Genomic DNA, 72,089 nt, shown 5'->3' with positions numbered 1-72,089 from the left:
AGAATTAATAAGATAGATAAACCATTAGCCAGCCTTATTAAAAAGAAGAGAGAGAAGACTCAAATTAATAAAATCATGAATGAGAAAGGAGAGATCACTACCAACACCAAGGAAATACAAACGATTTTAAAAACATATTATGAACAGCTATACGCCAATAAATTAGGCAATCTAGAAGAAATGGACGCATTCCTGGAAAGCCACAAACTACCAAAACTGGAACAGGAAGAAATAGAAAACCTGAACAGGCCAATAACCAGGGAGGAAATTGAAGCAGTCATCAAAAACCTCCCAAGACACAAGAGTCCAGGGCCAGATGGCTTCCCAGGGGAATTTTATCAAACGTTTAAAGAAGAAACCATACCTATTCTCCTAAAGCTGTTTGGAAAGATAGAAAGAGATGGAGTACTTCCAAATTCGTTCTATGAGGCCAGCATCACCTTAATTCCAAAACCAGACAAAGACCCCACCAAAAAGGAGAATTACAGACCAATATCCCTGATGAACATGGATGCAAAAATTCTCAACAAGATACTGGCCAATAGGATCCAACAGTACATTAAAAAAATTATTCACCATGACCAAGTAGGATTTATCCCTGGGACACAAGGCTGGTTCAACACCCGTAAAACAATCAATGTGATTCATCATATCAGCAAGAGAAAAACCAAGAACCATATGATCCTCTCATTGGATGCAGAGAAAGCATTTGACAAAATACAGCATCCATTCCTGATCAAAACTCTTCAGAGTGTAGGGATAGAGGGAACATTCCTCGACATCTTAAAAGCCATCTATGAAAAGCCCACAGCAAATATCATTCTCAATGGGGAAGCACTGGGAGCCTTTCCCCTAAGATCAGGAACAAGACAGGGATGTCCACTCTCACCACTGCTGTTCAACATAGTACTGGAAGTCCTAGCCTCAGCAATCAGACAAGAAAAAGACATTAAAGGCATTCAAATTGGCAAAGAAGAAGTCAAACTCTCCCTCCTCACCGATGACATGATACTCTACATAGAAAACCCAAAAGTCTCCACCCCAAGATTGCTGGAACTCATACAGCAATTCGGTAGCATGGCAGGATACAAAATCAATGCCCAGAAGTCAGTGGCATTTCTATACACTAACAATGAGACTGAAGAAAGAGAAATTAAGGAGTCAATCCCATTTACAATTGCACCCAAAAGCATAAGATACTTAGGAATAAACCTAACCAAAGATGTAAAGGATCTATACCCTCAAAACTATAGAACACTTCTGAAAGAAATTGAGGAAGACACAAAGAGATGGAAAAATATTCCATGCTCATGGATTGGCAGAATTAATATTGTGAAAATGTCCATGTTACCCAGGGCAATATACACGTTTAATGCAATCCCTATCAAAATACCATGGACTTTCTTCAGAGAGTTAGAACAAATAATTTTAAGATTTGTGTGGAATCAGAAAAGACCCCGAATAGCCAGGGGAATTTTAAAAAAGAAAACCATATCTGGGGGCATCACAATGCCAGATTTCAGGTTGTACTACAAAGCTGTGGTCATCAAGACAGTGTGGTACTGGCACAAAAACAGACATATAGATCAGTGGAACAGAATAGAGAATCCTGAAGTGGACCCTGAACTTTATGGGCAACTAATATTCGATAAAGGAGGAAAGACTATCCATTGGAAGAAAGACAGTCTCTTCTTCAATAAATGGTGCTGGGAAAATTGGACATCCACATGCAGAAGAATGAAACTAGACCACTCTCTTTCACCATACACAAAGATAAACTCAAAATGGATGAAAGATCTAAATGTGAGACAAGATTCCATCCAAATCCTAGAGAAGAACACAGGCAACACCCTTTTTGAACTCGGCCACAGTAACTTCTTGCAAGATACATCCACGAAGGCAAAAGAAACAAAAGCAAAAATGAACTATTGGGACTTCATCAAGATAAGAAGCTTTTGCACAGCAAAGGATACAGTCAACAAAACTAAAAGACAACCTACAGAATGGGAGAAGATATTTGCAAATGACGTATCAGATAAAGGGCTAGTTTCCAAGATCTATAAAGAACTTATTAAACTCAACACCAAAGAAACAAACAATCCAATCATGAAATGGGCAAAAGACATGAAGAGAAATCTCACAGAGGAAGACATAGACATGGCCAACATGCACATGAGAACATGCTCTGCATCACTTGCCATCAGGGAAATACAAATCAAAACCACAATGAGATACCACCTCACAGCAGTGAGAATGGGGAAAATTAACAAGGCAGGAAACAACAAATGTTGGAGAGGATGCGGAGAAAAGGGAACCCTCATACACTGTTGGTGGGAATGTGAACTGGTGCAGCCACTCTGGAAAACTGTGTGGAGGTTCCTCAAACAGTTAAAAATAGACCTGCCCTACGACCCAGCAATTGCACTGTTGGGGATTTACCCCAAAGATACAAATGCAATGAAACGCCGGGACACCTGCACCCCGATGTTTCTAGCAGCAATGGCCACGATAGCCAAACTGTGGAAGGAGCCTCGGTGTCCAACGAAAGATGAATGGATAAAGAAGATGTGGTTTATGTATACAATGGAATATTACTCAGCTATTAGAAATGACAAATACCCACCATTTGCTTCAACGTGGATGGAACTGGAGGGTATTATGCTGAGTGAAGTAAGCCAGTCGGAGAAGGACAAACATTATATGTTCTCATTCATTTGGGGAATATAAATAATAGTGAAAGGGAATATAAGGGAAGGGGGAAGAAATGTGTGGGAAATATCAGAAAGGGAGACAGAACGTAAAGACTGCTAACTCTGGGAAACGAACTAGGGGTGGTGGAAGGGGAGGAGGGCGGGGGGTGGGAGTGAATGGGTGACGGGCACTGGGGGTTATTCTGTATGTTAGTAAATTGAACACCAATAAAAAATAAATTAAAAAAAAAAAGAATTGAAGCTATACTGTATATGTGTATACAGACATATATATGTCTCTCTCAAATACATAAATTAAAAGTCTTTAAAAATAAACAAACCTCTAAATGTTTATTTTTAAAGAGAAGGAGTAGAATATAGTTTCCTTTACAGTTTCCTTTAGACCAAGTTTTTTCTACCCAGGTGGATTAAAATTTAACATCATTATCATTACTCATCTCCATGGATTTAAAATGTGTCTCATTGGAGCATACATATGTACATTTATTTATTTGAGAGCTAAAATTTGAATATGGGCTGAGCTATTAGATGATATTAAGAAAGCTGTTAATTTTCATAAGAATGTTAATGAAATATGGCTGTGTTTAAAAGAATAAGTCATCATTGATGCATTTTGCAATGCTTACAGGTAAAATTTTTTAAAACTTTAAAAAAGGTGATACAAACATAAATATCTATTTTAAAATAGCCATATTATCTGACTTATCTTCACGTTTTCCAACAATAATGTTACAGTATTTTTAGAATCTTATGATAGGGGACCCCTGGGTGGCTCAGCGGTTTAGCACCTGCTTTCCACCCAGGGAATGATCCCAGGTCCCAGGATTGAGTTCCACATCACGCTCCCTGCAAGGAGCCTGCTTCTCCCTATGCCTGTGTCTCTGCCTTTCTCTCTGTGTCTCTCATGAATAAATAAATAAAATCTTTTTTTTTTTAAAGAATCTTATGATAGATTTTAGTTATTTCCTGTTTTGCTTGTGGCATAAGTACTAGTCTGGGAAGGGTAAGTATATGAAATAAAAATTGGTTCTAAAAAAAATAGGAAGGATCTAGTAGCATTCATGCTTGCCAATGAGAGATGATGATCTACAAGAATATCACACATTTATTTTCTGAGGGAAGTTTAAGCTAATATCTATATTATAAATACTGTGAAATGTATATTAACATAAAGTCCTTGGAAATAGATCAGGGTTTGAAAAGTAGAGATTCAGAAAAATTATTATCTCTCAGATGCTCAACAAATTTAGGAAAGCATCATTGGGATTTAGTTTTGCATCAGTGAAATAAAAGAGCTAAAGTTTAAAAATTGGTCTCTTTACATCTAGACATTATACTTAATTCGCTCTTAAAATTTTGAATATATTGTTTTAGTTTGGATTTTACCATATTAGTATTATCAACTTGTTTCCTTTCTAGACCTTAAAAACATTTTCTGGTTGATTGCTTTCAACAAATTGTTTATCTTTACATAGTCTTAAGTTTTCTTTTCTCTATAAAATTGGTAAGTAACATATTAAAGTGAAATTACATGTGTACATTACAAATTATCTATTTATAAATGATATATTACATGTTTTTACATATATATATGTTATATGCCTGAAAATCTGACACAAAAGAGATTCTTTAAAAATATTAATTTTCCGGGATCCCTGGGTGGCACAGCGGTTTGGCGCCTGCCTTTGGCCCAGGGCGCGATCCTGGAGACCCCGGATCGAGTCCCACATCGGGCTCCCGGTGCATGGAGCCTGCTTCTCCCTCTGCCTGTGTCTCTGCCTCTCTCTCTCTCTCTCTCTCTCTATCATAAATAAATAAATAAAACATTAAAAAAATATTAATTTTCCCCTGTCTTTACAAGTTTGAATTTGGGGTAGAAAAACAATAAATGAACTCATCTTTCTCTTTCTTTTTTTTTTCTTTCTCTCTTTTTTCCTGTAATAATTATTTTAAATGGAGTCTTAATGATAGTAATTATATAACCTAGTAAGATATATTTTTTTACCTTATGACTCAAAAATAACAGTACCATAGATATATGAATGTAAAAATATTAAAACATTCCACAATTATGAAGCTAATCATAATGGTTGTAATTTCTTCACTATCTCATAAAATTCTTGCCTTAGACATTTCATCTAAATACATGAATATTCCCTAAGACTTAAAATACATGTGAAGAATAATTACAGTTCTGAAACTTGTAAAAAAAATTCCAGTTAGTGACTTGACTATATATACACTTATCATCATCAATATCATCAAAATCAGACCAAATGTGTTTATGTACATATATAGTGTTCACTGTATATAGTGTGTGAGCACATGTATATGGGTATATCACATCCAGGAATGCTTCTTACTTATCTTCATATAGTACTTCCTTATAACAGCCTTATATGGTAGATAATATGGGTATTCTTCTTTTAGAGATGAGGACACTAAGATCCCAAAGGGTTCAATATTTGTTCAAGATAATGCAGCTATCAAATGGCAGCAGTTGATTTCAAGTCTTTACAAAAATTATGAAAACTGCATTCTGAGAAGGAAAATCTTCGTTATTATGAACTTGAAATCAATGTCACTGGTAAATCACAAGTCTATATAGATTTTGGTTTTCTAATCTGTTAAATTAGAAAATTGCATTATATCCTTGTAAATATCCCCTCTTCCTATTATAAGTTGATAATTTTAGTGCTTCTTATTATTTTAACTTCTGGCTAATAAAACCTAACCTAAAACAAGTTGGCATACTGCTCTTTTGGTCTAAGGCTTTAGGGGCAGTAAAGTCAATAAATATACACTTGGTATCCTCAGTCATTTACGTATTCATACACTCATGCATTCATTCACTTATTTATATAGCTTTCACTGATTGTTTAAATACTCATCCTGGTCAAATATCTTTGCTATTCACTGAGGTATACTGACATGGCATTATCTCCTTGGGATCACAGTGTATGTAGGAAGCAAATAATAATGAAATAATCCCATCAGTAATTTCACAATTATAAATTAAAATAAGTGCTATAGGGGACATAATGCAGAATGCCAAGAAAACGTGCAAAAGCCTGAGATTAAAAATGTCTATGCTCACTCAAGGATCAGTATATGTGCTATGCAGTGCCTGCTCTGAGGAGAATCATAACAATATGGTGATAACACTACACAGTAATATACATTTTATATCTAGACAGTTTCTCTCTCATTGAACCACTCATTTTGGTACCAAAGTCTTAAGAGTAGAGTGTTTGAACAATCATCTGGCAGGATAGGCTAGTATATGCTGTGGTTAGGAATAACCCCCAAACTTATTGATATATGACCAAATGTTTATTATTCCCTCACATTGAGTGCCCATAAAGGAATGGTTGGGATCTGCTTATTATCATTGTCACTCAAAGACCCAGACTCTTTCTCAATATGTGTGTCCATGACCACCATGACAGATGGTAGAGAATGCACCAAATAATGCATTATATTCAAAAGCATTTGCCTAAATATAACACATGACACTTTCCTTGATCAGAGAGTTACTTGCTTAGAACTACCCTTAACAGAGGCTGAGGGGTAGGGGATGTGTGAAATATATTAAGGGGACTAAGAGGTACAAACTTTCAGGTATAAAATAAAATAAATAAATTCAGATATAAAAAAGAGTGATGGAAAGTACAGCATAGGGAATACAGTCAGTAATATTGTAATAACATTGTATGGTGACAGATGGCAACTATAGTTACCATGGTAAGCATTATTTAATGTATAAAATTATGGAGTGACTATGTTGTACACTTGAAGCTAATATAACACGATAATAAAAAAAATGTAAAGGGGCAAGAAAGTACAATCCTACCATGAATTCAGAAGTAAAATCTAAATGTTAATGAACTTCCTTACAACTACCACGAAACACAGTCTATGAAGGCACTTTGAAGAGGAATCAAATAAACTTTAATGAGCCTTCAGATAACCCACAAATGACATTAGCATGGACTCTGTTAAGAACCATGGTTGAATTTTGTTTGGAGAAGGACAGTAAATCCCTTTCTTTGAGTACCTAAGTTCCATTATTTAAAATACTTTTTTATCTGCTTGGTGAATAGTTTATTCATTCTTCCATCCCAAATCACATATCACTTCCTCTCCAAAGTCTCCTCTAACTCGCCCAAGTAGCAATACTCACTCATTCTCCATGCAATCTATGATTTTCTTGCTTTACAATGATCATACTTAACTGTCATTTGTTTATTTATCTATATGAACATGACTTAATGACAAGTTCTTTGAGTGCAGAGATTTTCCCTATTCCTCTCTGAGTCCTCAGAATATATTACAATGAGTAGAATATAGAAAATTCCCAGTTCAGGTTGAATTCATTATTACATCCTGCAAGCCAGGTGTTTAGTAATGAAACATATATAGTTGATTGATGAGAAAAGGTCATTAAAGACTGGATTATGGTTGTGTCATAATAGGATCATAGCTCATTCAGGAACTTATTACAGATGAGTTCTAAAGGATACTATCAGATTTATTAATTATATAATCAACGCCACAATACTTTTCATTGAGGGTGGTGTGTTGTTTTGGAGGAAAAGGCAACTATAAAAATTTGGAAAACTAACTTGTGTTTTGGTGTGTAAGATTTGTTTTAATTAAGAGTACTCACCATTGAAGTAACTCTTCAAAATAAATGTTTAATATCGTAAATATAGGGAAAAAAAAAAACACCTCTTCTTCATTACCTAAACAACACAACTAGTCCTAAGATGAAAATAACTTTCTATGTATGTGTGGGTACGTGTGGGAGTAAGTGTGTATTCTTTATCTGCATATAAATGTACTGAAATGTATGGTTTCTCTAGGCTTCTCTCTTAGATGAATTTTCAGTGCTTCTTAATTAATGTTACTTCAAATTAAAAATATGACAGTTTAGTTAACCACTGATTGTAATATGTAAATAGGAGTTTTAACTCAATCAGTGTTATATATGCAGAGCTGAGAAGAATAATGATGAAGCAACTTACCATAATTACTAAGTTGCATCAACAATCTTATTGAAAAGCAAGTTAAATCAATTTGAATTATTGGCTTCTAGGTTAAAGTAAAAATGGAGGGAAAAAGGACATTTTCCTGCTCTGAGTTAAGATGGGATATGGGCAAATATTCTATCACAAAGGTATATACAATTTATTTAGTTTTTATAAAAAATCAACTCCTCTTGGGGATTTACCCCAAAGATACAAATGCAATGAAACGCCGGGACACCTGCACCCCGATGTTTCTAGCAGCAATGGCCACGATAGCCAAACTGTGGAAGGAGCCTCGGTGTCCAACGAAAGATGAATGGATAAAGAAGATGTGGTTTATGTATACAATGGAATATTACTCAGCTATTAGAAATGACAAATACCCACCATTTGCTTCAACGTGGATGGAACTGGAGGGTATTATGCTGAGTGAAGTAAGTCAGTCGGAGAAGGACAAACATTATATGTTCTCATTCATTTGGGGAATATAAATAATAGTGAAAGGGAAAATAAGGGAAGGGAGAAGAAATGTGTGGGAAATATCAGAAAGGGAGACAGAACATAAAGACTGCTAACTCTGGGAAACGAACTAGGGGTGGTAGAAGGGGAGGAGGGCGGGGGGTGGGAGTGAATGGGTGACGGGCACTGGGTGTTATTCTGTATGTTAGTAAATTGAACACCAATAAAAAAAAAAAAAAGGATTAAAAAAAAAAAAAAAAAAAAAAAATCAACTCCTCTTTTTCACTGTAAACAGTATGTAGCATGCCTTTGGTTCTGTTTTAAAAGACTTCCATGTAAAAATTAGAACTGGTGGAGGAAAACTTTATTTTTAAAACACATAAAAAACTATTGAGTCCATTTAGAGCACAGTTAAGGTATGCAATTAGGAAGTAGATTAGTCTGAAAAAAAGCTATATCCACTCTGGACTTAGTTATATTACATCTTCACTTAAATTGGTAGCACTTTAGAATATTGTTAAGGAAATAGTGATTAGTAAAATGCAGTCAAATAAAACTTGGGTTTGAATCCTTTATTTTAGTGTTGTGGTAGAAAAAGCTAATATTCATTGGGCTTATTTAAAAATGAGCTAAATGTTTTATAAGACTTGCTCTCACTTTATGAAAAACTCTTGAATCATAGCTCACTAAAATAGTTATGTCAATCCTTTAGAAAATTGTTAGTAAAGGAGGGGAAGGAAACTAAACCATTCTTCATGAAAAAAATATATTTGTTAGAAATTAAACTATGTTTTAATGAAGATAAAATATTTTTTCCTTAAAAAATAAGAAACTCTTTTTCTTTAAAAAATAAGAAACTAGGGGATCCCTGGGTGGTGCAGTGGTTTGGCGCCTGCCTTTGGCCCCGGGCACGATCCTGGAGACCCGGGATCTAATCCCACGTCGGGCTCCCGGTGCATGGAGCCTGCTTCTCCCTCTGCCTGTGTCTCTGCCTCTCTCTCTCTCTCTGTGTGTATATGACTATCACAAATAAATAAAAATTAAAAAAAAATAAATAAGAAACTATCATTTAATAATTACCTAATTGTGCTTTTTTTTTTTTTTTTTTAAATCTTCTCAGCTCTGCATATATAACTCTGCATAGCCATGTTTGGTAAAAAAAAAAAAAATGGAATGATGGATATGATATGAAGTAAACCCATCTGCTTTGTGTAGGCACTCTTTTAGGTCCCTGAGGGAGACAGATGCTTCAGCATAGGACTAAACCAATGTATTAACTTTATCAAAAGCCGAGCTTTAACCTCAAATGCTACTGTGGTTGCCCGAAATGGTGACTTTATATGAACCACAGATTAACTGGGTTTGCTAACATGTAGTTGAAATTAGAATTAGGTTGAGTAGCTATCTTGACCCATTTCTTGCAGATTTTCACCCCAATTGGCTCTCAAGATCTTAGAATTTTGCAGACAAAAAGATACAAAGAATGAGGATTTCTCAAGAAAAAAAGAATCCTAGAGTTGAGGACAAAAAAAACCCTTAATATCTCTACAACGTATCTAGAGATACCTACTTATTAAGGATTACCAGATGGAGATACACTACATCCATTCCTTTGCTGTGATATAAAATATCACTTGGATTAAGGTAGGCTATTCTAGAATCACATATCTGGTCACTCATTCCCGATTTAATTATTGCCAAATTGTTCTTTGATGTGAACACCTTACTCTCTGGTGTTAGTTTAAGCATATAGTTAAAAAATATTGTTCAAGATATTTTCTCTATGCAGGCAGGGGCAAATAATACTTGTTATCTCTTTACATAGATTATATGTGCTTTTGTAAACACATTATGTTATACTTAGTTTTATGATCCATCTGAATTAATTTTTACATATGGTGAGAATTTATGCTTTTATTTGTGTGTTTCTGGTAAGAGGACCAGAGAAACTTAGAGCTAATTTGTTGTATTATTGAGCATCTTCTGAGTACAGTATCCCTGGTTGTATGAATTAAGGAACTTCTTTATTATGGCTTTTTCAGTAAGGAAACAAGCTATTCATGTCCCTGTGGAAAATCCATTGACTGTTATTTATGTTCCCATTATCCCCAAGCCTTGTGTAATTTCTTCATACATGTTGCTGTTCATTTCTCATCTGTGGATACAAGGTTGATTTTGCAAAGACCTCCAGAACTATCTTCGTAATACTCTCCTCTCTGGTATGCTGTCCCCCAAATACTTTGGCCTCCTGGGAACCCCAACTCTTCTCTCTCCCCCTCAGGGAAACCACTAAACTCGACCTTGGTTTCACCTTCCTGTTCTGTGCCGTGGAGATAGTCTATAGGCAGTATGCTGAGAACATTCTCTTTAGTGCTAATTTTGTGATAAAACTTTCAAAGGAAACTCTCATTTCTAATTTGTTGTTTTACTTGTAGCATTTTCTTTATACTCTTTCCTTTTAGGTTTAAATGACTCCTAAATTTACTGTTTTTCAAAGCATGACCTTTACTTGCTTCCCTAGATCTTTTAAGATGTTGTTTATAGTTATTTTAATCTCAGATTGTTAGCTCCAAAATGTTTATCATTCCACGGCTTGTTTCTTTTAGCTGTTTATTTCCTGAGTTGTTGCTGCTTCTACTTCTTCTAGATCTAATCAGAATTCTGATTCTGATTGTTTTGATTTTTCTTCTTTTTATTTTTCTCTGGTGTTTAATATAATGTTGCTTAATATAATGTTGCTTGCTGACCATGGGAAAAAAAAAAAAACTGTAGAGAATGAGATAAAAAGAATTTTGGTCAAGACATTAGTATGATCTCTTGCTTTTGTTGTTTTGTTTTTCTTGAAGCAAATAATGATATTGCATCAAGAGATGCATTGCAACCATAGATGAACTGGTGCATCATTTTATGATTGGCATAGCTAGCCTAATTTGGAATATATACGTTTAAATTTAAATTACTAGGTATTAGGCTTCTTTTGGAAGTAGGGCGGATTCTTGGTTTCAAAAGTTAGTAAAGATTGAATACAAATAAATGAAAGTTACACAAGATCTAATGCACTATTTTTTCAACTAATTTGAAGGTATAAACTTTAAAAATATTTGGAAAAATATAATGCCTAACCCTCCAGAGAATAATAGCTTCATAAACTATAAGAGGTTTTAATTCAAGCATACCCAGTAGTCATTTGTCACATACAATCACGAAAAACTGGAAATACCAGTTTGTAAAGACACTGAAGAATACATTAACTTATGGAGTCCATTATCTCTACTAAACTTTTTGTTTTTTGAATTATCAACACCCTCTTTTTTTCTTTTTCTACATAGCCCATAATAGTTGATAATAACTGATCCAAAAGTGTTTTTCAAGACTAACTGACTAAAAGAATAAAATTATATTTATTAATTTATAATATACAATTTAATTCAGATTATATTAAGCAAACTTGTTTCAATTAAGTTACATAAACATAAAAATAAGAGATTGCATTAAAAAAGAATATTATGAGAAATAGATGCTTCAAAATCCAGAAGCAGATGATACTGTTTTTCCTTAAAAAATAAGAAACTATCATTTAATAATTACCTATTGTGTGCAAGACATACTGTTTAGTGGGCGTTTAAAGGTTATAAAGATGAATAAGTAACATTTTGCTCCTAAGGGGATGAATAACTTTATTTCAATATCTTAGTGGATTATTGAACTTATCTGTAATGTTTGGTTGAAAATTTAAAACTAATTATTTTGTTTTTCTATTTTTTTTCTTTTCTTTTTTGTCCAACAGGCAAATTACATGTTTAGAAATATGCAGTTCTGCTTCTTTGTAACTAAATATACTTTTGTTATCATCTGAAAGGAAAAAAATAATTTGATACATTATTAAGTTGACATTATGTGCTTCAAGGGAAAAACAACTCTTATATTTAGTGAGTCATTTTATATCCCAATTGCTATTTCTATGAAGTACTTTTATCTGCTATTTTTGTTTTAAAAAATCTACATAATCACAGAAAAAGCATGTTACTCTCAGATTAACTAAAATATATTTTAAATGCTCTTTTTAAACATTTGATTTCATTAAAATAACATAAGTATGTAAGATCAAAATATTTTAAGGACACTTTGAATGTGTGCATTCAAATGTTGATTAATGATATTATTTATAATGGATTGTTTATCTTTGATCATACAGCAACAATGTAGAAATTCTAATACCATCACTCAAAAATTCAATGTTTATGATATTATTAAATAACTACTGTATAATATCCTCAGCACAAAATTTGGGGTAATCCGGGTTTTCTCAAGGAGTAACTGAATGTATTTTGTGCTTCATTGAAATTACTTTGAAATTGCTCTCAAATGGATAGTAGATAATTAAAATGTAAGCCCACCTCATCCACCAAGATTTTAAGACTTTAGTAATAAAGTTATTGTATAAATGCCATGATACATTTAGACCCTTCTACCTAACATCTATCCGGAATAATTTTAAATGAGAAAAATTTATTGCCAGTTGTATTTTGGCCAGTTTGGTAACATCACTGAATATGATACAATATAAAAAGAGAAAAATTCATCTTCAAAAGAATAACAAAAATAGTGACAAATGATTTTTTTCAACAAAAACAGTGAAAGTCAACGTATATTATTTGCTGATATATATTTTAAGATGTTTTGCTTCTTTCTTCATCCATCCCTATGTTCTTATCTGCCATCTAAATCTTGATGAAAAATAGTATATTAGTTAAGATGTCATTATGGTGTATCATGTTGTATGTCCTCACAAAAATTTCAAACTTATTACCTCTGGCCCTAAACTCAGTTACTTATTCTCCCAATGCCTTATCTAGAATTTTAACACAACAATGGGCTAGTAGAGTTGCTGTTGAATTCTAAATGAATTCCAGGTCTCCATAAAGTCTAGATTTTCAACTGCTAGATGAGTTTCTTATGCTTTTGTTTCCCTCATTAAATGTGTGAATTTTACCCTGACCTTTTCTGTCACAGGATTGTTAACTATGTGTGGAACTATAAGATATTAACTCTCTTTTACTAGAATAGAAACCCATAATAAACTCAAGGTTGGTTGTTGTTGTAGTTAACATATCCCTAGATCTTAGCACAGTGCCTGTTGCATTATTGATTGTCAATAACCATTAAGGAATGAATGTACTACTATTTATTTACTTCTGTGCATATTTTTTTAAAAGATTTTATTTATTTACTCATGAGAGACACAGGGGGAGAGGCAGAGACATAGGCAGAGGGAGAAGCAGGCTCCGGTTGCAGGACTCAATCCACGGACCATGGGATCAGGCCCTGAGCTAAAGGCAGACACTTAACCACTGAGCCACCCAGGTGTCCCAATTTCTGTGCATATGCTTGCAATAAACTCCTATTAACTAAATTAACCTGGATCTGTGACTCCCTTCTGATGAGTAAAGGCTAACTGTTTATTACTAGTTACCTGAAAATTTTCCCAGAATAACATTATCTCTTTCATCTCCAAGGCTTTGTCCTTACCATTTCTTTTCTTTGAAAGGTTTTCCATACTTTTTTTTTTTTGTATTTTTCCCTAACTTGTACATTCTCTAACCATACTTCAGGCTGCCAATTTTCCTTGTGGCATGCTTCAATTCTGCAAAAGACTGGCTCTCTTCAATCTTAGAAACCAAGTCTTGACGACTAATATTAGCCCATTTCTCCTCTATCATAAACCATTGGCTATGAGGTTATAAATATGGTAGAGGTCATTTCAATTATGTGGAGGGTATATAATTTATAGCCAATAAATATTTGTTATTTGTGGAATAAAAAAGGTAAATGACAAATTATGGCTTGGATTCAAGGAATCTCCATCTACTATTCTTTTTACTGAAAAATAAATGCCAAGTATTTCAGAAATCAAATTTCTCCCTAAGAGTTATATTTTAAAAATTTAATGTTACTAATTTAACCATTAATTTAATAGATGAATTAATACATTTTCAATATTGCATTATTAGACAATTGAATATACACCGAGCTCTGGAACCTAAAAGAAATTGGTATTGGTGGCTCTAAGGGGAAAAAAAAAAGTTGAAGAAAAAGAATGTTTACTAATCTCATAAGAGCTTTGACCTGGAAACAATAATAATATGATATAGTATCAGAAGTATGTGTCAGCTAGAGTGCTAAGACTATTGAGGGAATATTCAACTCTCCTGGGAAGGAGAGTTAAACAGAGGCTTCAGAGAAGATCAATGGTAAATTGAGAATCCAGGATTGGTTGTTTTCCAAATAAGGAAGAGAAGGGAATGATATGCATAGGGATTATATGCCTAAAGTAATGGACAAGAAAGAAGGTAGAAAGGTAAGGAGAAAGGGAAAATGGAAGGGAGGGAGGGAGGAAAACATTGCATTTAGAAAATTATAGCAGTCTCATTGTTAGAGTATAACATGTAATGTAGAAAAAATTACTGAGTGACTATGCAGCTAAGGTAAGCTACTCTTGGGGTCATGCATGAAAGTTTCTGACTTTTCTGTGAAGGGAATAGAACGTTTTTACTAGGTTTTAGGTAAGATAATGATACAATGACTGATACAGAAAGAGCACTCAGCAATGTCTACACTGTAAAGCAAAGGCTAGAAGCAGTTTTAAGGATGATGGATGAATGAACTGCAACAGGTGCAGTGTGAATGCAAAGGATGCTTTGAGTTTGAGAAAAAGAATAGAAAATAGAGTTAAGCAAGACGTACGTAGGTGCCTATGACATATGGTCAGCAGGAGCACATAAGTGTGAATAACAATGAACTGATTTCTACTTCTGACACCCAGCATAGTGTCACTAACAGCAATAGGACTAACAAAAGGAAATGGAATATGTTGATCTTATTTTTATGTAAAGAAATCATCTGCTAGTATTAGTACACACTATCTAGGGAGTTAGCACTATACTAACTAGTATTAGTACAACTATCATAGTTTCATGATATTGCTTATTATTGTATGTTGTATAGTTGGTTAGGCTCCTGTGACTTTTTTAAACCTCAAAGGCAAACTAAAAATGGATATGACTCATTATTAGACTCTAACAATGCTACCGCTGCTCTTCATGAGATGCAGGTAGAAGTACAGCTTGTCAAAGTACATGAAATGACTACATGTGGTAAAGGAGCGACATTGTTGGTTTAGGTCTCTGGTTTTAACTTTCATTTTGAATTGACCTATAGGAAATTTACTAAAGAGATAATTTCACAAGAATATAGTAGTGTTTACCATAAAATAGCATCAGAAAAAGAGGGAAATAATACCTTCACAGTAATTATGCTTAGAATTTGTTTTCCCTAAGTGGTAATGAAATCACTGGGTTTTCCCTCCCTCACTCCCTCACCTTCTTCCTCTTTCTCCAAGATCTTTTTTTATTGTGTTTTCACATAAAAGTTAATAAGTAAACTGATAACTACAAATGAAATTAGAAAGTGAACCAATATTATTCGTGAACTTTGAAGGGTAAGAATACCAAAAATTTAAAGAATTTAATTTCCTAAGCCCTTATTCTTTAAGCACTGATGCAAATTTTTCTTTGCCTGTAGGTTGCTAAGCAACAGCCTGAAAATATTTTTTATTATCCATAAATACAATTCTGTGTGGTCCCTAAAAGCATAGACATTTCCCCAATCTTTGTGTTTGTTTGTTTGAGCTCTCATATCATAATATCGAGCCAGGCTCCTTAAATGACAATGTTCTATATAAAATAAAATGTAACGTATGATACACAAACACTTTCATTAATACCTTATAATTTCTTTCCAGTGAATAACTATTGTGGTGGCATAACTATAATTAAAAGTAAAAACATGGAATATATAATTAATTTGGATGGAGTTAGTAAAAAAAAGCTTATTTTTAATAAATGTGAAAACAATCAGAAATGTATTAAAACAATACAATCACATGATAAAGATAAGAATTATTATAGATTAGTCTTTAATTTATTCACAAATTAGAAGTTACAACATGGTATTAATATGCACTTACCTTGGAATATTTTATGTGTTTCATGACTTACTGTGGCTAATACATAATATATGTATATTATATATATATAAATAATCATAATATCAATATGTGATTACCTGAGGAGAGGCAGAGGCAGAATCATAAAGAGAAAGATGCAAATTCTCGTAGGAGAAATGAAAAAAGGTAATGATGGTTGTTTATTACATAATAAGATGCAAGATCACCAGATCAAAAGTTCAGGGTTACATATTGTAGCAATAGGATCTCGGGAGATTATATAAAAGATAAATTGCTGTTTTATAGATGAACTGTACTTGGTTCTCTGTACTTTTTCAAGGATGATAAAGGTGGCTCATATGTTTTCTTTCCTATAATTTGATATTTTGATAAATAAGACTGTAGCCTATGGGGGAATAAGAAATGATTATATTCATTCTTATTTTACCCACCTTTTGTGAAATTCAAGTCATGAAATTTGACTTGGGATTTTAGATTCATATGTTCCTCAACTAATGGTAGATGTTTCTTCTAATTAAAAATTTTGAATATAATATGTCGTCATTATGGCATATTTCTTGAAAGAATGTGTCCAAGAGTTATGTTGAATGACAAATTCAAGTTTATTTATGTATTGCAGTTAGTGAAATTTCTAAGATTTTTCTAATGCCTGTTAATATGTTTCACAAGCAGAATAAAAAATATAGATGTTCTATCACTTGCTCAGGGAAGTATACTGGACTAAAATTGAAAGTTACAAAAACATAGTCTCTTCCTCCCTGGCTGCTTGAAGCTTGGCTGTGATTATGAACAACATAGTAACCATCCGGACCAGGAAGTTCATGATCATCCAACTACTTTAGCAGAAACAGATGGTCATTAATGTCCTTCAATCTGGAAAGGCATTAGTGCCTAAGACAGAAATTTGGGAAAAACTATCCAAAATGTACAAAACCACACCAAATGCCACCTTCATATTTGGATTCAGAATCCATTTGGTGGTGGCAAAACAACTGGCTTTGGCATGATTTACAATTTCTTGGATTATGCAAGAAAAATGAACCCAAACATAGATTGCAACACATGCCCTGTATGATAAGAATTTTAAAAGTCTATGATTATACAGGAAAGAATATCCAATGGAAAAGACAATCTCTTCAACAAAAGGTATTGGGAAAATTAGATAGCTACATGCAAAAGAATGAAATTAAACCACTTTCTTACACCACACACAAAATAAATTCAAAATGGATGAAAGACCTAAATGTGAGACAGGAACCCATCAGAATCCTAGAGGAGAACACAGGCTCAACCTCTTTGACGTCAGGCCCAGCACCTTCTTACACTAGACACTTTCAGAGGCAAGGGAAACAAAAGCAAAAATGAACTACTGGAACTTCATAAGGATAAAAATCTTCTGCTCAGTAAAGGAAACAATCAACAAAACTAAAGGGAAACCTACAGAATGGGAGAAGATATTTGCAAATAACATATAATATAAAGGGTTAGTATCCAAAATTGGTAGAAAAATTATCAAACTCCACACTCAATAAACCAAAGATCTAGTTAAGAGGTGGGCAGAAGGCATGGACAGACATTTATCTGAAGAAGACATATACATGGCTAACAAACACATAAAAAAATACTCAGCATCACTCATCATCAGGGAAATATAAATAAAAACCACAATGATATAACTGTCTAGGACAGTTGAATGGATAGAGATGTGATATATATATTATATATTAATATATATAATATATAATGGAATATTACTCAGCCATCAAAAATTTAAATCTTACCATTTGCAATGACATGGATGGAACTAGAGGCTATTATGCTAAGTGAAATAAGTCAATCAGAGAAAGACAATTACCATGATTTGACTCATATGTGGAATTTAAGAAACAAAACAGAGAAGCACAGAAATAGGGAGAAAAAATAAAAATAATCAGAGAGGAAGAAAGCCAGAAGAGACTCTTAACTATAGAAAACAAACTGAGGGTTGGTGGAAGGGAGGGGGTTGAGAGGATGGGGTAACAGGGCTTTAAGGAGGGCACTTGATGTAATAAGCACTGTGTGTTATATACAACTATGAATCACTGAACCCCACCTCTGAAACTAATAATACATTATATGTTAATTAACTGAATTTAAATTAAAAGAATGATAATGATGTGTGCCACCTCATACCAGTCAGAATGGCTAAAATTAACAAGTCAGGAAACAATAGATGTTGGTGAGGATGCAGAGAAAGGGGAACCCACTTACATTGTTGGTGGGAATGCAAGCTGCTCTGGAAAACAGTATGGAGGTTCCTCAACAAGGTAAATATAGAACGACCCTGTGACCCAGCAATTGCACTACTAGATATTTATCCAAAGGATACAAAAATACCAATTTGAAGGGGCACATGCACCCCAGTGTTTATAGCAGCACTATCCAAGATAGCCAAAATATGGAAAAAGGTCAAATGTATATCGACTGATGAATGGATAAAGAAGATGTGGTATGTATATGTAATGGAATCTCACTTAGCCATCAAAAAAATGACATTTGCAATGGCATGGATGGAACAAGAGCGTACTCTGCTAAAGCAAAGTAAAGCAGAGAAAGACAAACACCATATCATTTCACTTCAGTGGAATTTAAGAAGCAAAACATGAACATTGGGGAAGAGAAGGAAAAATAAAATAAGATAAAAACAGAGAGGGAGGCAAACCATAAGAAATTCTTAACTAGAGAACTAACAGGGTTGCTGAAGGGGAGGTGAGTGGTGGGGGGGCTAAATGGGTGATGGGATTTAAGGAGGGCACTTGTAATGAGCACCAGGCATTATGTGCAAGTGATGAATCACTGAATTCTACTCCTGAAACTAATACCACACTATATGTTAACTAGCATTTAAATAAAATCTTAAAAGGTCTATTCTTATTCTTTAACTGAAGTAAAATATCCAGTATATACGTTGCAAGGTAATAGTAATAGAAAATTTGTAACATGGTACAACTTTTCAGCTTTATTCTGTATTTTTTATTTTAAAAATATGTTTTCTTGAGCCTTTTGTCTTTTGTTTTGTTTATTTATTTTTAAAGTTAGCCTTAATTTTGCTAAACTTTTTTTTTTTAAGATTTTATTTATTTATTCATGAGACACACAGAAAGAGAGGCAGAGACACAGGCAGAGAGAGAAGCAGGCTCCACACAGGGAGCCGGATGTGGGACTCAGTCCTGGGTTTCCAGGATCAGCCCTGGGCCAAATGCAGGCACTAAACCGATGAGCCACCCAGGGATCCCCTTGCCTTTTGTTTTAATTATGTGATATAATCACAAGCCTCTCTGTCCCTACCTTAGCATTCTTGATAGTACCCCCTTAATAAAAGCAAGGAGCTGGAGTACTAGGGTGAGATTATGTTGATGTGAGTTTATAATTTCAAGTCTTTGTGAAACTTTCTCTACTTCTCTGTGTCTCTTTTTCTTCATCCATAAAGTAGGTATAATAAAGTTACATATATTATAAGGTTATTGTGATAATTACAGAACATAACTTATGTAAAAGGAGATTGAACCATAACAATTGTATAATAAATCTTAGCTATTATTTTTATTGTTACCCACAATATTAGTCATTGTTAATTATGTTTCTTATTTGGGATCCCAACTTTGTGGGTTTTTTTTAAAGATTTTATTTTTATTTATTCATGAGCAACACAGAGAGAGAGAGAGAGAGAGATGCAGAGACACAGGCAGAGGGAGAAGCAGGCTCCATGCAGGGAGCCCAATGTGGGACTCCATCCCGGGTCTCCAGGATCATGCCCTGGGCTGCAGGCGGTGCTAAACTGCCATACCACTGGGCTGTCCAGGATCCCAACTTTCAAACAGTAAAAGAAACTATATGAATTAGGATAAGTGTACAGTATTAGAACAAAATATTAAGAAATAGAGACATTTTATTATTTCACCTAACAGGGAATCTATATGTAAATAGTTTTAATTTTCATGAAATAATTCAGTGGTTAATAATAAGGCTCTTACTAAATCCTTCTAATAAATTATGTTGTTTTTTTTGTATTTAGGTTTGTAACCTTATTACCTAAAGATGGCTTCCAAAGTTCTATTACATTTAAGGCAAAAAGAAGAAAGGGCAAAGTATTTTAGCATTGTGTCTTGTCTCTTTTTTCTTAAAATTAAGAATTAGATTTCTCAAAATTCTATCCATCAGATTTCTTATGAATCATTGATCAGACTCAGGTCATACTTTCCTAACCAATAGTAGAGGAGATAGAATTACCATACTTGATTTAGACAAATAATCCATCCCTGGGATTTGTGAAGAAGCTTGTGTTAATTTAGCATATTGTTGCCCAACAAACTTTTGTCTTAATGCACCCAAGAAAAAACATTGTTATTAGCAAAGAAATAGTATCTGACACCAGCAATGTATAATTGGTTTCTCCGATTTAACTGGCACTTGTTAACCAGGAGTGGGGAGAGGAAGAGTTAGCATTGGTTTTGCAATGAGCAGATTCTGTAGGAGAGTTGAATGCTACTTATTTGATACATGTAGTATTGATAGTATTTCTGTGTAGCTTTCATTTGTAAATTAAGATTATAAAAAAAATTTAAAAAATAAAAAAAAGATTATATACTTTTAGGTGATGGGGATAAATGGGGAGGATACTTTCTGTGATGAGCAGCTGCTGTTCTATTTAAGTGTTGAATCATTAAATTATACACCTGAAGCTAATATTATACCATATGTTAACTAACTGGAATTCAAATAAAAACTTAACAAAAAATATTATATGCTTTCATGTCTAATTAATTTAATGCTATAGGAATTGTAATCAATGTGGAAATATTTCTAATAGTTGATTGACATTTTAAGTGGGGAAAGAGTTAGAGAGTTTATAATAAAATGGTGACTTAAAAAACTGGAAAAAATCAAAGTGTTTAGAGTTCTGCATATGTTTAATATGGAGGAAAAAGATTGATCATTTAGAGTTAGAAATGCAAATTTCTGAGAAAACAGTTTATGATGCTAATTCTATGTATGTTACTAGGTAAAAGCTTATAGAGCTTCTGCTTATAGGTCAAATTCATTACAGGTAGTATAAGTACATCCAAGCCCTAGAATAAATGCATGTGATTATGTTTAAAACATCCAAAGATGTTGAATAGATTAAATATATTAACATATAATACTGTAGAGAAGCGCAGAGGGGCATGCCTAAATGCAAGCTATTCTGCTTGCTTAGATAAATAGAATTCTTAATGCAGTAGAACCACAGATGATTGCAAGAGTAAATTTTACATTTCTGCCTAGATATTAAAAAGTTTGCATGAAATGAAGTTTCTTTCCTGATTCATATCAATTTGTAAAGGTAGGCAATTCAGTTTGCTATACAAAATATATCCTTATGAAGCATAACAAAATCCAATTTACCAGTAAAATCCATTTAAATTAAAATCAAAGACTAATCTTCATATAATCCTTTACTTGTACCGTAATGATGAAAAATGAACAGATGCCTATAGTGAACACTTACTTATCCTGATTATTTTTATTTTTATTTGATAGAAATTACCTTCTACGGGGAAGAAAGAGCATATGGAAAGGTCACATTACCTTATTTTTGCAAGAAGTAAACTTATTAAATCTATACCAGAGAAATAAAAGATTATTTTCATTTTTTTCAGTCATAGAGAATGGAACTGCATAATGATATTCTTGAAACCAAGTCTTGAATATATAAAACCTTACAAAATCCAACAAAATTCTCCTAAACAACTATTGAAAATTGCCAAAAGGGCCACCCTTATGATGATCATATAAAATTTGATATATAGTGAAACTTGACAAGATCTTTCTTACATATACTGAAATATTGAAATGCAAATAAAAATAGTTAAGGAAATGTTGAAGAGCACATATAGAATTATACCATTGAATATCGAATTTTATTATAGAGTTATGACATTTGATGGTTTTTAGTGGGAAATAAATTTATATATAACTATAAAAAGATCATTCTGCTCCTTGTTAAGAACAAATGGAAGGAGGGCTGGGGCATATCTAAACCAGTTAGGAGGTTTTAGGATAATCCAAGAAGATGCTGATTTCTTGCATGATAATATCAGTGGAGTTGATTTTTTTTTTTTAAATGGTGATATTCGGACTATACTTGAAGCTATAAACAATAAAATTATCAGATATATTGAATGTGCACTATTATAAAAGTGAATAATAAAGGGTATCTTCAAGTAGCCAGAGCAATAGGGAGCGTGTGAGAAGTAGCTTTTTGGGTTGGATAAGTGGATTAGAGTTGTCTAGTAGTGGAGACAGTGAGTTCCAAATGAGAGGTCTAGTTAGAATATATAAATTTTGTAGTCAGCACTGTATACATAACTACTATCAAATTACTTCCTTTTTTGAAATATCTGATTCTGATTTTTTAATTCTATGTGGATATCTGAGACCAGTATGTACTCATAGATATCTGTTTTATACATTGGGTTATAATCCAATCCTGCTTCATTGATTTTATTGTCTAAATGCTTCCAGCTTTGGCCATTAGCATTTCTTCCAGTTGGCTTCTGTGCCCCTTTGACATAACCTCATCTTGTTTTTTTTTTTTTTTTTCTTTTCTTTTCTTCTTTTCTCTTTTGTTATTTTCTTTTTTCCCTCTGTGGGCACTTTCTTATTTTCTAGCACTATAGGATGCTCTAGATTCATCTTTATGCATTTCCTTCCTTAGTACTAGAGAGGAAGCTGTTTTCCAAAAAATCGTTGGTTAATTTATTGGAAAATTCTTTTAGGAACCAAGATCTGACTACTAGGTGTGATCCTCATTTCAGAAGTGTCATTACTACTAGATGATTTCAGCTGAAAGAGGAAGAAAATAGATGGATGTATAGTAACCTGGGTAAGCATGTGCATATGCACACGTTAACACTTGTATCTATCTAGTGCTAAACATGAGTTCATACCCCGTTCCCACTTCTAATGTTGTCTCATGGATAAGTCTAGCCTCTTGCTCCTGCTTATTGGCAAACTCCTCCTCCAAAAATAAACTTGGCTCTCATCATCACCATTTATGTACTTGTTTAATTCTAAAATGCATATTAGATCAGAATTGTTACCCCAGACCCTTCCATGGAACAAATTTGTCAACCAGAGTATGGGGTTTATGTATAGTTTTTGTTGTTGTTTATTTTGTTCCTTTTTTGCAAATAATAATAATAATAATAATAATAATAATAATAAAATCGGGTTCTTTCTACTATTTGTACTATAAAATTACATAATTTTGGAAAATGCATGATGTCATGCATCTATACTATTCAGAATAGTTTCCACACTAAAAATTCTCTTTATATCACCTACTCATCATTCTCTTCTACCCACAACCCTCAAAACTACTGATCTTTTTTACTGTAGTTTTGCCTTTTCCTGGACATCATATAGTTGGAATTACATAGTATTTAGTATTTTCACATTTGTTTCACGTCAGAATATGTATTTGATATTCATGCAGGTCATTATGTGACTTGATAGCTCATTTCCTTTTATCACTGAATAATATTCCAGTGTATAGATGTACAATGTTTATCTATGCACCTATTGAAAGGCATGTTGGTTGCTTCCAGTTTAGGTAATTATGAAGACAGTTGCTAAAAACACATCTGCAGACATTTTCTCATGGACATGAGGGTTTCCAAAATAATTGGATAAATACCTACGTGTGTGATTGCTAGATCATATGGCAAAACTGTTTACATTTATAAGAAGCTACCACAGATCTTCCATAGTGCCTGTATCTTTTTTATACTTTCACCAGGAATGAATGACAGTTTCTGTTGTTCTGCATTCTAGCTAGCAATTGGTATTATCTGGGCTTTTTTTTTTTTTTTTTTTTAATCTTAGCCTTTCTAATAGACATAGTAGTATTTTATTATGGTTTCAATTTTAAATTCCCTAATGAAAAATGATGACAGCTATTTTATATTTATTTGACATCCGTATGTATTCTTTGGTGAGGTGTCTGTTCTAACATTTTCCCCATTATAATGGGTTTGTTTTGTTTTCTTATTTTTTACTCTTATTTGTTTTTTTTTTATTTTTTACTTTTGTTTTTTTTTATTTTTTACTTTTAAGACTTTTTTGTACATTTTGGAGATAAATCCTTTATCAAATATGTATTTTAAAAATATCTTCTCTTAGTCTGTGGCTTGTGACTTTCAATCTTTTAACAGTGTCTTTCACAGAGAAGAAGTCAAAATTCAGGAATCCCAAAACCTTCTTTCTGGCAGTGTTTCTGATGATATAACATTTCCAGAATACCTTATCTGTCTTCCATGTAATTCATAAAAGCCAAAAACATTATATAAGAATTTTCTATATATCCTTCCTGGATAAACTTGTCTCTAATCCTGGCTTCTGCTTAGATGATTGTCTAGATCCATGCATCACACACCTAATCTTTTCAGTAAAAGATTTTCAAGCCACACCCTTGCCGTCTCTTCAGAGCACGTTTTTCCAAGGTCGGATTTCCTAATATAAGCTTCCTTTGCAATCCGGTTAGACTAAGAATTTCCCAAATCATCAAATGTTGGTTTCTTTCTGCTTAGCAATTTATCTCTATCCTCTCACATTTTACTATAAGTAGCAAGGAGAAACCAGGCTGCTGCTTTAACATTTTGCTTGGCAATATCCTCAGTTAATTGCATATATTTATTACAAATTCTGCTTTCCACTCAACAGTAGAATAAATTCAGCCAAGCTTAATGCCACTTGCTAACAAGAGCTGCTGCTGCTCCTGTCTCGAATATGTTCCTCACTCCCTTCTGAACTCTTACCAGTCACCTTTAACAGCCATATTTCTACCCACTTCTTCAGTAGGGTTGAGGCTTTTTTTTTTATCATGTCCATCTAAATACTTACAGCCTATACACATTGTCCAGTTCTAAAGCCATATCCAATGTTGTAGATATTTGCAACCATAGCACTCTACTTTTTAATACCAGAATGTATATTAATTTCCTAGTGCAACCATAACACATTACTATGAACTTGGTGGCTTAAAACAACAGAAATTTATTCTTTCAATTTCGGAAGCCAAAAATCCAAAATCAAGGTGTGAGCAGGGGTAATTCCTTCGGGAGGCTTGGAGGAACAATCTGCCCAGTGCCTATGTCCTGGAATGTAGTGACTACCAGTGAGTCTTAGTTTTCTTTGGCTAGTAGATCCATCCTTGCCATCGTTTTCTACTTTTGGTTATAAAGGATACAAGTCATTGGATATAGGTCCCATACTTAATCCCCCATAATCTCACCTCAGCATCCTTAATAACATAAGCAAAAATTATATTTTCAAGTCAAGTCACATTCACATGTACTGGATCCTAGGGTTTGGACACACCCTTTTGGGGGAGACTATTCAATTCACTGCATGAACCAATATAATTTTCTTTCTTGAATAAAGAACTTTATAAAGTATTTCTTACAGATCATGTCTGATGGTAATAAGTTCCCTCATTTTTTGTTTATCTGAAAGAACATTTCTCCTGGTTTTTGTTTTGTTTTTTTTTTTTTTTGCTTTTTTTTTTTTAAGATTTTTAAAATTTATTCATGATATACACAGAGAGAAGGAGAGAGGCAGAGACACAGGCAGAGGGAGAAGCAGGCCCCATGCGGGGAGCCCGATGCAGGACTCGATCCTGGGACTCCAGAATCACGCTGTGGGCTGAAGGCAGGCGCCAAACCAGTGAGCCATCCAGGGATCCCCTGTTTTGTTTTTTGAAGTGTATTTTGCCTGGTTAAGAAATTCTAGGTTAGTGAGAGTTTTGTTTTTAATTTTAACAGTTTAAATATTTCACTTCACACTCTTTCTGTTTACGTAATTTCTGCCAACAAGCTTTCTCAGATTCTTATCCTTGTCCTACTATAAGTTGGTGGGGTTTTTTCCTCTGAATTATGTCAAGATTATCTCATTGCTTTTGGTTTTTATATATATGATATGCCTTGGTACATACTTTTCTGTAATTTATCCTATCTGGTATTCTCTGAAATTCTGAAATCTGTCATTTGATTTCTACCATTAATTTTGGAAAGTTCTCAGCCATTACTTCCAGTATTTCTTCCACTCTGTCTTCTTCTTACGTTCCTATTATACATGTTATATCTTTTGACATTGTCTTTTAAGACCTAGATGATTTATTATTATTACCATCATAATCATTATTATTTTATTTTAATTTCAGTTTGGGAAGTTGATCCATCTTCAAACACATCCATTTTCAGTCATCTTATAACCCCATCAAAGACATTCTTCATTTTTGTCACAGTGTTTTTAATTTCCAGCATTTCTTTTTTATTCTCTTAGAGTTTCCATATCTCTGCTTATATTACCTCTCTATTCTTGCATGTTACCTACTTTTTCCAATAGAGCTCTTATTAATCATAGTTGATTTAAATTCCTGAGCTGATAATTCCTGTATCTTTACATTTTGGGTCTGATTCTGATGCTTTCTTTGCATCTTCAGACTTTTTTTTTTTCCCTTTACTTAAAATTATGCTGAAAACTCAACGTGATGTATCAGGTATTACCATCTGACTTAAATAGGTGTTAGTGTGAGGTTTTATATTAATCTCTGTGGGAGTTAGGCTGGGTTTAATATTGTGGATGCCAGAAGATTCAAATCCTTCTACTGATCTTGTTTTATCTTCTTCGCTATCTTTGCAGCTCCTTAGCTTCTCATCAAACAGAGTATGCATCTTACTGACTTTTCAGCTGCAGTCTTCTGCTGCTATAGTGCAGTCTTGTTGGTACAGTTGTTAGGTGTAAGGGAGGGGAAGCATTTTGCAATCATACAATTAAATCTCTGTTTTTTAGTGGGCCTATGTCCATGGGTTTTGACTTTCACAAGTGTGTCCTAGAATTTTTTTTTCTCCCTTAGGTGAGACAGGAAGTGACCTGGAGTGGGAGAAATATCATTTTGTTTGGTGGGATATGGTTCTAGTAGTCTTTTCCCTGTACAGTGGGCCTTTGATACGGAAAACTCTCTCAGTGTATTTTACAATGTTTTCCATCCCCTACCTTTGCCAAAATCATGAGAGGATCTTTCTTGGCTTGCCACCATGAGAGCTTGGATGGGTTCCTGGAGGTAAAACCCATGAAAGTTATCTCTCTCCACAAAACTGCTTCTTCCAGGAATTTCTCACTCTGAGGCAAGTTTATACTCACCTTCCAGTATTTCATCAAAATTACCAATAAATGTACTTACCAGTTTATGAGTCCAGTGGATTGTGCTTCAGGTAAAATCTCAGTTGTGACTTTCTGTATTTGTCTGTCTGTCTAGACTTCAGTGTGCTGATTTTTCTCACAACTTCAGTCTTGGATGATCTTTGGTAAGTGATTGATTTTCCATTTTTTAACTTTTTCTTATAAGATAGGAGTGACAACTTGTAAAATTTTTGTATATCAGAGCTTAAACCAGAATTTTCTCTATACTTTTAAAAGCCAAACTTCTTCAGATAACTGTTTTCAAATATTTTGTCTGTTTTTTTTTACTTCTTTTTCACTTTTTCTAACAATTGGTAATAAAAAATTAAACATATACAAATAGAATACTACCATGATTCCATGCAGTCATTATTTAGTTTCAACAATTATAAAACATACAAGAAGAACTTGTGATTTCTTTTCAAATGAGATAGAAAGTAAATGAAATACTATAAATTCTTCTAGCATTGTCAAACAGTTGAGAATCCAACTTAAAGAGGCTACCACTGGTCAAAAATAGGACAATATGAGCACCATGAAGGTTAAAATATCTCAAACATTTAAATTTATGAGTTTATAACAAAGATACAAGCCTAATGATAGTGAATAAACTCATCATGTTTAAAACTGATAAAATAAATAAAAGTTTGAATCATTTATCCTGTGTTTCCTAGTTATTGTCACCAAGCATGAAATATATTTATTTTTTTAGAAAAAATTTCACTTGTAAATATAAAGAATAGAGCAAGATTAAAATATCACCATTTTGCAACTATTAATATTTAAATGAATCTTGGCATCAGCCATTATGGCTACTAACATTAGAAAAACTAATGGCATCTATCCATATTCCTTCCTGATGAAAAATTATTAACTTCCCTAGGAAGTAATCTTACCAAAAATATATAATCTGAATCTAATGCTCCATAGTTGTTATTATAAGTTATAGGAAATACAGAGCACAGAAGAACATATTACTGTACATTATGAGGATAGAATTAGAATCAGCAATTCTCAGACTGGAAAACACTAAAGGCCAAATAAACCAGTTGCTTCCTCAACAATATTGCCAATATAAATGCAATGAAGGGGGCACCTGGGTGGCTCTGTGGTTGAGCATCTGTCTTTGATTTTTGTGAGGTTTCTTTTTTTGTATATTTTTTTATTGGAGTTTGATTTGCCAACATATAGTATAACACCCAGTGTTCATCCCATCAAGTGCCCCCCTCAGTGCCCGTCATCCAGTCACCCCATCCCCTGCCCACCAACCCTTCTACTACCCCTTGTTCATTTCCCAGAGTTAGCATCTGCCTTTGGCTCAGGTCGTGATCCCGAGGTCCTGGGATTGAGTCCCACATCAGGCTCCCCACAGGGAGGCTGCTTCTCCCTCTTCCTTTGTCTTGGCCTCTTTTCTCTGTGTGTCTCTCATGAATAAATAAATACAATCTTTAAAAAAGTCAATAAATGGAATCTTAATAAACTTAATAAATAAAGGATGAGAATTTACTAAATAAAAGATTGTTTTTCAGTTCTGTTTTTTAAGACCAAAAATTTGGAATATATTTTATGTTTCTTCTTCTTTTATTTTTGTTAATGTCATTGATTATGCCTTTTTCTAGGCAGTTCTGAGGCCCTATGGATATACCTACTTAAGGCTATGTTGTACAGCTGTAATTCTCTAAAATTAGAACTATCATAAAATAACACTAAAATCTTACCCCAAATTAGGAGATAAATCGGTCAAATACTACAATTGAAAAATTATACTAAGAAGCATTTAGAGAATTAAAATCTAGTGTAACTTATACAATATTGACAGTGTTTGCTTTAAAAGAGCAAACTCTTGGAACATAAAAGTTCAATTGGATTATAGTTTATACCATTTTCAGTTCTATACCTGCATTAAGTTTAGATAATCCCCAAAACATAAATGTAAACACCTTTACATCTTTGATATAAAACACATGGATATAGAAACCAAGTAATACAGTTAATAGAAAATTATAAGAGAAATACAATGATAATGATGATGGTGATGATGATTATATGCTTTCTGAGGTAATGTCAAGAACACGAAATTTAGAATATAAAGCCAATTAAAAAAAATTGAAACTCCCAGGGTACCTGGGTGGCTCAGTCAGGTGAGCGTTGAGTCTTGATTTCTGCTCAGGCCATGGTTTCATGGGTCATGAGATCCAGCTCTGTGTTGGGCTCTGTGCTCAGTGGGGAGCCTGCTTGAAGATTCTCTCTCTCTCTGCCCCTCCCCCCAGTCATGTGAATGCTCACTCGCCCTCTCTCTCTCTCCCTCTAAAGTAAATACATAAATTTTTAAAAAATGTTGAAAGTTCCCACAATCACCTATTTTACCAAAAAAGATTTCATTTCAAATCGTAGTATCAGGTAAGACAATCAAAGAATTAAATGAATTAAGTTCTTTAATTTAATGTTTTAAACTTTATACACTTCCATTATTAACCTTTCACTTTAAAAAGTTTTAATATAGAATGTATCAAAAGGCAAATTATATTTATAAAAAGATGGATTCTCTGGGCTCTCCTTCCCATCCATGGCCTAAAGCTAATTTTCTGAAATAACCCAGGAGGAAGGAAAGTTTTTCAAAGTGTTGAGTTCTGGGGAAAAGCATTTTGATTAGTATTTGGTTCTATTAACATGGATAAAAGTGTCCTCTTTTTTCCATATTAGTTTAAGTCAAGAAAGTTCATTTTTCTCCAAAAGTTAGTTATGTCTCCAATAGAAATTTTATAGCTTGTAAAAGTATTAGCCAGCTATTTTTCAATAATTCTGCATAAAATACTTTCCAAAACAAAAGGTAAATATCAGTGAGCATATGTTCTTATGTTCATGGTTCTAAATACATCTGCAGGTCAGTATTTTTAAGCCAGGTTCAGTTGTAAAGTTCTTTTTCAGACCACCCATTGGTAGGACTTGACTTCTTCCTACAAGTTTAGATAAGATTCAAATGGCATATATTATTATTATTTTTTAAAATTTTTATTTATTTATTCATGAGAGACACAGAGAGAGAGAGAGACAGAGGGACAGGCAGAGGGAGAAGTAGGCTCCATGCAGGGAGCCTGATGTGGGACTCGATCCTGGGACTCCAGGATCATGCCCTGGGTCAAAGGGGCAGGCACTAAACCGCTGATCCACCCAGGGATCCCCAAATGGCATATATTAATATTAGCTAAAGGAGAAGTAATAGTACATGAAAGAAAGCACATTCATGTAAGCATATTTGAACCCCTTACTCTATAATTCATACCCAGTAGGCCAAAGTAGATCACCTGACATGAGACATTGATTCAGGGACAGGTTAAGAATTGCAAAAAATAATTAAATCTGCCAATGTCTACTCCACTAGTCAGTTATTTATGATCCTTACACACACACAATTTACTCACTTAATCCCCAAGATTTACTAATTATTGATCAGTTTCTCAAAATCTGCATCAGTTCTGGAATCAATTATTTTTATGTGGAGACCTAATAACTAAAAAAAAAACAAGTTATTCTCCATCCGCATACCCAGTGTGATTGTGGAACATGAACAAAGTCAGTGCAAAAAATGCTCTTTTTTGGTAAGAGGAGAAATGAAAGACTTATGGGAGCCACTGATTCCCAGGAATTCTGAAATCCTCCTTGGCAAACAGTATCATGTACTTCCAGTCTTGATACAGATAATTTTCTTGATTAGACCCTGGTTCCACTTTCTGGCAGAAGCTGTGTTCTGTGGCTCTTTCTATTTGACACTCTAGCATTTTCTATTTATTCTCTGCTTGTAGTAGTGGAGGACTAGGGTTTTTTGTTTGTTTTTGTTTGTTTGTTTAACATCTTCAACAGACTGACAACATTTGTACAAATGTAGATATCTCAAAAATGTGTTTAAATGGGTGATGGATGTTAAGGAGGGCACTTGTGATGAGCACTGGGTGTATATGTAAGTGATGAATCACCAAATTCTATACCTGAAACCAATTTTACCATATATGTTAACTAACTGGAATTTAAATAAATACTTGAAAATTTTAAAAAGTGTTTTTTGAAAAATGTATTCAATTACAGTGAATGATAGATGCCAACAACCTCACCCATAAATATCTTATTTTATTGTGTTTTAAAATATTTTACTTATCTATTTGAGAGAGAGAGAGCCCTCAAACGCAGGAGGAGGGGCAGAGGGATAAGTAGACCTCCCACTGAGTGGGGGTCCTGACTCAGGGCTTGATCCCTAGATTTCTAGGTTCTCCACAGTCCTTAATTGTACTTGTACATGGGGCTATTCTCTTTGTTTCAAGCCCCTATATTAGTTTTTTTCAAAATGAGTCAATGAATTTATTGATTTTTGTTTCAAGTTTTTATTGAAATTCTAGTTGGTTAATATATAATGTTGGTTTCAGGAGTAGAATTTAGTGGTTCATCACTTACATACAACACCCAGTGCTCATCACAGGTGCCTCCTTAATTCCCATCACCCATTTAGCCCATCCCCCTGCACACTTCCCCTCTAGCAACCCTCAGTTTGTTCTCTGTAATTAAGAGTCTACTTTGTGTTTGCTTCTCTCTTTTCCCTATGTCCATCTGTTTGTTTCTTAAATTTCACATGGGAGTAAAATCTATGGTATTTGCATTGTCTGACTTGTTTCACTTAGCATAATACACTCTAGCTCCATCCAGGTGGTTGCAAATGGCAAGATATCATTCTTTTTTATTCAAGCCCGTATAATGGTTTACTCGGTTCATGGTATCCAATCCCAAAGCCCATGCCACATTTTCAGGTTTTGGTTTTGGCATCATCAACGTCTAGATGCCAATATCTTGATTTGCCAGCTTACTAAAAATCCACTCCAAACTTCAGTGACCTATAGTAACAATAAAAAATTATTCCCATATTTACAGGTCCCCACTTCTTTGTGAATCAGCTAACTGAGGCTAGGCTTAGCGAAGTAAATCTCCCATGTGGATCTGGATGGACTTAGCGCACCACTATTGACTGGACACAGGTAGGTCTCACAGGTATTCATTCTGAGGCTGAAGTTATTAAAAATGTTCTTAGCTACTTGATGGAAATCCTTTTCATGTGGACGGCAGCAATGATAGGGTCCTAGCCCATCAACTCAGGCACACCTGAGGAAAGCTCCTCTTGCATCACATCTGAAACATCCTTTTGGTGAAAACAGTTCATATGGTAAAGGATGTGGATGCATGAAAGCATGCATAGTTGGGAAGCATAATGTAACCTGCAACTATAATACCTTTAAATTTATGGTAATTTTTTAATTGCTATAAGCTTATTTTATTTCACTAAGAAATTATAAACTGTTTTGGAAATAATAAAACTTAGTTAAAAATGCAAAGAAGACCTCAAACACACACAAAAAAATGTTGTAATCTATTTTTTAAAAGATTATTTATTTATTCATGAGAGACACAGAGAGAGAGAGACAGAGAGAGAGAGAGGCAGAGACACAGGCAGAGGGAGAAGCAGGCTCCCTGCAGGGATCCCGACATGGGACTCGATCCCGGGTCTCCAGGATCATACCTTGGGCTGAAAGCAGGTGCTAAACCACTGAATCACCCAGGCTGCCCAAAACCTGTTATAATCTAACATCATAAATAACTTACCGACTTACTGGTGGGAATATTATATTCTCACTTACGCAAACTCTTTAACCTTTGAACACTAATTTTAACTCAATTCGTTCCTAATACATATGCACAAATAGAAGACTGCCAAGGTCAGTGCTTCCTTGCTTCAAGGAGATAAACACAGCACAGATTTTAAAACAGATTTACTCACAGTTATAAACCTTAGTTGAGAACCAGTTTCCCCCTTGGGCACTCTTTTGAGGAAGGTCAGTGAAGATATGGATTGTCTTATTTTTGCTAATAGTCTCTTTCCCATTCACTTTTTGGTAATTATTCTCTTACCCTTGTTTAATTGTCTCTTTCTCTTCTACTACTTACCTACAAAAATTCATTCCACTTTCCCTTGAAGGCAGAGTCATGGCAAATTTGTAACATCTTTATCTGCCTCCCTTCTCTAAGTTTTATAACTAATAAAAGACTGGTGTCCCTGTGACTACAGGACAGAGTGCAGACTATCTGAAAGAGATGTGACCTCAGGCTTCTGCAGTACTCTTCAGTTACAGCCTCTTGCTTTCCCAGGGACAGATGATAGAACTAATATGGGAGTAGTCATGGTAGATGACTATCTGTTTGGATCTTCTAGTTTGCACAGAAATAGAATGTTCAGTCATTTTCCCACCTACAAGTCAGAGAAAAACATTTCTGCTCACTCCATAAATTTACATGTTCCATGCTCCCCCACCTACCCCCCTCCCAACATCTACAGTTGACATAGCACTCACTCTGTTTAATGATGACGGCACTTGCCTTTTGTCTTCCATGGTAAGAACAAGCTGACAGCATTTTTGCAGTAACTCTCTATCAAGTCTGGCAATCTGAATGGTTTGACTAGTACAGATCTTAGTCGTAAGTGTAGTTAGTTGATTTTGTAGTCTTCCAGAACAAAAAGGCTGGGTCATAAACTAAGGCCTTGCTTGGACTATACAAGTGAAACATCATAATCATCAACAATAACAAAACAAAAATGATAACAAAAATGTTTTAATGTGACCAACAGAAGCTGAAGTGACCCACCTATAGTTATCGTCCCTGACTAATTTTCAGACTTGAGTCAGTTCAAAGAACTAGAGTCTCTTCATTGACGGGGAGGAAGATACTTTGAAGGAGACCTGTTATATGAAGTAGATAGTGTATATTTTCCTCTTTGTCTCCCCTAAGAAAGCTCATAGATGTTAAACAAAGTAATGATGCATCAGGGAACATAAAATGCCAAGTCATTTCTCAGATTAAGGGACACTGGTCTTGAGCTATCACAAATCCCCATTGAATAAAAATGCCAAAAGGAGAATAGTGCTTTATGGGGATCAGATGATAAATGGAGTTTTGGTTCAAGTCCATTTCATTGTAGGAGAGCGCGTCAACGTAAATGTAACTTGGTCCTTTGCCCAGTTGTTAAGAGATTAATTGGAATAGAACTAAGTGACAACTGCAGAATACCAACCTTGGCTACCAAATTACATTATGAGAGCTATTATTACAGGATGATCAAGTGTAAGACTATGGAATCTCACCCTCCCACATCCAAATTGCAAATTAAAACTGTACTGAAGACTTTGGTTTCTAAGTGGGCTCTAATAAGTAGTCGTAGGCCAATTCTTTCTGCTGAAAAAAACTAAGAAAATTTGTACAAATTACAAAATGTACATTTTCAAAGGCAAGAGATAGCTACAGAAGAAATAAAATCTAGGTAAGCAAAAATTCCATTCAGGGGATAATTTTTCCTTGGTGAGCTGATAAACTAGTCTTTTTTAGAGCCCTGTTGATACTTGCTAATTCTGGCCACAGGCTTTGGGTCAGACAGCTCAAGCAGACTCTGCTGGGAGAAGGAGAAACCCAGGAAATTATTAGTTGACATGCAGTTATAGAATAACAAAACAGAAAATGGAGGCACCTCAAACGCTTGACCAATTCTCTCCACAGGACATTTTCTGAGTTCTAGGACTATGTGGGAGTCTGGGTAGTTAAGATAAAAATTTCTGAAAGCTAGACTGAAACGTCCTGCAAACCAAAGTGCTTAAGAAACAAAGTCCTGCTGGGGGAAGCCGCAGGACCCAAGTGCATGGCTGGAATCCTTTCAAGATATTTGCCAAATTTTGAACCTTCATGAGAGAGAGACTATGAATGCTCGGCCGGTAAATTCTGAAGGCTGAGCTTGGTTTTAAAACAACAACAATAACAACAACTCAGTGTTATCACCTTTCTTTCATTGCAAATACATCATTTTAATATTTCTAATGATGATGGAAGTAGACTTTAAATACTTTTCAGATATTTCAGAATTGTGAATTCTGAAGCTCTGATGTGTAGAGATCATATGTATTGTGAAGCAGTCACCTTGCACCTAGCTTGGAGATTAGAAAAAGCACATGAGCCATAAACAGACAGGAATCTCCGTTTCACATGAAGACAGGGCTATTTACTTTGTCAGGTTCTCAGTGACTCCTATTCACTTGGCCTAGAGTACTTGTCTCCCTACTTGGATATGTCTCAGTTCTTCTCATTCTTAAGGTATTGGCCTGCTTATCACCTCCTCAAAAGCAACTGACCAGATCATCATCAAAGGTGGACATCCTCAAAGATAGACAACTCCTCATTTTCTGCTCATCCTCATTTTTTATTTCTGTGTAATCACCTATAACAATTTAAAGGTGACGTATATTCTGTATTTTAGATCATTTTTCTCTTGTAGTTTCCCTCTTAGAAAATCTGCTCCATGAAAGTAGAGACCATTTTTATGGTTTTCTTCTTTGCATGTGTCCATGGTCCTTGACATATGTGGTGTACATAGCAGTCACTGAATAAATATTGATTGGATTAAATGGAATAAATCAGCAAATATTATTGTAAAATATATATTATGGCAGCCCCTATGCTAATTTCCACTTTATTTTTGCCATATACAACTTGGATGATTCTTAAATTTGTCCAGGGTACAAGTTTTATTACTCTGTCCATGAGAGAAAACACATATTCACAAGCACCATATATTATACAACTTCTAATATGATACTTTGTTAAATAATGATTCTAGAAATAAATAGGCCTTTCTCTGAATGTAAGTGGTTATTGAACATAACATCATTTTTGTAGTCTTATCATATAAGAAAACATATTCCTTATGTATCATTTAAAATAATTTTAAGCTTAAAAATCTTATAATTATTTTCTTAATGTCCAATTTCACATCCTAAATGGGAAATAATAGTGCTTGGAATTCCAGTAGTGTTATTCATGACTAGATGTCTGTTTACAGCTATCCTTTTGATAAAACAGGTCAGTGTTAAGCTTCAGTAGGCTGAGAAATTTAATATGATTAGTTCTCATTAATGTCAGAGTTAAGCTTTTTCCTTATAATAAAGGCAGAACCATTCAAACAAGATTCTTGCAGAACCCAGATATCTGTCACATAGTGATTGTCCTTTCTTGCACCATTAATTTCAGAACAACTAACAGAATATTAAAGGAATAGTAGTACAAAAAATCAAGATCCTGAGGCTTAAAATTATATAAATTTAACATTTATGGAATAGATATATGTACAAAAACAATAATTCATCTATATGTATTTATTTATTTATTTTTAAAGATCTTATTTATTTATTCATGAGAAACACACACAGAGAGAGGCAGACATAGGCAGAGGAAGAAGCAGTCTCCCTATGGTGAGCCCAATGCGGGACTCGATCCAGGACCCCAGGATCACGACCTGAGCTGAAGGCAGATGTTCAACCACTGAGCCACCCAGGCACCTCGCATCTATATGTATTTAATAATACTTTTTAAATAGCATCATTTTGTTTCTTTCAATATTAGAAAACTGTATTCTGTTTTAAAAGATTGAGAAATATGTAAAAGAATATGTGCGAAATAATAATCACCAACAAACCTAAAATCCAGTGAAAATAATCATGATCATGTTGGTCTATTTCTTTCTTGACCTCACTACTGGCATGCCTGAGGATGAGCAAAACTAAATCACACCCTTGGGATTCTCATAAGCATTTGTTGAAGGAAAGCCTACAGGAAAGTAGGAGTTCTGTGAAAAGGCAGACTGGAGGCGTGGCATTGTGATTTTCACATAAAAAATACTGTGACTCACAGAAACTACTTTATAATTTATTTAAAATTTAATAAAAATACCATCTCCATATTTAACTGTGATAGATTTCAATATCTAATTTATGTTTACATTTTCAGCATTATAATAAAAGTGAAATAAGGATATTTGAATTCAAGTCTTCCTGGGAATATTTGCTTGTTTCTAAAGGGAAAAAGATGCCAATGAAAGAAGTATATATCAAGGCATAGAACAATGAAAATGTGATATTAATAAATTAGCTCCATGGAAGTTTTAATTTCACAATTAGGAATTTTGATGGGAAAATTGTAAAAGAATTTTTATCAGCACTGTGTGCCATTCTTCTTCAAAAGTTTTCCCTACTATGACCTAATTAAAATAGGAGGATTTGGTTTATATTAAATTTGGTAGCATTGATTTCAATTTATGTTAAATATGTTAATTAGTTAATCATCTTTGGTCACTTTGTTGTTATGTTGGCACTTTCCATTGGAATGAGGAGACTAGCTCCAGACACGAACCCTTTTGCACTAAATTAGACTACATTGCCTCCTTTTTTATTTTTATTTTTTTACTTATATTTTTATTTTTTTGCCTCCTTTTTTATAACAGATCACAAAATGACATGCAGTTCTGGTCTGTTTACAGCTAAAGCAAAATAATGGGCATTACTCTTTGAAACACAGACACAATGAAGTGAGGAGTAGGAATGCTAAATATGAGAAAATGTAGTCCCATTTCAATTAGCATTAAATTGGGAAAAAGAAGATAACTTCATATTTATTACAGACATAATTCAGTATGAATATCTAGCAACCTATATGCAATAAGTAATCTATTACTAATATATCAGATGCCTTTTAAGTCAGGAATATGTGACACAACATAATTGTGCGCATGTGTGTGTGTGTGTGAATGTCTGTGATATATATATATATATATATCGCAATAACATACATCACATCATAGTCTATTTGATCTCACATGGCAAGAGAAAAGAGATTATCCTATGTAACAGGTTCATGGTATCCACATGAGGTTTAGCCACCAGTAGAAGTCAGAAACCAATCAATTTTATGGAGCTGAACATTGTTTTTGTTTGAGACATGTTGAGTGTTGTATATCTCTAAGACAACCAAAGAAGTTGAATACACAATTGAATACACAGGCCTGTATTACAGAAGAGAACTCTGGAGACTTTGAAAAATAGTTGAGAAGTAGAAAATGATTGAAACAATGGCTGTGCTTGAGATAACCAAAGGAAAATATATAAAGCACTGTTCTGAAACTGGTGAGTTTTCTTTGGCCAATGTAATGTTTAAAAAAATTGCTAGTAAATTAGGAAAACCTCCTATGTTTTACCTAAAAGACAAGTTCCATTTATTCTTTCTCACCACAGTGCCTTTACTCTGTCACATTATCTACTTATCTCTTGAAGTCATTTCAGTTCTCAAACTTTTTTATGATGAAAGAGAAAAGTTAGGCTTAGGATTCAGCATTGGGAAATTGCAATAGCATGCATTTGATTTGTGGGATGTAATGTGCTTTATAAAATTCTCCATCAAAATATGTGTGGTAAAAGACCAGGCCTAATTTTATGTGTGTGTGTGTGTGTGTATATATATATATATATATATATATATATATATATATATATGAATATATATGTGTGTATATATACATATGTAAATATATAATATACATATATATGTGTTTAATGTACAATAACACATATGTGTATATATAGACACACAGCAATATATAATACAATACAATATAAATAAATGTGTATATAGCAAATGTGTGTACATATGTGTATATATATATATATTTTAAATGTTAACACATTAAGGAGTGACACTTTTTTTTAAAGATTTTATTTATTTATTTTTGAGAGACACAGAGACAGAGGCAGAGGCACAGGGAGAGGGAGAAGCAGGTTCCCTGTGGGAAGCCGGATGTGGAATTCGATCCCAGGATCAAGACTGGAGCCAAAGGCAGATGCTCAACCACTGAGCCACCCAGGCGTCCCAGGAGTGACACTTTTATAAATATATTAGTTTTCTAGGGCTGCTATAGCAAAGTACCACTAACTGAGTGACTTAAACCACAGAAATTTTTTGTCTCACAGTTCTGGAGGCTGAAAGTCTATCAAAGTTTTGACAGAGTTAGTTCCTTTAAAGAGCTGTGAGGGAGAATCTGTTCCATGCTTTTCCCCTAACTTCAGGTGGTGGCTGGCAACCTTTGTTCCTTGGTGTGTAGAAATACAGCTTGATGTCTGTCTTCTCCCTGACTTGGTGTTGTCCCAGTGTGTATGCCCCTCTGTCCAATTTTCCCCTTCTTCTATGATTACAGTTATATTGTACGGGGCCTACTGACCTCATCTTCACTTAAGTAAATACATCTGCAAAGACTTTATTAAAAAAAAATATCACAATCTGAGTTACTAGTGGTTAGAACTATAATTTATGAATTTTGGAGGCACATACTTCTTCAACCCATAAAAATAAGTATAATAACAATGTCATAGTAACATTAATTTGTTATAAAATTTCTAAATGTTTCCTCTATTTCCTATACTCATATTCTTGACCCATGGTGAACAATGTACACAAAACACACTTAGTATAGCACTACTTACAACAATGAGAGAGGAAAGAAAGAAATAAAAGAAAGAAATAAGTCAAAACTTAAGAAAGATAAGTTACAATAAATATATTTTAGAATAATTTTGGCTTTGAGATTTTCAGAATAGTTTTCTCATGACATGGATATCTTTCCTAAACAAGTGGTTGCCTCTAATTTTTGTCAGAGCAAGCATTGTACCCTGGTAATCTGGGGATTCTTCAGTCCTTTTGGAACCATACTTCCAGACTTTTATTTTGTCTGCTCAACTAGCCCTAGAGAAATCTGGCTGCATTAGTTTCCCACTTATTTCACTCTTTACCCCACATGGAAGTCATATACCGGGAAAACATTTTTGTATCTTTGCTTGCCTTCTTCTAATCTACTTCTGTATCTCTGTATAAGGAGATGTTAATGCAGCTTTTTCTGGATATACATCATTTTTTAGAAGTACTATTTTTCAAAATCAGATATATGAGTCATCCTGAAATACCTTTCAATCTGGTATAATCTCTAATCTCCATTCTAGCAAAAATTTGTTTGTAATACATGCATATACTCTACTTTCTTGTTTTCCTGTTAGTTTTTTTTTCTGAGATTCTCTTTCCTATGAGACTTAGAAAAGAAAAAATAAATTAATATCTATGCTCATTTAGCTCTTACAAAAGCAGATGATTAAAAAAATCAATCTTATAATCAATAATTTCTTCTTTAAAAATTCCTTTACAAAAATGTAATCTGTGTCTCAGAAAAAATATATATCTCTCACATAAGTATAGTCTTTTTAATACAGTGATTCAAAAGTATTACTTTAAACCTTGGAAGAGCCATTGTAAAAATTATAAGAATATTTTGGTGCTAGAGAATAAAATATAATACATAAAATGTAATGACCTAGTATCAAAGGCATACAATAGTATATCAGATCCATATTGAAATGACAAAATGAATAAAAGAGAATTACTTAAATTATATCATGAAGTTATATGAGTAGATACAATGAGTATTTTCATTACAGAAGTGTAGAACAGTAGAAATACTATTTTATATAGTAAGGGTTCAAAAATATTTAAATATAGTTACAATATCATTAATAAAGTCACTGGGACCATGAAATAATAAATCCTGTAACTTTGTGGAAAACAAAAACCACTTCATAGTACTAGATAAATTATTTAAAGAATATAAGTGAATGTAGTTTTTATAATATATCCAACTGTGCTTTATACTGTCCCTTTGGCATTTCAGTTTGCAGTTTTGAAAATTATTGTTGAGTTATATGATGACATGATAAGATATAATGTGGGAATCCCTGGGTGGCTCAGTGGTTTAGCGCCTGCCTTTGGCCCAGGGCGTGATCCTGGAGTCCCGGGATCGAGTCCCTCATCGAGCTCCCTGCATGGAGCCTGCTTCTCCCTCTGCCTCTCTCTCTCTTTCTCTGTCTTTCGTGATAAATAATAAAATAAAAAAAAAGATATAATGCAACTTTATATTGTTTATAAATATGTTGAGAAATAAACATTTTTTATAAGAATGTAAGATGCAAAATATTATAGAATCTGCTAAGAGTGTGAAATCTGAGGACAAGTTGCCTAACTTTCAAAGACTTTCTGTGATCTTAAGCAAATTATGGAATATCTCTTTATCTTAGTTTTCTCAATATAAGAATAAAATAATCATTATGAGAATTAATAAGTTAATACATATAAATGAGTTATATTTGTATTCCTTGCATGTTCACTATCTAAAAGTATTCTCTAGGGACCCCTGGGTGGCTCAGCGGTTTGGCGCCTGCCTTCAGCCCAGGGCATGATCCTGGAGTCCCAGGATCGAGTCCCACGTTGGCTCCCTGCATGGAGCCTGCTTCTCCCTCTGCCTGTGTCTCTGCCTCTCTCTCTCTGTGTCTCTCATGAATAAATGAATAAAATCTTTTAAAAGAAAGTATTTTCAGAGATTCGTATTTTATAAAGCCCACTATATTTATAAATTTTAATAATGTATCATTTTACAAAATTTAATAATAAAAATTAAAAATACATTTTTGATAATTTAAATACAATTTAATTTAATAAATATGAATTTTAATAAAGCCCCCTAACTTTATAAATTTCCCACTATTTATCAATTTTGAAAACTAGATTTTAATATTGACATGTTACAGGACTTCAATTAAATCATAATTTCAACTGTTGATGAAAAAAGGATGTATACCAAACATAAATTATATCTGAATTCATCAGTTATCTCCAGCACCAAACAAGGTGTCAGACAGGTAATAGACAACTCTTTTTTTAAGTTAATTTGCAAGACTTTCCTGAAGATATATTAGCATAGAAAGTTGGAAACATGGGTTGAGAACAGATAAATGATAGGACATCCACTTCTCTGGAATCTCAGTATTCTTTCTTTTCTTCTACCCATTCTTATAACAGTAGCATCTTCTTCATTACGTGATGCAGGCATCTCTCATAATCTAAAGATATTTGATTATCTTCCAACATGGATATTTTAAAATACAGTGTATCAGTAGAAAATTTTAGGTATAGTAGGATGAACATATGAGGAGATTATTGCCATTGCAAAGATAGTTTATTATTCATAGTTCTCAAGATGAAAGGGCATGCCATGCCTTAGGCATAGGGCCACAGGAGAAGCCCCTGGGTTGGTCATGAGGCAGATGGAATGGAGACACGGTAGGCAAGGGCCTTTATTGTGATTTCTGTGGGAAGGAATGGGCAAGGCAGGGTTAACAGGCAGGCTTAGAATTAGCCAGTTTCAGGCTCTGAGGAATAAAGTCTGTCCTTAATTGTCAGGTACTTGGTCCTGGGTAATTAAAGCAAGTTTCAGTGATAGAGAGGATGAAAGCCCAATAAGGAAAGTAGTGTGGACTCTGGATTGGTTGGTGTGTGTTTGAAAAAGTGCAACCCCAGGAGGAAGACTCCTCTTGACAAAGTGGGGTGGCACAAGGGAGTCCAACGGAGTCAGGAAAGGAGGCCAAGACACTGTGATACAGGCATATTATTAGGTTGTCCAAAACGAGGCCTCTTTAGCACAAGCAGGTAAGGCAGGTGTTAAAACATCAAGTTTATGGAAGCTTGAAACATGATTAATATATCTGGTTACACCAAAATCTTACCTCCTCATCCATTATATTCACATCCACACCTGGTTACTCTGTAAACTTAAACTAAGTTGCAAAAGTAGCTGTCAGGACTCCTAATGTAAAACATTAGGACAAGGGTGGAAGGTAAAAAGGAATAATGTGCTAATACAATTGGTCATAAGGGAATAGTTCAAATTATTGCTGCAGTCTTCCTTTACTCATTTTTTATCCTTTTTCCTCGATCAAAATTTTTTATCGTCAGAGGTCTTTAGTTAGTCGGGAAACTCAAACCACATTCCCGAACACTTGATTCTCAATAGTTTTGCTATTATGGAGTTGGAGATATTTCATTAACTTTTGTGTCTGGACATGGATGTCCAGAGGATTACCCCAGAGAATTTTCTGAATTCTAAACATAGTTCTACCGAGCTTTGTGATTATTCATTGATATACCACAATGATAATTTATTTAATGGATACCAACAAAATATGGCATTGTACTTCTTAAATATAAGACGTTGCCATAAGAAAACTAGTTCCTCATACCGGAGTTGATTATAAATATATAAAACCATTTCTGACTAATAGAGAGACATAATGACAATCATTAAGAACCACAAAGCCCATAGGGAAAGAACCGGAACTTTAAACATAATTCAATATACACCAAAAGTATTCTCACATTTTAGAGAACAGCAAATGAATGAGGTCCTTTGGCTTTGAGGGATAGTCATGGTGTTCTAACTTTACTCATATTTGATCTTACTGACTCCAGAAAGGTAAGTAAGTCATAGGAGTGAAAACAATAACACAGACACACATTCAATACTTATAGATCTTCCTTATCTAGATTCACATATTCTACAGCAGAGTTTTCAATAAGTATTTCATCAAGTCACAGAGGTATATGGCTATTCACAGAAATGAAGGAATCCGGTGATCAGGCTAGGTTCTAATGTCAAGTGTTTATGTCTTTGAAGGTTTTGAAGGGAGGAAACAGAGTAGAGGCTCCTCAATTCCCAATAGTAAGAAGGGACAGTATACACATTTTTTTCTTCAAACTGCCAGCAGAAGCAAATACCTTGACAACAAAGTTCTCTTCTAGCATATGGATATGTACAGATTTTGTAAGCTACATATATAGATTTTGTAAATTATTTTTTCTGAACTTTTTTTTTTTCAATTTTATCATCTACAGATCTGCCTCAGCAATTATCAGGATAAAGACTGATAGGGCAAGCTTAGAAATGACAATAATGGGGATCCCTGGGTGGCGCAGTGGTTTGGCGCCTGCCTTTGGCCCGGGGCGCGAGCCTGGATTGTGGGATTGAATCCCACATCGGGCTCCCGGTGCATGGAGCCTGCTTCTCCCTCTGCCTATGTCTCTGCCTCCCTCTCTCTCTCTCTCTCTCTGTGACCATCATAAATAAATAAATAAATAAATAAATAAATAAATAAATAAAAGAAATGACAATAATAATAGAGAGTGCCCTTGGAGAACACCACTACAATTATTATTAAATGGTAGTAATTATATAATTTTTAAATAGCTACCAAACACTGAAATGGCATGGCAAGAACTAGGTATGCTTTTTACGTTGTTTAATCTTCATGATAATATTTCTAAAATATTAATAGGGACCTTTTCAACAAAGATCTATGGGAGGTGCTAAATTATAGTTCTAGAGAAAATATTAGCATTTTTCTATGTTTTTAGATCCTTATGGTGGTTTCAGTACCTGTGAATTAGTGAAAAACATATTTCTGCCTCTGCATGTTAGTGTTGTGTGAATCCTAACTTTTTCGAGTACCATAGAAAAGCAGATAACTCAATCCTTCTACTCAGTGTTACCCAAGGTAGCCAAAATCAGTGCCAGCATCATGATAGTGACACTGGTTACACAATGGTATAAATTTAATACTGACTTCAGAGTCTTGAGTTTGTTCCATTGTAAACCTCTAAGAATAGGACAAAAGTTCCTCCCTAGCATTCTGTTAGATGTCCAGCATCAAACCCCTTGGGGCTTACACCTATCCTAAAGGTATAGGAAGGCAATGACTATCACAGTCAGCTGGGTACTAGACAGGGTTCTGGTGAACTGGGCTTCATCCCTCTTGCTGGGCAGTGAAAGGTATGACTTTTATGGAAAAGAACTGGACTTCTCACCTTGAGGCAGGTGATGTGATAAACTGGCTGATAGCTAGGGCATGGGGTTGAGAGATAACAGTTACTACTCAGGTGTCCACCAGAGAGGACTCTACCCAATTTAAGTCCTGAGAACTCAAAATATTTAGTCACTTAGAGTGATACTTCTCTTGGTCTATGAAGCCAGAACTTTTCAGGAAGTCCCATAACTACTCTGCTCTTTGGCAACTCTGCTAGCCTCAAATCCCCAGATTCTTGAGTCCACCCATAAACCATCACACGTTGTTTCCCTCTCACTTTGCCACTTCTTTATTCATTTACAAAGACTTTCTGTTTTGTTTGTTTTGTTTTTCTGTAGGCTTTCAGACAGTAAATGAAACTGATAACAGTAATTGACAAGTCAACCAAACAACCAAACAAACTTCCTATCCCCCTCAAACACAAGGAGCAGTTTCCAACACATGTTGAAGGTAAGAAGGATACATGGAAGTGCTACCATGAAACTCTGAATCCTTCTAAAGCAGCAAGGAAATTTTTTAAAAAGCAAAAATGTTAACTTCCACATTAGAACAAAGATATCTGTTATAATTGCCTATAATGCACTGACTCAGTCATTCTAAGCCCAGTATTTTCACATTTGGCTTCTAGATTATTCTCAGGAAAGAAAAGAAATGGAAGTAAGAAAAGGAAGAGGAGAAGGAGGAGAGATGTGACAGGTATCTGATGTGACTCAGATGTGACTGAGTGAAAGAGAGTACGTTACATTACTCATGGGTAATTCTTGAGCCAACTCCAATGGCTCTTGAGGACTTCTTATTCCCAGAAACAATAGTATCCCATTGTTTATGCTTAACAGGCACATAAATGCAACAGTTAGGCGTTTATCATAGAGTAAGTCATGCTAAATTACTCCCTAAGTTATGTTTAACTTCAAATATTTCTCAGTACAGAATTCTATAACTTTTACGAGCCTAGTGCCTTGAACATGGTTAGTAAATGTAATGTTACAGGTAGCATAAAATTTGAAAGGAATAGTTTATACTATTTTATTTTTTCATATATTCCATTAAAATGCATCAATGATAGAATAATTTCTTTTTTTTAAATTTTTATTTATGATAGTCACACAGAGAGAGAGAGAGAGAGAGAGAGAGAGAGGCAGAGACATAGGCAGAGGGAGAAGCAGGCTCCATGCACCGGGAGCCCGATGTGGGATTTGATCCCGGGTCTCCAGGATCGCGCCCTGGGCCAAAGGCAGGCGCCAAACCGCTGCGCCACCCAGGGATCCCTGATAGAATAATTTCTATGTTACATGTGGTAGGCTGAAAAATGTCCTCACAAAAGACGACCATGTTCTGACTTTTAGAACCTATGAATGTTATCTTACATGGCTAATAATAATAATAATAATAATAATAACTGTTTGTAGTTATAATTAAGTTAGGGCTGTTGAGATGGAGAGATTATCCTGCACTATCCCAGGGGACCCTAAATGCAATTTCATGTATCCCTATAAAAGGTTGTCAGGGGGAGGTTTAACATGCACAGAGAAAAAAACAATGCTAACTAACATAGAGCAGAGAGGGTTTTAATAATATTGAACTTGAAGGTTAGAGTGATATGGCCACAACTGAAGGAATGACAAAAGCCACTGAAACCTTCAAAGAGATGGTGGTCTCACTGACTTTTGCCTTGATTCAAGCCCAATGATACTGGCTTTGGATTTATAGCCTCTAGAACTGTAAGAAAATACATTCCTGTTGTTATAAGCCACCAGTTTGTAGTCATGTGTCACAGCAGCCACAGGATAGGAATATATCATGCAACTGCATATTTGGTAGATAAAAACACATTGAAATAGATTTATTCATTTAACCAGCTCTTATAATGAGCCTGATACCAGTCACTGGAATCGATTATGTCAGTAAGAATTAGTGAAAGCATGATTCAGGTTGTTAGGTGACTCACATCAAATAAGACAAAGTTCTAGTAGGGAGTAGGGATCAAGACCTGTAGGTGAAGAAATCTACTTAACAAAGAAGGAAAGATTATTTATTCAGACAAGAATAATAGGAAAAAGGGAAAGACAATTAAATAATTAAGAATGGAAAGAGGGGTTTTGGGAGTTACCCTGCCTGGATACAAATCCTGCTTCTACCATTAATCTACTTCTCTAAAAATATAAACAAGAGTGTACAAAGTATGCCTATGTTAGAATTATTGATGTAATAACTTTATAGTAATAACATTAAATAATGTGCCTGGCTTATAGTAATTATTAAATGTTGGAAACTGTCATCATCAAGATTTTGAATAAAAGAAAGATCAATGTGATTATTAATATCAATAGGTATTTTTTTTCTATAGAATTGGGATTTTATTTTACCCAGTTTTACTTGATATCTGGATTTTTAAAATGTTTTTAAATTTTTAAATTTATATTTTAGGAAGTTAACATACAGTGCAATATTGCTTTCTGGAGTAAAATTGTGTGATTCCTTATTTACAAAGAACATCCAGTGCTCATCATAACAAGAACCCTCCTTAATCCCCATCACACACTTAGACTATCTTCCACCCAGGTCCCTCCATCACTCCTCAGTTTGTTCTGTCTAGTTAAGAGTCTTTTATGGTTTGTTTCCTCTCTCCTTTTTTCCTTTTCTCCTTTCCCATATGTTCATCTGTTTTCTTTCTTAAATTCTACATATAAGTGAGATCATATGGTGTTTCTCTTTTTCTGGCTGATTTATTTCACTTAGCATAATACACTCTAGCTTTATCCATGCCATTACAAATGGCAAGATTTCATTCTTTTTGATGGTTGATTTCATTCTTTTTGATATATTCCGTTGCATATATATACCACATCTTCTTTATCCATTCATCAGTTAATGGGCATTTGGATTCTCTCCATAGTTTGGCTATTGTTGATAATGCTGCTGTAAATATTGGGATGCATGTATCTCTTCAAATATGTATTTTTGTATCCTTTGGATCTATACTTATAGTGCAATTGCTAGATCATAGGGTAGTTCTACTTTTCATGTTTTGAGGAAACTCTATACTGTTTGCCAGGGTGGCTGCATCAATTTGCATTCCTACCAACTGTGCAAGGGGTTTCCCCTTTCTCTTCATCCTCATCAACACCTGTTTTTTTCTTATTCAACAGATATTCTTAATAAAATAAGGAACTAAAGCCAAGTTTTTTTTGAGGATTAGAAACAAAGAAATTAAAGTTTAGTAAATGAGTGAAAGTATTTATTTGTGATGTGACAGTGGATACAAAATAAGTGGCATGGATATTTCTACAAATATCAGGGTTAATGCAATTATTGAAAATTAGAACGTCAGTCGCATATAAAGCATTATGAATTAAGCAAAGTATATAAATAAAATAAATTAATGAAATTAAGAAGGAAGGAGAAATATACCCTTTTCTTCCAATTTTTGATTAAGGAATTATGGCCAATCTATAGACACATAAAGCTCAGATAGTAAAGTATTGTAGGCTTTGTGTCTAATATGATCTTTGATGAATCTATTCAGTATGCCATTATAGTATATGCCATTATAGTAATGCCATCATATAATGCCATTATGCCATTATAGTATAAAAACAATAGGTAATACACAGGAATAATAGGTAATACATAGGAAAATGAGGATATGTATCTTCCAAAACCACTTTATAAAAACATGTTGGAGGGCTCCTGGGTGGTTTAGTCAGTTAAGTGTCCAACTCTTGATTTTGGCTCAGGTCATGATCTCAGGGTTGTGAGATTGAGCACTGTATTGGGCTCTACACTGACTGTGGAGCCTGCTTAGGATTCTCTCTTTCCATCTGCCCCTCTTCCCCTTCTCTCTCTCTCTCTCTTTCAATCTCTCTCTAAATATAGAATAAAATAAAATAAAAAGTAATAACAAAATAAGTAAAAAAAAAAACAGCTGGAGAGCTGGATTTTTCATCCTCTGATCTAAATAATTATGTGGCTTTAGAAGACTTATAATCTTCAACTTGGAGATTTATAAAATATGGAAAATGACACCTTCCTTGTATGGGCATACCTTTCTTGATGACCGGGTCATGCATCAGAAACACCGGCACAAATTCAAAACCATTTTGGACTACTAAATCAGAAATTCCCAGGTGGTACTTGTAGTTCTGTTTTTCTAAAAGTCTTCATAGAGGTCCGATGCAGCCAGTCCAACATTATACTACCAGCTCATTGAAATGATAACTGTAAAATATTTATTATGGAGCCTAGCACAATATGAGCACTCAAAACTTAAGGCAAGCATGTTTATACTGTGGAAAATAGACTAAAAAGCTACCAAGGAAAGCTCTGAAGAAAAAGTCCACAGGATGGCCATATTAGGGGGCCAGAGGTGAGAGAAAACAAGAAATGATAGTCCCTTTTATTTTTGTCAGGCCTGGAGAGTTAAAGAGCCAATTTAATGAATGTGCCCTGGGCATGTTTTAGCACAAGTTTAATAAGATTATCTTCTTTCTCTTTCTCTTTTGAGTATAGTGTCCCTCTCCAAGGAGCTTGGGGCATAATTCAGACATAGAAACTTTAGATTCTCAGAATACATCTATTTTCTCATCTCACTGTATCTGGGTATATGGTTCTTTGTCTCTAAATTGTCTTTATTCCAATCATACATATTTATTTAGCAAAATTCCATATATTTCAAGACCTGAATCATTATTATCCTTGACAATGATCTCCTATCATGTCATGGTCAGTAGTTTATTATGGTGATTATCATACTATTAAAAATATGTATATCTATCTATCATCTATCTATCTACTATCTATCTATCTATCTATCTATCTATCATCTATCTATCTATTATCTATCTATCTATCTATCTATCTATCATCATCATCATCTATAATCTATCTATCATCTATCTATCATCTATCTATCTCCTTTGGAAAACTCTGGGAAACTTTGGAAAACTCTAAGGAGATCAAATACCATATTTTATTCATCTTGATATGCCCTGAATTTCACTAAGTACTTGGTGAAATTCAGTACTTCATACATACATAACTTCAGTTATGTCAACTATGTATACTTAGTTGACATAACATATAAGTTTGGAGATGAATGAAAACCTCATTTCATGGTAGAATAGGAACACATTCTGATACTGGGAGAGGTCATTATATAGATGATTCTAAAGCTAGGTACAAAAGTAAAGGTGAGAAGGTGATAAATACAACTATACAACTATAACACTTTGGTTACACTTACGCTTAAGTACATATTTCATGATGTTCAGGGAAGAGAAGGAGGGAAGAGATGGAAAACTATTAGAAGGAATATAAATGATGAAAATACATGAAACCATAATGGTCCTCCTCCACCACCCACCCTGAAGCTAAAGCAAATGGTTGGTATCAGTCTGTAGGAGGAATTACCACCAACACCTAAGTATTGGGTGGCCCTCATGAATAAATTTTAGCTGCACTCTGCCTTGGATACTGAAGATAAACTAGCTCACATGTTTGACTATTTCTTGCTTTGCGTGTCTATGCTAAGGTCATGATTTCTGAATCAATAAGGGTGAGGGTGAAGTATTGATGCTTGCTACAACATGAAATAACACATACTAATTGTTGCTACACACCCATAACACATACTAATTTAAAGATGCCTGTCACAGAGGGCCAAACATTGTATATAGACTGAAAGTGGAGTAGTGGTTGCTGGAAGAAGAGAGTGACAGAAGGTGTTCTAAAATTAGATAAAGGTGATAGGTGCATGGCTGTGGACATATAAGAAAACCACTGAATTGTTCGCTTTAAAGAGATGAATTGTGCAATAAATGAGTTATACCTCAAAAAAGCTGTCATAAAAGTTGAAGGAAAAGAGTTTGGTGCATGATTAGACAACAAAATAACCAATGAAAATTAAGAATCCTTTGTGAAATAGATGGCATGTAGCATCCAAAGTTCCTTATATTTGCTCAGTAGTTTAGCCCTCTACATTTTAAGGAAACTCTTAAAAAATAAATCATATTTCACGGAATAACATATTAAAAGATGAATGTTCCCATCACCATAATAATAATGAAAAAACTATTATCAATTTGTCCTATTTGATTCAATACTTTTCATATGTAAAAGAAATAAAATGTTTTGCATAAATGTAAATTCCCTTTCAGCCAATACCTGGATCTATATTCCTATTTTGTTGGAAGCCAGAATTTAAAAAAAAATTAAATGATATGCTTAAGTCACTTGATTCTCTAATTTATATTTTTCTAATGTCCTTGGGCCATAGAAAGTGCAAATCAGCCACCAATTATTTTTTATGGTGAAATAATTTATATTTAGATTTATAGCCAGCTGGACTCAGTTTAGATGATCCCAATTTTGTTGGCAACATCCAAAGCATCATAGTCAGGAGCCAATTGAACATATGCTTTCTTTTGTCCATCAGGCCTGATCAAGGTGTTGACCTTGGCCACATCAATGTCACAGAGCTTCTTCACAGCCTATTTGATCTGGTGTTTGTTGGCCTTGACATCCACAGTGAACACACAGTGTCTTCTATTTTCTTCATGGCTGACTCAGTAGTCAGGGGAGTTTGATGATTGACATAGTGGTGAAGCTTGTTTCTCCTGAGGGTGCTCTTTTGAGGATATTTGGACTGCCATCGGAGATGCAGGGTCTTGGGTCATCAGAATGTAGGTGACATGCGGGTCTTCTTTTTTTTTTTTTTTTTTTTTTTTGTGACTGTGCACGCCTTTCAGCACCACTTTCTTAGCTTTCAAAGCTTTTGCTTTGGCTTTGGCTTTGGGAAGGGCAAGGGCTTCCTTCTTCACCTTCCGCGCCATCTTCGTGAGAGGGATTTCCAAGGCTCACTTCCACGGCCTTATAGAGCGGAGTTTCTCAGCCACCAATTATTAACATTAATATTTCAAACTCCCATTTAAGGCGCATGCATTGCAAAGTATAAAAATAAACTGCTCATTTTAAAAATGTGAAAATTAAATTAAGAAAAATACCGCTATCAATCTGTATTAGGAAAAACAATGATAGCCCTAAAAAAAGTATCCTCTGTCAGTATAATTAGTTTAGAAAATGTTTAAATTCTTCAGTAATATGAATAGGGAGAAACTTAACAATACCGTTAGGAAGATAACAAATATTCAGTTTCCCTTTCATTCTCTTCCAGCTCTCTTAAAGTATTAGTTTGAAGAAGGAAAGCCTATAGGAAGAAAAAGAAGTAGAAGAATGAGTTAACTGAATGATATAAATCTAAATAAATAATAGTGTTTTATTTTGTTTTAATAGAACAATAGTTTTGAAATACAGGAGCAAGAACTGTAACTTAACTTTCTAAAACTCAAATTCATTTTAACTTTGAGCTTTCATCTTTCCAGACAGGTGAGCAGCATAACACAATCATTTGTAAATATCTCCTACTTTCTTTATAACCTACAGTCAATCAAAACATTGGGAGTTTAGTAGTACAGAATAAACTACCTCATATGGATCACGTGACTGCATGCAAAAACTATATTTTATAAAATGGAAATTAATATGCATTTTAAACACTTCACTGCATGACCAAAGGTTCTCAGTGTTAGTGAACATGTTTGTGTCAAAGTTTAAAGAGACATTTCAAAGAGCTGAGTATGGGCAAATACCGTCTATTCAAGGATATTGTTTAAAACAGCATCATAGTTAACATAAATGCTCAGATTCATCACCTATCTGAGGCCTATGTTTCAACTGGTCACAAAGGAAATGTCACAAGACTATCTGTGGTTCTGTCTGGTTTTATAAAACATGTGTCTTTTCTCTTTGAACTCTGTGACTCAGTGGCATTGGGAAACTCCATCTCACCCAGATGACCAAAGGGAAGCATGCCTCAGTTTCTCACACTTTCTTTCCCTTTCCCTCTGTTTCGACATCCCTACTTGTTCCAAAGCTTCCTTGCCTTCCCCAAACCCAGACTAGGGGAACTGTTTACTAATCCAAGGTTGAACCTACACTTGCTATGCCAATTCACAGCAATATATAGATGACAGATTAGATTAGATTAGATTAGATTGATGGATATAGATAGATAGATGATAGATAGAGATCTAGGTATAGCTATCCTTTCCTTACTCAAATGCCTCTTCCTAGATACAGGTTTTGACTTTCAAGACAAAAAGGCAAGAAGCCACAAGTTCTTTTTGCTTTTTATCTTATCAACTAAATTCTTGAATTGGGAAAAGAAAAGTGTATATAATATATACAATAATGTAATATGATATGATACAGATAGAAATAGATTAATAACAGATAACATCTGAAAATATTGTCTGCAATAGGCTAAGGTATGTGAATGAAAACACTTTAGACATATAATAGGCATTCTCAATTTTTATAAATAATGAGCTTTTAAGAATATTTAAGAAAACAAATGCATAAGGAAGACACTTACATGCTTAATGGAAGATTTCAGTTTCTAAGGAACTAAAACTCTTTTAGTATCTATAAGAGGGTTTTACTTACTATCCAGGGTTCTTGGATTGTATTGTATGTAGTACCTGTGTAGTGTCTTACAAAATATTAAAATATAAGCATTAAAGAGAATTAAAATATTTTTTAAAACAATTTAAACTTTTGTTCTTTCAATTAACATGAAATTTAATAGATTAAACACACACTTCAATGTTTGAGGGAAGCATATTTTGGTGATTTCTTAAAGGATTAATCAGAGAGACAAAAGACGTTTGCACGGAGATTGTTTTGATGATTTTGATGAGTTCTTAACATATTTCCTTAAATAAGTTGTCAAGACAAATTTAAAGACCAGATTTCTTTTCTTAAAAAAGATTCTGTTTGGTTTTAGCTCAGAGATTAGAGAGCTAGAAAAAGGATCATTCTCATCCATGCAACATTGATAAACCTGGTACACACTGCACATTACTTTTCTCGAACCCATCACATTTAGGTTGCAGTGCAATTAAGTAACCTAAAACCTTGGGGAAGAGAGCCACTAGCAGCAAGAAAACAAAACAAAACAACCAAAACCGGTCCCTCTCAATTGCTTACTTGGAATGGTTAAGAAACACAGGTTAGATTATTTTAACACATTGATTGCTAAAGACCAAGCTGGATTAACCTAGTTTGGGGAGTCCATTGGAGCAGCAAGATATGAGAAGTATACAAACTTTTTTAGACCTCTCCATGAACCTGACCACATTACAAAAAAAATCAGAAAGATTCTAAGAAAACTCTTCTGGCACTGGTTGAAGAAATAGATAAGCAACAACTCCCCAAATTTTGCCCAGATCCCACCTCCCCTATCTCCCATTCAGAATAAAATAAATCGTCTTCAGAGAGAAACAATAAAAACTGTTGCTTCAAGGCACTGGTGGAAATTCATTGTGGCTAATGGAAGGAAAGAAATTATAAACAATATCTTCCAAAAATAGAAGGGGAGTAAACAATCCTCAATTTACTCAAAGTCAACATTTCCTTAATAACCAATGCCAGATAGAACCATTTATAGAAAACATCAGACTCATATAGTTTATAAAAATAAGAGCAAAAATCCTCACCAAAAAATTAACGTATTAAATTCAGCAATATATACAAGGAATAGTACATCACTATCAAGTAGGAGTCACCCCAGGAATGCAAAACTGGTTCAACATTCAGAAATCAATATAATAGACTAAAGAAGAAAAGCCATAGGATCAGCTTAATTAAGACATAAAAGACATTTGAAAGAAATAAGTCATCCATAACAAATTTTCTTAGCAAACAATCAGTAAGAGGATGACCTTAACATAATAATGTAATCTTTCCTAAATTTAGGAAGAAGGCACGAATGTCTACTCTCACCATTGCTATTCAATATCATACTAGAAGCTAAAGGCAGTGCAATGAGGCAAAAAATAAAAGGCATTAAATATATACAGATTGTAAAGGAAAAAAATTAAAGTGAATCTATTCAAAGAATACCTCTTTTGCTATATAGAAAAACCCAAAGAATCAAAAAAGCTAATGCATTTAATGTATTTACTTAGGATATAAGATCCAGATACAAATCAATAATATAGCCATGTTTCTAAACAGACACTAATGACATGTTTTAATGTCTAGACTATCCAGTACCCCAGTACTGCCATGACTCCGGGTTTTTTGGTTTTCCTTTCTTTTTTTTTTTTTTTAGAGATTTATTAAGTTATTTGTGTATCTTTATTTTCCCAGAAGAATTTATTATTAATATTTGTTCCAGAAAATACAAAGAACAGCTTGTTGACAATTGTACTGGGGTTGCATTATGTATAAAATACGTTAATCAGTGAAGCATGAGATTTTTGCATATATATTTTCAAAGAAGTACATTAACCAGACATATGTTTACATCTTTATGATGTTGAGTAAACTTATCTATGAACAAGAGATGGCATTCTATTTGTTCAAAGATACTTATAAGTCTTTCAGTAGTGTGTTTTTTCTCATACAGTTGTTGCTCGTTAAAAAAAATTATTCACTGGAGGCTTATATTTTTATTGCTCTTTTAAGTGGAGTTCCTGTTCCATGTAACTAGTTGTGTATATGAAGGAAGTAGAACTGGGTGGAAGTAGTAGCTCCAGTGTGATGCAGGCCTGACCACACCTCATCTTATCTAGTAGGGAGCTCTGCAACAAGGATGGCCTTGGATTACCCTCAAGAGAGGTAATCCTCTGCAACTGAGGCAGATTCTGGAGGTAATAAGAGGACAGCTGGGTTTTAAGCAGTGAAGCTCTCTACCACAGCTGGGAATTGTTACTTGAAGTTCAATGAAAAGGCTGAGTGAGAACAGAAGAGAGCTCATACAGGGGCCCAGAGGAACATTTAACCCAACAAGCAGAGGCAGGAGAGTCTGAAAAGTAGAGTGCGAAGATTAGAAATTCAGGTAAGTTTTGGAGCTTTGTGAAAAAGCTAAGGATTCATGCTAAAGACTGAAAAATGTTAATTTATTTGGTAAATGATTTATTTTGTGTTTTAGCCATGTTTTCAAGTTGTTTTCAAGTGTATTTTCAAGAAAATTGAGTATTTTATATGTTAGGAAAAGGGTCCAGAGGAAAGGAATGTTAAATATGTAAAGGAAAAGGGAGCTAATTGGTCCTAGGAAATCTTCAAAGGCCTCCAGGCTACATATGGAATAATTATTTTTTGAGAGGATTAGGGATATTTTAGCCAGTGTGACAGGACAGAAATGATTGGTGTTTGTAATATTTGTGGCAATAGCTTATTGAAGTATTTGTGCTAAAATGTCCAAGTCATTTACTGAATGCGCAAAAGAAATTGGAGGTTAAGTTGAAAGAACTTGGGGAAGCTTGGCTCTGAGAATTTTGAAGATTGGGAGAAAAATCTAACAAGGCAAATATCAAGATTTCTGGGTGCATTGAAAACCCAGTTAGGTTGGAACCACAAAGCTGTAATAACATCAGACTAGAGCTGTGATGTTCAATATAGTAACCAGTAGCTCTATGTCTATTAAATTAAAACTTAAAACAATTAAAATTATAATTCAGCTCCTTAGATTCACTAGTCATGGTTCTCCTATTCAGTTGGACAGCATAGGTATAGCAGATTTCCATCACTGAAGAAACATTCTGTTGAATAGTCTACACTAGAAAGTTGGGTAATTTGTTTGCAAATAGTGTTCAGCAGCCCAGTAACAACAGCTGAGAGTATATACATTTACATGGTCCCTGTTCTGTGGAGAGCAGGAGATGGATGCCAAAACAAAACAAAAACGTGTCTTATGAAGGCCAAACCACATATAAGAAAGATAAGAAGAATAGGAAAGGGCTGATACATAACCACTCTTAGAGATGTCAAGGACTTGGGTGTTTTGAAGAGACTGAGTCACAGAGTGGAAGAACTGGAGAGATTATACTTGGAGCTAACTTTAATATTTCACAAGTAGAATGGTCTTGAGACAAAGCTCAGGGTGTTAGGGAAGTAGAATGGGTTTGTAGATTCATTCATTGGGAGAGCCAGGAAAATACAGTGCTGAACAGATAACATAAGGTAGATGCTGAAGTCACATATAGATTATAAGTTCATAATGGGTAGGGAAACAATTTGTTAAATGACAGAAATGGAGAATAATAGGAGTGATAGAGTCAAGTAATAAATGACCCATAAAGAAATAGGAATAGAGGGACATAGGGGTTTAGAAACCAATTTGAGATTAGATTTTTGAACCAACCATCCTGGTTATATTTTAGTCCATCATTGTCATATTATTATTGTTTTTCCTACATATGAATGAGAAGGTAGCAAAACAAAATTAGAAGATCACGAATGTGGACTTAGATAAATCTGGCTTCTAGCCTCAGTTCTGTACCATTTACCTGATATTTAATTTGTGGTAACATTATATAACTTCACTAAGTTTCCTTTCTTCCTTTTTGAAATGGAAAATGTAAAGCTTATCTACACAAGCATTATATGGATTCAACAAAATGATGCATTGACCCACCTCCTACTTAGCCTTTTTTCTTTTCCCACTGTGTTCCAGCCACATGATATTCATTCTTTGAACACACCATATTCATTCTTCAAAGCATTTGCATTCCTGTATCAGCTAGGTGCCGTTAGAGAAACAGAATTCGTAGGGCTGTACCTATATAATCTGCTGGACAGGCGATCAGGAAGGGCAGGCTGGAAACTCTTTCACATGTTCTGAAGTTATAGTCTATAGGTGAAATTTCTTCTTCCTAGCAGGGGAAAAAAAAAAAATCAGTTCTGCTCTTGAGTTCCTTCAATTACTTGGATTAGGTCACCTATATAATTGCAGATATTCTCCTTTCCATAAAGTCAGCAGATTATAAATGTTAATCATATCTAGCAGATGACTTCACAGCAAGACCTACATGTGTGATTGATCAAATAACTAGTGTTTGATTGAATAATAGCCTAACCAAACTGATAACATAAAACACACCGTCACAGCTGTATAGTCCAATGTGAATACTTTCCCTTCTTCTTCATGTCCCTACAGATTACAGACCTAGGTAGATTTTTTTTTTTTGACTGTCCTATATAATATACCTGTTCACTTATATTATGACCCAGAAATCATGTTTATTGATTTTATACTTGTGACACTTCTGTTTGTTTCATTTATTTCTTGCCACCTACACTTGCCTTAAGGACAGGGATCATGCCTATTCATTTCACTGCTGTCTCACACTGAACTTCCCATATAGAAGCTCAATGAATGTTTATTGAATAAAATGTCTGGAAAAGAAAAAAACATTCAAATAATTAAAGTTTTCAATTGTCTCCAGGAGCTAGGATTCATTTTATAATTAATAAATTAGTTCTTTTCATATTTTTGCTCTTACAAAATTTTATTTGTAGATTTTCTTACATATTTACTGGCAAAATACACACACATTTACCAACCTCCCCTGCACACACACCAAGATATATGTATATGAAGGCAGTTTACTTGAACATTTAGACTTGTTGATTCTATATTGTGTTATAAAATTGACACGTTATGTTTTAAAATTTGGGATTGTTTATAAGTTGACTGTCCATTGTATCTGTATGTTTTAATATCCCATAAGTGTGACTAGGTTATGCCATTTTTTTATGTAACGTGTACTTTGTTCATTCTTCTTTTTTCCTTGTCTTTCCCCATTAGCCTCTCCTTTTTTCTTACTGATATTTACCACTCTATCCACTCCTGTTTATTCCTGAAATGTGTTCTCAGTATATTTGTCCATACTTATGTAGGTATAATCAAACATATATAGGATCAGATCCTGTGCTCAAACTTGTTTTCATAGTAAGACCATAGAATTATGCCTTTTTGGTTATTAGATATGTCTCAGGAAAGATTGCAGTGTTAAATTTGTCTCCCTTGAAGAGTATCTTGAGTCCACATTGGCATGTATTGAAGTAAAGGTAGATTATTACATGATCTTCATAAACTTACTTTGTTTTTTTTTTTGAAGACTTAAAAATTTAATTTACTTGTAAATCAGACTGTGTTATGTTATATGGCAAAACATACTGTATACTATTTTAAAAATGTGGGTCATTTTGAAATCTACAATGCACATAGCCAAACAAGTATCGCATTTTTTTTGTGTGTGAAATAGAAACATTTCTAAGATTGAGAGAGCCAAAATGAGAAAAAAGAAAAAATGGTCACAAAAGACAAAGTTTTCTGATTTCATTTCTACTTTCCCTGGAAGTATATATGAACTAATATTGAACTTTTTAGCGTTAGTGAATGTATATGTTTGTAGGAATAATAAATTATGTGAACACTTGTTTGTTTTAAATTACATGTGTTTAAAATTCTTTAAACACATAAACAAAGGATAACCATGTTTCTCAGTTCTGAATGTAACATTATGCATCAATGTCATTAGGTGATATGAGACTTATAGCTGTGAGTTTCATTTATTTTCTACACTAAGTGCATTTCTCTTTTGAGTAAATTTTCAGAAAATATAATTAGGACATAGTAAAGTTGAAAGGTTATACCCAAGAACACATTTTGTTGTTAAATGAGACTACCTGTGTACTCTCTTCATTTAAAATACAAGATACATGCAAAATGTCAATGGTCTTATAATGCTGCTTCTTCGTATCATATTCTTTAAAACAAATTTTTTGAAATTTATTTACTGCACAAGAAGTGGGCTAGGAAACTTCAGGTCAGTTTATAATGTTGCATTTCACTTAGAAATTTCACATATATTTCAGCGACTTTTGTTGACAATAGCTGCAGTTGAGTTTCTAATTGTGTTTAGAAAGTGGCTTACGGTAAACATACAACATGTCTGAGTTTCTATATTTTACTTAACTCTCATCCCAGGGGTTACTAATTGATATGCATATTCACTATAGATTTTGGACAACTGGAATGAGCCAATAGAACACTGGTGGTAGAAGTGGATGTGAGATTTGGAGATAAAAATAAAGATTATAGAAAAAGAAAGGTTAATTTTTGCGATTGGCCCTTTCTGGGCTGGAATTCCCACAAACTGAAGATGACGTGATGACTAAATGAGGGCCACACAAGAATGCTAGGAAGGGTCTGGTTGCTGAAAATTGTATGTCATGAGTTATCTTATGTGGAAGAAATAATTTGCTCATCATTATTCTGGAGTAATGTGGGAAATTATGTTTGCTTGAGAGGTTTATTGTAACTAGAAGAATTTTAACAAACTTACCAATGTTAGAATTTTTTTCTTAAAAATGATTTGTAGGCTAAATTTTTTAAAATAATATTGTCAAGTGAAGTAAATGTAGTCTAAGAATTATTTTGCTAGTTTCAAGGATACAAAATGATTAAAGTATGACCTCTAGCCTCAATAAAAATGCAGAGTTTGTCAAAGGCTATTCAAAAGTTAAGTAAGGCCATCCATTGAGTAATAAGGTTTTAAAAAAAGGGAAAAAGGGGAGGGATTGCAACATTTATATTTCATATCAAAATACAAAATGTAAAAAAAGTTTTTCATAATACATATTTAATTTTCCATGATTCTAAAAGTCCACATTTTTTTTCTTTTTTCTTGTTTTTCCTATTGAGTATCCTCCCTAGCAAACACCTATACCACATTTTATGCATAGAACCTTACTTATGGCAATAGTCCACATTCTGTCCTCTTTCTAGATTCCTTTTCTTTCTCATTAAATAATTCTTTTTATAATTTTCACTACCTCAATTTTTATACCCTGAAACTTGTGAATGTGAAATATCAATATATCTGAATGTGTGTTCCTAAGTAAATGTACTACATAGTCTTTCATTGGGAGAGTGCTTCAAAACAAAACCTTACATGGTTGTGAGAGTTTAGGGTCTAGGGTAGAAAGAAATATTTTAGAAAAATGTGTGTTTCAACCCTTTATGTATCACATTTTGCTTTTCTGGCAAGTTTTGAACATAGACAACTTGAAATATCACCGTATAGGCACACATTATGTGTCATGTATATTGGTAGGTTGTTGAAAAATTTCTGTGTTTATCTGGTTCACAATTCCTGTGGTGGATATCTAATGCATAAATTTGTATTGACCGCATATACTGTGTTTTCTGTGAGGGTGAGTAAAGAAAGACATATAATAAAGCATTTTTAGTGCTAAAATGCTACATCAGGCACCTTAATTTGCTGCAAATAAGACTAAATTAGAGTTTAAAATGAGAACATTGCTACCCTGTTCTTCTGGTAGCAATGCAGCATCCTAACAGCATGTAAGCCATCACAAGATTTAGAGCTCAACTCAATCAGTAGCAACAAAATTAGAAATAAATAGAGGAGGATCAATACAAAGTGTTGTCTGGAATAATGAAACAGCCCTTGGCTGGAAAAATCTATTTTATTTTTCTTCTTTTAGCTAGGTGTTCTGGAAATATCTGACCTAGCTCGATGGAAAGTGAGTCTACTTTGTTTATAAAGACAAAGAAGAGTCAATGATAGATACTATACATTTTATATAAACATAAACACATGTATAATATATGCATATATTATTTTTTTCTAGATGAACTAGCAGAATAATAGGGCATGTAGGGAAGTTTTAATTATTAAAATTAATTTAAATTGATCAAACAGCTTTAAATATATCTATCATTTGAAATGTTATTAAGCAGTCTCATTATTTTTCCTTGAATGAATTCCTTCAAGTTTCAGAGTTTATGACTTTATTTTGGCAAAGCTACTTACATGAGGAACTTCTAAAACGCTTTAACATTGAGGTGTGTGATATACCTTGGGGAAACAAAAATAACAATCAGAAAATGATAACCAGTCATTGTGTTCTAAGATTCTTAAAGTTGCTTGATCCTGTGAGGATAAGGCGTTTTGAGCTACCCTATTAAGGAAGTACTGATTTCTCTTCTCATATGATTAGGAGCGACGATACAACAGTAATGTGCTTTGTTGGAAAATCAGTACCAGCTTCATTCTGATAGGTCAGCATTGGTGCTTCGTGGATGGACCAGCCCTTTCTCTGGCCATTATTAGGGAGATGGGGTTTCATCACTATGTTTGCAACTATATGATGGAGACTTTAAATGGTGGAATTTTTTTTCTTTTTTTTTTTAATATTGACAGTAACTTGACAGTAACATGTACTTTTTTTTTTTTTTTTAAGATTTTATTTATTTATTCATGAGAGAGAAACAGAGACACAGGCAGAGGGAAAAGCAGGCTCCATGCAGGGAGCCCGATGTGGGACTCCATCCTGAGTCTCCAGGATCAGGCCCTGGGCTGAAGGTGGCGCTAAACTGTCGAGCCACCCAGGCATCCCCTGGTGGATTTTTTTCTATAGCAGCCTTCATGTTTGGGGCAGAGTCACTTTCCCTTTGAAAATAGACGTGGGAGTATAGTCTTAGTGTCTAAGCCTTAGAATTGACCAGACTGAATTTTCTTAAACCATGAGCGGAAGCCAGTTTCCATTACATTTCAAAGACAAAGAATACATTTTTTTAGCAGGCCAGTCAGAAAATGATCAGTCCTGGGAAGTTATTTCTTCCTTTTCAATATCTTTGTTTGAAAATGATTTATAATACATTTGGCTCTTGAATATTAATAATACATCTGGCTCTTGAATATTAATTAAAATGGGAGCTACCTGAATTTTTACCTGTAAATTAGAGCTATGGATACATGAGACTCTTCCTTTAAAAATTCCCTTTGAAAGCTTGAGTTACAATATATCTACCATAACCGCACATACCTTAAATACTATTGAGAATAAAAATCTTTTAAGTGAAGATTAAAATAAAAAAACAACATATGTGAAAAATCTTTTCAAGGAAAGGAAGAGTAGCATCACCAATTGATGTAAGTGTCCCTCAGCCTTTCAGGGAACATAAGTGCCCAGTAGGTATTTTAAGAAGTTACTTCTTTTCTCATGGGAATTGATACTGTAGACAAATAATATTTTAATCTTGTAGCTTTATTTCAATTCAGACACTTGTAATTATAATCTTTATTAATCATACAACAAATATGTTGCCTTTTAAAGTATATTATCCACACATGGAATGCAACCAAAACACTGCAAAAAATTAACCCTTATTGCTCAAAATGTTTAAGAGTAAATTTTTAAAGTATTTAGAGAATTTTAGAACTCTTTTTCATAGGTTTTGTTGAAAAGTTTGATTTTTTTTTAAATATTTTTTTAATAATAAATTTATTTTTTATTGGTGTTCAATTTGCCAACATACAGAATAATACCCAGTGCTCATCCTGTCAAGTGCCCCCCTCAGTGCCTGTCACCCATTCACCCCCACTCCTCGCCCTCCTCCCCTTCCACCACCCCTAGTTCATTTCCCAGAGTCTTTATATTTAAAAGCAAGATATAAGAAATATAATTCCTTTTCTTAATTTTTAGTACAATATACAGATTACACTGTAATATTTCACTTGCCTTTTCATTACTTTCTTACTAGAAATCCAATAAGAGTATATTTTTAATATGTAAAACTTCAGTACCTTTATCTAAATATCATTATATTCAGAGTGATTATACTGAAATGGTGACTATTTTAATGCCAATTTAAATTGGCTTTCATTTACAGCATGTGATTTTTTGTGATATTTTTTTAAAGAAAGTGTTCATACAAAAATTAACTGTAAAATGTTTAAGGCTACAACAGTCTCCTCTATCAATAGTTCTAATTTATGCAGACAAATTCAAATGAGCTTATAATTTAGTTAATCTACCAAAAACAGATGTGTAATAAGTGACTTCAGAACATAAACACTTTCCCACTTTAATAGCTTGAAGTAATATAATCAACAAGCTTGAATCAATCCTCTCTATAGGCTGCAGTGTCTATGATAGAGGAAGAATGCACCATCTAATTACCACCTTAGACCTTTGAATGGTGAACGAGTATCACTGGCATACCTCAAATGTGGATGATAATGGAAAAACTGCTTCAATTCTGCTTCAATTTCTGCCCCTCTGAGATGACACCTGGGACATCACTTCTTTCTTAGCTATTCAGAATTAGGTCTCTGCTTGTTATCAGAATTCTTAAATACCATTTGCAGAGAATTCATCTTAACAAATAAGACAAAGTCTTTATGAATACTCTGAGAACATGTAAAATGAAACTCAAAAGTAGATTTTTTTTTTTCTGAGCCAGAATGTTATAATCCAGATATACCTTTAAATTCTCACATAATTGGGTCCTAAGAGTCAGGAGAGGTTAAGTACTAAACAAAATTAAGGAGAAGGGAAAGGGTATTTTCTTGCTGATACCTTTAATTTTTTTCCTTCACAGAACTGCTTATTTTCTTCTTTTTCTTTTTTTTAAAGATTTTATTTATTTATGAGAGAGAAAGGCAGAGACACAGGCAGAGAGAGAAGCAGGCTCCATGCAGGGAGCCTGATGTGGGACTCAATCCCAGGACTCCAGGATCACGCCCTGGGCCGAAGGCAGGTGCTCAACCACTGAGCCACCCAGGGATCCCCTCTTTTCTTTTTCTTTCCTTTCTTTTTTTGTAAAGGAAGGAATAGATACATATTTCTACCCTTGTTGCACATTTTTGGGTGACTGTAGCTGCAGTCCTGTAACTGCATTTTTCCCTTTCTAAATACACATCACTTTTCATCATACATTAATTCTGCTGTTTTTTCTTAAGATTTTATTTACTTATTCATGAGAGAGGCAGAGACCTAGACAGAGAGAGAAGCTGTCTCCCTGCAAGGAGCCCGATGTGGGACTCGATCCTGGACCCTGGGGATCACATCCTGAGCCAAAGGCAGACACTCTCAACCGCTGAACCACCCAGGCATCCCAATTCTGCTGGTTTTTGAACTAAAAAATCAGATCTAAGATGAGACCATTAAAGTTCCTTGAAATATACATAACAATCAGTAATTGCTATGTAATATGCTATGGGCATAATAGCAGAATGAATACAATGAATACATTGGAAATAATGAACTGGAAGACTGAACTGAGGATTTTTTACATAAAAATATGGTAAAATTCAGGACAGAGATGAAAGAGAAATTAAAATAGATGATACAAATGTAAGGAGAATAAAAGGGAAAAATGGCAAATTATAAAAGAAATAATAAAAAACAGTTTTCCACAAATGAAGAAAACTGTTTTAGAAAGAAAGTATCATCCAAGTACTGAACAGAATGAATATAGAAACATAGTATACAATGCTAAAATTTCTACAAAAAAAAAAACTAAAAAAAATAAGCATATGTGTATGTGTACATACTTACACAATAGGTGGGGAACCTATAAAGACATAAGAATAAAAATATAGCTAACCCATACAGAGTGCTTGTAGAAAGATTCATAGGAGCAATGATGAAATTGTCACTCATTCATTCATCAACAAATTTACTATTTTTTCATAAAGATTCCAGTTGCTTGAAATATATCCATGAGAAAACCTAAAGGTGTTCCTACCTGCTCTCTATCATCAGTCATTTTGAATCTAAGTGCCAATGGCCAAATGAATATCCAAATGGAAGGCAAAATAATTATCTTTTTAATATTCAGAGATTCAAGAGATTTGTCAACCACTGGCTAAGTTGAAAGAATTATCAGAAAATATTACTCAGATAAATTAAAAGGTAACCACAAAAAAAGGGAAAGAGTAAGAAATTAACACACATTTAGAATATCTTCTTAATCATATATTTTTAAGAATAAAAGAATTAGCTGTTATTATGGGCAAATTATAGCAAATTCTGCATTCTTTTGCTGCAAAGGAAGTATAAATATGGTAGTAGGTAATATAAACATGTAATGCTTATCAAATTCATCAAGAGCTCTTTTCGTCTAAAATACTTGCATACTGTATCCATAAAAAAGTAGTACAGAACAAACCCACTTATGAGTATTTATGTAGAAGCTTTAAATAAAGTATTATCAAACTAAAGACAACAACATCTTTAAAAATATTTTAAAGTGGGATTTATTTCATGGAAATCCATTATGTTTGTATAAAATCCAGTAATTTATCTACTACATAATATATTAATTTATATTGTTGCCCAACAAATTGTCAAAAAGCTTAGCATTCTAAAACAATATACATCTCTTATCTCACAGTTTTCATGGCTCAAGTTCAAGCCTTAGCTTACTGGTTCATCTGCTCATGGTCTCTTGAGGCTGCAATCAAAATGCCTCCTCTGAGGGCTGGAATTCTCTCTCAAGATCAATTGGCATTATTCGCTTCCTTGCATTGGTAGAGCTGAGGTTCTCCATATCAAGAAACCACCTGTCCCCATTTGCTGTTCACAACAAGATTCTTCATGGTCAGAAGGTGAATGTTTCTGCTGTTTCTAACTGACTTCTATTTCTGACAATTAGATCTGCTTTTAAGTGGCTAACCTGATTAGATCAGACCTACCTAATATAATCTCCCTTTTATATTAACTTAAAGTAAATTAAGGGCTTATATCATATTTGCAAAATCTTTTTAAAAATTCCATGTATTGTAATGCAATCACAAGTATAATTTCCCGTTACCTTTGCCATACTGTTGGTTAGAATAAAGTTACAGATCCTGTATAGACTCAAGTCGAAGGGATTGAATGAAGTCATTGTGGATAGTTCTAGAATTATTCCTACAATATAATAATGTTATATATTATAACAATATATAACATAACTATAAAATAAAAATCCATTAATATATCCACTGAGCCATTCATTTATCCATTATATTATACTATAAATACAAATAACACGATCATTTCTGTAGATTCTAAAAAGTTGTTTGACAAAATATTGCTCTTTTTATTATTTACTTATTTTTTAAAGATTTTATTTATTCATGAGAGACACACAGAGAGAGAGAGGCAGAGATACAGGCAGAGGAGGAAACAGGCTCCATGCAGGGAACCCCATGTGGGACTCCATCCCTGGTCTCCAGGATCATGCCCTGGGCCAAAGGCAGAGGCTCAACTGCTGAGCTACCCAGGCATCCCAATATTGCTCTCTTTTTAAAATGACAATCAGTAGTTCAGGATCAATGGATGTACATTTAACATGTTAGAATTAATATACCTCAGCACCAGTGCCAGACACTTAATTGAGAAATGCTAAGTGGTTTTTTACTTAGAAATTAAAAAGAGGGGGGTATCTTTTATCTTCACTACTACTTAACATTGTGTTGGGAGAAAGTTTTCCATGGTCATTCTGCATATCTCAATTTTTGTTCTAGAATGCATCTCAATTGTGTCTGTATAAGTAACAGTTTTAGAGTCAGGACAAAATGGTTCCCAGCAGGCCCAGGTCAGACATGTTTACTAACCAGGACAGTTAATAAGTGCCTTTCTCTGGGGCAAGGTTTGAACAGATATACTTATTTCCTCTTTATATGATTTGGGGTATCCTAAGTTGGGAGTTCATCAGTTTTGATACAAATCCACTGTGTAAACAATATCTATCCAGGCTGTTCTATATCACCCCTGTGTAGAACTTGGAGGACAAGAAGAACCAATAAAAATATGAAACAGTCTACTTACTTAGCTGTAACAAAATTCTTTGTCTCCCATCTCTGTCAGCATCCCTAGAACTAACAGATTCTTCCAAGTTCATGACATAGTTTTAGGGATGTTAATTATTGCCACGAGGTGAAACAAAGCAGTAAATAGGATCAAAATTAGAAAAAAAATATCTCTACTTGCTTATAACTGGACTAGACATCTTGGAATCAACACATAGTTAATTACAAAATGAAAACAGATATTAAGACAATAAGTCAGACAAAGAAAGATAAATACCATATGATCTCACTTATGTAAGGAATCTAAACAAAGCCAGAAAAAAAAAAAGATCACAGAGAACAGATTTGTGGTTCCTGGAAGCTGGTGGTAGAGGGTGAAAGAAATGGGTGAAAGATGTCAAGAGATATAAAACTTCTACTTATAAAATAGATATGTCATGGTGATGAAATGTACAGCATGGGGACTACAGTTAGTCATGTTGTATTGTATATTTGAAAGCTGGTAAGAGAGTAGATTTTAAAAGTTCTCATCACAAGAAAAAAATTATCCTATGTATGGTAATAGATATTAATTAGACTTTTTGGGATCATTTTACAATATATACAAATATCAGCTCATTATATTGTATACCTAAAACTAATGTTATATCAATTACACCTGTATTAAAAAATAATATATTAAATGCCTGTTTTTTTCAACCAGCATACTGAAAACAATCTTCATTGATATAAATAAGCAAAACAAAACAAAACAAAACAACAAAGGGGCCTGGGTGACTCAGGATTATGCATATGCCTTTGGTTCAGGTAGTGATCCCGGGGTCCTGGGATCAAGTTCCACATCGGGCTCCCAGGAGGGGGCCTTCTTCTTCTGCCTATGTCTCTGCCTCTCTCTGTGTCGCTCATGAATAAATAAATAAAATGAAAAAAAGAAATACTGAAAGAAGATATTTTGATAGTAAAGGTGAAATATTCCTAGGCATAAACTTAATACTAGAGAACCTATACAAATAACTGAAATACATATTTTAAAGGCACACGAATAGACTTAAAGATAGAAAAAAAAAAAAACATCATTTACTTGGATAGGAAAAATCAAAACCAAAAGCCCTAAACTCAATTGTTCCCCAATTAATTTATGAATGTTTTAAAATTTCAATTAAAAAGGGTCAAGTCCCTGCTTCGAGCCCTGAGCTAGGCATATTGGTTAGAAAATTCACTTGGAAGAATAAATTAGTGAGATTATCCGGGAAACCCAAAACAAAGACAATAGAGAATGACTGGCATATCAACAATTTAAAGGCAACAGTACACTGTGTATTACACCCCACAGTGGCAAATGGAAGCTATTTTCTAGTATACTTACATTTGTACACATTCATTCTCTCTCCCTATCTCTCTCTCTGGAGGAGAATCAAATACTTGATGACATATATATTTGTTTTTATTTATTTTATTCCTTTTATGGCTACTTTTAAAGGTCATGGTCATACCTCTGAGATTTTTCTTGAATTCCATTTTTCTTTGACTTTAGTGAAACATATCTTATGTGTTTGTCTTCCTGAGATTTTTATTGTTGCTTTCCCATGTTTATGGTCCCCAAGTTGTTCTGTGGGAGTCTTTCATTTTTTACTAGTTTACTTATTTTAAAATGGCAGTACCATAGACCCTTGATATTATTTTCACCTCAAATATCACAAAAACATTGTCAGAATAATCATTTTTATGGTGAGGTAGTATTTCAGCCTTTTATTTTCAAGTTGAACACATATTGATCTGCAATTTCTGGATTATAGAGGGAGATTAAAGAAAATAAAATGTGTTACTTAAACACTGCTAAACTTTTCTGACAGTTTGTTCAGAAAACATTAATTTATCATGAATTCATTTTTCAAAAAGTGATCTTTAATCTTTATTATATTTCCATACTGTCGATTCCTCCATCCTGTTTTTTAAACAGTATTAAATGTCTTCTTAGGAAAAAAAAAAAAAAAGCAAAATTTCTTTAGTATCAGAAATGAAGTTGAGAGGCACCTGGGTGGCTCATTAAGGTAAGAATCTGCCTTAGGCTCAGGTCCTGATCTCAGGCTCCTAGGATAGAGCCCTGCATGGCATTGGGCCTCTTGTTCAGTAGGGAGTCTGCTTCTTCCTCTCTCCCTGCCTCTCCTCATTGCTCATGCTTTCTCTCTCTGTTTCTCTCTCAAATAAATAAAATCTTTAGAAAAAAAAAAAAAGAAGTTAGGCTTATCGACTATTAACATTTTCTGAGCATTTGGAACATTCCAGACACCATGTCAACAAGTGGGTATAAGGAAGGGTTAAAAGTGCCTTTAATCAGTTTGACTTTGGATGGAAAAAATAGCATGCAAAATAATACACTTGGTATTCAGAGTGTCAAAATACACCAGATATAGTGAATTACTAAGAGATGGGGACTTCTCTTTTGGTACCTGCCAAAGGTAAGTAAATTTTATCTGGCAGCAATGGCTTTCCTATCTTGTCTTTTGCCCTTCGGTTTTGCTTTCTCTGACTTTGTCCTTTGGCAGTTGCTTGATGAAGTCCCTTTTGTGTCTTCAGAAGGCTTTTTTTGGTGGTCCGCTTATCTTCTATTCTCTCGTTCAGACTTGCATTATGTATCATGCTGTTTTAAATTCTCTTATGTTAATTTACAATGTCTTCATATTCTTTCTGATAGTTTGTTGACTGATAACACTAACTTAACCTCTGACTTTATTTAAAACTTATCTGTTTATTTTGACAGAGATTCACATTGCTTATTTTGACTTTTTTGGTGTCAGTTTACAACTATATCTTTACTCACTAAATGATATACCAATTCTCTCCTCATTTGACCATTTGGAGTAACTTGGTAGTTGGAGAGAAGCTATACTTTAGTTAGCCCTTATCTACTAATAAATGTAGTTTGTTCATTTGCCCATTATGTATATATTCAGCAATGCTATGCACATTATAGATTCTGTATTATTTGGGTAGAATTACCCATTGAACATGATAAAGTCATGATCCTCATAAGATTAAGTTCTCCTCTGTGGGGGACAATGACAATAAAGATAAAGAAAAAATAATATACAATAGTGATAAGCTCAATATTATAGTATAAGTCAGGATAAAGGGACAGAGAGTGATGGAAATGAGGACAAGCTAATCTTTTATAAAGAATAGACAGGTGATTCCTCTCCGAAGAGCAGCTTGCCCCAGATGAACAAAGGGCAACCATTTGAGCCAGGAGCTAAATCCAATTAGACTGAAGAGCATTGCAGCAGAAAGGAGAATAAGAATAAAAGTCCAGAGGTGGAAATCAGGGCAGTTGTTTGTAGTATAGAACGGCAAGCAGAAAGGGACTCAAAATGAGCTAAATATAATTTTTTTTAATTCCCATTTTAGAGATGTGAGTTTGTCTTTTAAAACATTACCTGAATATCACATACTTGTTTGTATTTGTTATTTCCCCTGGAATAGCATGTAATAATTTAAATACAACAATTAATACATATTATCTTATTTAGTCATTATAATATCTGTGAGTATATAAAAGCAAATGTGCCAGTAATTTTTACAGGTAAAAAATCTAAGGAATTATGACTTGTGTAACATAAACAGGTAAATTACATATTTGGAACTTGTTGGGATTCTTTGTACAATCACTTAGCTCTCTTAGTCACTGATTTCTACTAAATAGTAGAAATAGAAACCATGTTCACAGAAGTAAATAGGTGTCATCATTAACTTTATTACTGGTGACCCAATAACTTAAGAATGCTTATTCTTCATCAAATGTAAGACACAAAACAAATTTATGCTGGTATCAAATGAGATTTTCCTACTGGGGGCCTCAAATTGAGACATCAAATCGTGGGGGGGGGGAATTTACTTCTTTATGTGGTCTCAGAGTTCATTTAACAAGATATCTTCATGGAGCATCTCAGTTTTGCTTTGCCAATTCCTTAGTTTCTAAAAAGACTGTGTGAGAAAGAATGGCCCATCAATCCCAAGAAGAAAGGTTCTGAGATCTGAGACTTCCCTAAAAGTGCAAACCACCCAGTAGCAGGGAGTAGAAAGAGACTTCTCTTCTAAATCATGATCCATCCATTCAGTGACACAACTCAGAGTCAGAGACAGATTCCTGTTGCTGTAGTTAGTAACTCAAACACTGGTAATGTACTACAGGGATATTAGGCCCTCACCGGTTAAATCAAACACTCTCCCACTTCAGACGAGATACACAAAGAGAAAGTCGCAAAGAGAAAGCAACTCAGAGTTATCCTTTTCATAATTCTTCCTTGCAAAGATAAAGTGACTTGAGGTTGGGTGGAATAATGATTCCCTTTAGAGCACAAAGAGTGTAATTTCTGAATGATACTCCTATGTTTTGTCCATTACATTTACACTTTGAAAATTGTGTGTCATGTATACTTAATAAAAAGTGTACTTCCAAAAAGAAAGTTGAGAATCATGAGCAGCTGAATGGCACATAGAAATTA

General features: G+C 34.0%; 1 long non-coding RNA gene across 1 annotated transcript; it reads left to right on the top strand.

Annotated features, from left to right (window-relative positions):
• Positions 1-27,562: 27,562 nt before the first annotated feature.
• Positions 27,563-45,581, top strand: LOC144281617 (uncharacterized). Its single transcript, XR_013350050.1, has 3 exons — positions 27,563-27,613; positions 32,406-32,509; positions 45,466-45,581. It is a non-coding gene; the product is annotated as an uncharacterized LOC144281617 (long non-coding RNA).
• The last annotated feature ends 26,508 nt before the right edge of the window (positions 45,582-72,089 follow it).

This window comes from Canis aureus, chromosome 13 (genome assembly GCF_053574225.1).
Source record: "Canis aureus isolate CA01 chromosome 13, VMU_Caureus_v.1.0, whole genome shotgun sequence".
NCBI classification, from domain to species: Eukaryota; Metazoa; Chordata; class Mammalia; order Carnivora; family Canidae; genus Canis; species Canis aureus.
The sequence above is the reverse complement of the archived record's forward strand: the minus strand, read 5'-3'. Positions and strand labels throughout refer to the sequence as shown.